Source organism: Amblyomma mixtum, chromosome 3 (genome assembly GCF_055824585.1).
Source record: "Amblyomma mixtum isolate Tamu chromosome 3, ASM5582458v1, whole genome shotgun sequence".
In the NCBI taxonomy this organism is placed as follows: Eukaryota; Metazoa; Arthropoda; class Arachnida; order Ixodida; family Ixodidae; genus Amblyomma; species Amblyomma mixtum.
In genome coordinates this window covers 226686757-226747704 of record NC_143014.1, presented here as the reverse complement: position 1 = coordinate 226747704, position 60948 = coordinate 226686757, and the positions used below count along the sequence as shown (strand labels likewise).

Here is a 60948-nt window from a genome sequence, read left to right as displayed (position 1 = left end):
GTGACCGGTTTGCCCGGACAAAAATACGGAGTCGGTCGGAGAGGGCGCTTTTCACTGGCGTCCGCAGCGCCCCCCTGCGAAGCTGCGGTCCCCTATACATGGTTACTCGATGAACATAAAAACCGCGACGTGGCTTCTAATATAATTCTAGAGGACAAAATGCTGGGCAAGTTGGTTCGAAATTCCTTCGACAACAGCGCGAAAGTCAAAGAACGAGGCAACACTAACACGGCGTTGATGTTTGGTTTTGCTTATTGGGATTTAACGTTACGAAGCGACTCTGGCTCTGAGGCACGCCGTAGTGAAGGACTGCGTAAATTTCGACCACCTGGATTTCTTTAACGTGCACTGACATCGCACAATACACTGGCCCCTAGAATTTCGTCTCCATCTGCATCGAGCTTGCGTGATAACTCGGACAATGTGTCTGACACGCGCATTGCACAAACCGCGCTTTCGCGAATGCTATAAATACGATGGCCCGCAATAGAGGTGCGTTCTTGTTCTGGCCTTCATGCTGTCAAGTGCCGTCACTGCGATGTGATACACCATCGAAATTCGACCTTCCCGGCCTTGATCGAACCCGCGTCTTTCGAGTCAGTAGCACGAGCGCCATGACCACTGAGCCACCGCGGCGGCTGTTGTTGTTGTTAACCTTGTACAATGGCACATGCCCACACAGAGGCATCGGCCACGAATTAGGGTGCACAGAGAGTTTTTCTGGCGCTGATGTTTGCCTTGCCTCGTTCTTTTTCTCCGTCTTTCTCACTGATGCGGCATGATTGCAAATTTTGGACCTGCTAATGATTTTTTTTAACTTAATGTCGGTTTCAATTTTATTCCAGCCCCTCAATTGGTTTTATCAGCCATGCGCTGAATTTTAACCGTCGCTAACTCCTAATATACGGATAAATTCAGCAAGTGTAATTTCTCGCAAACACGCGCTAAAAAGAGAACACGAAACCGATAAAAACGAATTCGCACGAGGCCGCTGGTCTTGTTCACAGCCTGTGTCTTGGCCACTCCACCGTAGTGGGTATGTGCCATTTTATTTCAGGCTAACCCACCAACCAACCACCGTTCTGTGCAGGGTTGGGCTCCCAGGTCTCCAGAACCAGCTCCGCCTGTGCTTCAAGGATGTGCCATCCGAACAACTACTGGGAGGATGAGTGCTACCCAGACGCTTCCCAAACCCGCAGGCGCGAAGGTTCTATCAATCCCCATGCGCAGTCTTCTCCTTCCGACCGGGCACTGGTCTATCACCCCGTCCCAGAGGTTGAACATATCCTGGTGCAGCTCTTACGTCGCCGCAGCCAACGCTTAGCACAGGGAACTGGTGGTGATCGCCGGCCCGAAGCTCTGGGTCGAGGAGCACAGGGAACTGGTTGTGATAGCCGGCCATATCTGGGTCGAGGCCCTCCGATGACGCGGCAAGCTGTCTTCCCACGGGACCGCACCCAGCCAGGCGCAGCCGTCCACCACCCTCCGCGCGACCAGCATGGTAAGTTTATCATGAACAGCCGTATTTTTGAATCTGAGCAAACATTCGCAGAGCATTTTGGTTTGACTACGGTGTAAAGCGCTGTTCAGCGAAAACGCGAGCCCATTGAGGGAGCCTCATGACACTTAGAATTCGACGTACTAAATGTTTATGATATGCATGCCAAGTAAGGAGAGGCTACGGCTCCCCTTGACCGACTCCTTTTGCTCGGAGGTGAAGCTAGAGTCGAGGAGCTCAGGGATTATTCTTTCTAAATTATTTCAGCAGTCTATAGAAAATAGCGCGATGCCGGCAGACTGGAAGATAGGGAAGGTGATTCCAGTACATAAATCTGGAAACAAGCACTCACCTTACTACTACCGGCCTATTTCAATCACCAGCATCCCCTGTAAGATCCTAGAACACGTTCTTTTTTCACATATAGCAAATTTCTTAGAGTCAAACTCGTTTTTTCATCATGCACAACACGGTTTTCGTAAGTCATATTCATGTGAAACGCAACTTGTTCTCTTTACTCATAAATTGCATGCAATTCTTGATCATCGTTCCACTGCAGATTGCATATTTTTAGATTTCGCCAAGTCTTTTGATAAAGTTTGTCACCGGCTTTTGCTACTAAAACTGCGCATGATAGGGCTCTATACTGACGTACTAAAATGGCTAGAGTGCTTTTTAACAGACCGTCAGCAGTTTGTAGCAACTAATGGAACTAACTCATATTTACACCCCGTTCTTTCTGGCGTTCCTCAAGGTACCGTGCTTGGGCCCTTACTCTTCTTAATATTCATTAATGACCTGCCTGATTCTGTTACATCATCAATTCACTTATTTGCAGACGACTGCGTCCTTTTCCGTGAAATAATAACCGACGATGACGTACGCGCAATTCAAACTGACATTAACAACATCTCCTCTTGGTGCAAAGCATGGCAAATGACGCTAAATGTTAACAAGTGTAAATTCCTGCGCGTATCTAGGTCATCTAGCAACTCACCTACGTATCACCTTAACAATGTAGCTCTCGAATCAGTAGCGTCATACAAGTACCTAGGCATTCATATCGCTTCTAACCTTAGCTGGAACAGTCATGTCGAATTCATTGTCAACAAAGCAAATCGCATGCTAGGCTACTTAAAACGGAACTTTCGCTCGGCCCCTTCTAGTACCAAGCTTCTCTTTTACAAAAGGGTAGTTCGTTCGCAACTTGAATACGCATCTTCAGTTTGGGACCCGGTCACTACTGATCTCATTAACCAGCTGGAAATGATTCGAAATAATGCAGCTGGTTTATCTTCTCTAATTATCACCGCACTGCTAGTGTATCCTCAATGAAATCTAATCTCAATCTGCTACCCCTCACATTTCGTCGAAAGCATGCACGGTTATGCCTCTTTCATAAGATATTTTACCATGATGACTTACACGATAAATTGCTCATTCCGCCTTAATATGTATCATCACGCACTGACCACGCTCACAAGGTTGGCATAAATTCATGCCACGCTAAATGTTTCTCAGACTCATTCATACCCCGCACATCTAAAGACTGGAACCGCCTTCCCTCTTCCGTTGCAACAATCGATAAATTTTGGTTATTTCAGTCTGCCGTGCGCAATATAGACCATGCGAGTTTTTCTTAACTTTGTATAAAATCTACCTCCTTCCTGTGTGTTCATATATTATTTAATTTCACCACTGTGTACACTCAAACGTTATCGAGAATTTCGTTGTGTTATATTAATTAAGTGCTATGGGACTGACTTTGGATCATTTTTTAACCAAACTTAACTGTCACTTACAGTATTGTATGTTCTTGTTGCTGTGCATATTTTTTGTTTGTTTATTGATTAAAACCCACTCCCCTCTGTAATGTTTATACCCTGAGGGTAATAATAAATAAATAAATAAATAAATAGAGTCATGGACAAAAGTTTACAGGATGCGGATTCGTGGAAACGAATTTATTCCTCTGATGCGTCACTATAATGAGTGGCTGAGTGGCTATAGCCGAGTGGTTATAGCCCCTTAGTTGGTATGCATTTCAGCTAGCGGATAGAGAACGCTTGTTCCTTCATGCTTGTATGCCTTTCATTGACCTCCTTTGCCTGACCGCGGAAGAATTTTTTTTTCCGCGAACCCATATTCAGCAAACTACTGTCCAAGGCTGTTCCTGAGCAGCCTTACAGTTCACGTGCAAGGCTATTTGTGCTACTAAACAAGGCTCTGAAAAAACTTTTTCTCAAAATTTAGTCTCAGTTTAGGACGAAGCCAGGCCTGTAGGTAAGGCCCCCTTAAGAACAGGCTAAGCCAAGCCGATTCCAGTTGGAGCCTCCAAAGGTGTTCGTGACTCTTGCAAGCGAGATCGGAGCATGTCCACTTAAGGAGGTCCATATTCGTTGATGGGGGATCGCGGAAGAGCGTACAGATCGAACCAACGCGACGTGTAACGCTTCATTGGCCTATAGTAAAGGACCCCTCCCAAAGTGTGAGTGGGTATACTTTCAAGTTTTCCGAATTCGTTTTCTTCCAGACACATGATCCCTGTAAGGCTTTTACCACTTCGATGCAGCAGTTAAAAAAAATTCTTCTCTGCTGTGAACGAAGCAATTCCTTTCGTATTGCTTGTACCATTACACCGGCAATCATGCGCTGAGATAAACCGCACGCGATGATGGCGCGCTGGGGTTAGCAAATCGTAGAAAAGCGAAGTCTGGCGTAGCTCCCATTTTGTAGACCATGCTCCCACAAGCCGAGGATGAAGCCAGCAACAAGATGAAAATAATTTTTGTTCGGTACTAAAGTGTATAGCATTCGAGTAGCGCTGTTCGCTCTCTGAATCGCCCCGGGTGCAGATCGGCCACCGGACAACAGGCAAGCATCTTTTACGGTAGAAGTGGGCTCACTTCCGTTTGTACGTCGTCATGTTCTGGTCCGCCACCAATTGCCGAATGCCACGTCGACCCTGAGTGCCATTCACGGAGCCCTCGGCTCTCCTGGCGGGGAAAAACTACAGTCGCTTTTAGAAAAGTAGTGCTTACAAGCAGTGTGCTTATCCATATTTCGCAGGCAGTAATTCGTTGGAAGCGTAGCGTAGATGTAGTCCTGACTCGCAACGGGGCAGGCAGTACACGTACAGATTTACACGCACACGTACACTCTTAATAAGGGAGTAATTACTCATTGGCATCCACCTAAGCGTAGCCATACGGCTAAAAAGGAAAGCTATACAGCTTTCTCAGAAAATTCGTACTTAAAGAAAAAATCGTCCTGGTCCGGGGTTCGAACCCGGGACCACCGCTTCACCAGAGCAGGCGCTCTACCAATTGAGGTAACTGGGACGGCAAGCTTATGGTAGGTCGAGAGCGAATTGATCAATAACTCGAAGTGGGAACAGTGATGGTCAAATGACCAGCGACACCCTTCAATAATAATGAAGCAATTGGTTATTGGTATCCACCCAAGAGCCGCCATGCGGCTGCAATAGAAAGCTATACAGCTTCCACATAAACTTCGTAGCAAAATAAAAATTCATTCCGGTACCGGGTTTGAACCTCGGACCAGGACAAACTTTACTTGAACAACGAAGTTTCTGTGGAAGCTGTATAGCTTTTAATTACAGCCGCATAGCTGTGCTTGGGTGGATAGAAGTAATTATTACTCGCTCACTAGAAATCTACTCTACCTTAAGGGATTGCTTTGAACATTTGACTGTACACCCAGCAAGTGGTTCACGTGGCCTGCGTGGCGCGGGTATCAAGATCGGATTTATTTATTTCATCTCATTTATTCCTTCCGCATCTCAAGCCAGGATGGTCTTCAAACACTCCAAGCCTGCCACCAAGGAGGCTGAGGTTCCCATGGTGAAAAAGAATGCCACGTCGGTACTGGAGGCAGCTGGGAGAAAGCCGGGGGCGGCCAAGCCTGCAGCTCAGAGGTGCAGTGCGCTAGCAGCCAAGTGAAAAGGACGAGGATAACGGCGGCGGGCCCCAGAGCAAACGAAACCACTGAAACTTCTGCTGAGAAAAAAGGTGCCACCCCAAGGAATGCCAAGAAGCGTTTTTAATACTGCTGCTTTTTTTTTTTTTGCTCGGTAGTTTTTTTATCTCCAGTTAAACCTTTGAAGCAGTAAAGCAGTCACCTTTGAAGCAGTAAAGAATACTTGAAGTATGCCGTCTCTCTTGTGTCTTCATCGCCTGTGGTCCTATGGACTAATGCTATGCAGTTTCTAAATGTAATAATTTCTACTTCGTGAGCAGGTCCTCCAGCTCGCATTCCTGTCGTAGTATGGACCTCTTACACCCTTACTAAATCCTATTATCAGCTCTGCGCTATTGCGTTCTAGCTGCTATTGTTGCGCAGTATTATAGCAAGCAAAATGCCCAGTCATGAAATCCTACAGCCGTTAGAAACTCCCCTATTGGAAAAAAAGGCAATGATGTAAATATTGGAAACCAACACTGGAAACCTTGGTGGATTATGGTAATGGAAAATGCGTTGGAATGACTGGGCATGTTGGAATGCTGGGCATGTTGGAATGACTGGGCATGTTGGAATGACTGGGCATGTTGGAATGACTGGGCAGGTTGGAATGAGTGGGCATGTTGGAATAACTGGGCATGTTGGAATGACTGGGCATGTTGGAATGACTGGGCATGTTGGAATGACTGGGAGATGTTGGGGCAGGGGCCATGCAGCAATGTTATGTCTGTCGCAATGAGACAGCAAATTTCAAAATAGATGAAGCTCCTACAGCCAGTTTTATTTTGTGTTCATGCTCCTCTTGCTCTTCTTTAGCCACTTGTCAATGCAGCTGGGCCCCATGAAACAGCCTTGTTGATGTACCACCGGTGCATGAGGGCTTGGGAAAACTGGGCGATGCACTCTGCAGAAAAGATTGAAATGAAAGAATTAGGATCCACAAGTTTTTATTCTTGCCAGTATTAGAGTGCTAAAAAAGTAAACTCCGTATTGTGGCCACAGGAATAAAGTGAGCCTAAATCAAGAACCACTGAAGCTATTCGCACTCAAAAAGAAAAATAATTTGAGGTTCTTATTCAATATATCATATGCTCGTCATTAAGTACCATCATCAGCAGCATAACTAGCACCACTGCAAGACAAAGGCCTCTCCTATATCCCTAAACATAAGCCTGACGTGTGCCATAATGAGCAAAATAAAAAAGCCATCGTTTTTTGTCCTCTGAAGGCTTTTAGTGGGGTATTAATAAGAGGGACAATATAAAGGTAACATCAGAAGGGTGACTGCAGTAGCACAGCTGAGATGTCGCAGACGATACACTACGAAGAGGCATACAATCCATTGATACATCAGTTGCAAAAAATAAAAACAGCAGTAAAGAAAAGGTAAAACAAACCAGTGTCAATGCTCCAAGCGATATCACTTATTTCCATAATTTTGAGGGACCACATGCAATGAAAATGTGGTGAGGTAGAGTCACAAGCGAAGGCCATTCTATTCTCGATTTAATTATTACTAACTCTATGCAGCTGAATGCTTTTTCTGGTGTTTTATCTTGTTGTGTTAGTGACCATCTTCCTGTGTTTGCTTGCATTGAGAACGCTAGTACAATAGGAAGTAAGTCCACATCAATCACATACCAAGCTATTACAGAATCATCATTGAAATCCTTTAGGGATGCGCTCATGAAAGTATATTGGAGTAAGATAGCTGAACTTCATGATGCAAATGTTGCCTATAATACGTTTGTCGATTGCTTTAAACAGATATATCACGACTGCTTTCCTCTTGTAACACGCGTGAAAAGTCGCAGAATCCGCAAGCCATGGGTAACGCCAGAGCTTCGCGGAGAAATACAAATGAAAGACAAGCTGTACAGAAAATTTTTGAGCAGCCGGAAGGTTGAGGACCTTGCGGTATTTAAGAAATATAGGAACAAATTGACTAAAAAACTGCGGTCTACACGAACAGCCTATCACGTGTCACTTCTAGATGTTAAGAATGTTCGAAATGGTGTACTATGGTCGAGATTAAATACACTTCTGCAGCGGGACAGTTCACGCACTGCATTAACAAAATTAAATATTGATGGAAAGGAAGTTTCTGGCGTCGAACTGGCTAATGTATTCAATACTTTTTTAACGAGCTTGGCTACCCGTGCTATAACACGTGCTGCCGGATCTGACGCTTGCAAATATGTTCGAATTCAGAATGATGAAACAATTTTTCTGCACCCAGTCACGGTAGACGAAGTAGTGTCGGTGATAACAAATCTTAACAATAGCAGTAGCTGTGACATTGATGATATCCAAATACGGCCAGTCAAGCATGTAGTTGACATAATTGCTCCCATACTTGCTCACATCTTTAACATCTGTTTAGAAACTGCAGTTTTTACGGAAAAAATGCAATTAGCAAAAGTTGTTGTTCTTTACAAAAAAGGAGATCGCAACGCCCTCGCCAACTACAGACCAATCTCTATTTTGCCAGTGTTTTCGAAAGCATTTGAGAAAATGCTGCATCTAAGAATGTCAAATTTCATCCATAAATTTAACTTGCTAACACCATTTCAGTTTGGCTCCTGCAAAAGCAAATCCACTGAACTTGCATTACTCCAACAAAAGGAATATATAATAAAGCAACTTGAAAACAAATCTATTGTCATTGGTGTATTTGTGGACTTCTCAAAGGCTTTTGACCTGGTAAATCATAAAATCTTACTAAATAAATTACACTACTATGGTATCCGAGAAAAAGCGCTCTCATTGTTAAGTTCTTATTTGTCGTTTAGACAGCAAGTGGTGTACATAAATGGTATACAGTCTGAACCGAAGCCGCTCTTCTACGGTGTCCCTCAAGGCAGTACGCTAGGGCCTCTACTCTTCAATATTTACCGAAACGATATTGTCAACATTAGCGATAATACAAAGTTTTCCATCTATGCAGACGATACGAGCGTATTTTTTTCAGGTGAAAATGTTCATGAACTTATCAAACAATGTAATGCCACAATGCCTCTTGAGGTCTGGTCTGCAGTTAACCTGATGCAAATAAATGAGAGTAAGACCAAAGCTGTCATATTTAGGCCAAAAAATAAAGTTATCCCACTGCACGAGAATATTATATTAAACTCGCGGGCTGTAGAAATTGTTGAGCAGTTTAAATGCCTTGGGGTCATATTTTCTGCCAGTATGTCATGGGATTATCATGTCAATTATATCTTGAAAAAAATAGCTCAAATCACTGGTGTTATAGGCCGTCTAAAATACATACTTCCCACAAAAACTAAGATGCTGGTATACAATTCAATATTCAACTCGCATTTAAACTATTGCCAGTTGGTGTGGGGCACTACAACATTCACTAACCTTGAACGTATTCATTTAATGCAAAAAAGATATCTCCGAAATGCATATAATTTACCGTTCCGACATCCCAGTGCAGCTTTCTTTTGTCATTCCAGAGTTATTAAAGCACATAATCTTTATAAATATCGCCTCAGTGTTACTTTTAAAACAAAAATCAAGAAGAATGTAACAAATCTTAAAAATTTTGCAGAACTAAGGAAAAAAGAATCAGTCTATCCAACAAGACGTGGCGAAGAATGGACAGTGCCAACACCTCGACTAAATCTTGGTAGGGAATGCCTTCAGTACACACTTCCATCTCTTCTAAATAGGTATATCCACATTAACCTCGATTTGTTTTCTTTTTCACGTCATGAACTACATAATTTGTTTTTGCATAACATTGTTTAAGTTTCATTATGTATACATATTGCTGTTTCGTGTATTCTCCGGTGCTTCCTTGATGTGCTTGTTTTTTAAAATTGTATAAACTCTTGTGTTGCCTCCCTGTCAATAATAAGGATTGTAGACTCGTCAAGCTGCCCAAGGGCAGCTTTTTTCTACGATTCCTCCATCTGTAGTGCTAGATGGGAAATAAACTTTGATTTGATTTATTCTTCAATGGGAACAGGAAAAATTTCTTGATTTAGTTGTGATGGCATCCTGGTCTGAAGCGGGGCAGCAACATTTAACATTAAGTTGTGGAAAAGTATTGTAGAGTATATGGAACACACCTAAACGAGCGTTTCCCCTTTTATGCAGTGATGTCTGGTGGTCAAATGAGATGACTGATTACACATATGCTGTACCAAGTGTCGCTGTTGGATTAAAGGGAGTTGGTGGCGTAGCATCAAACAGTTTGGTGCAAAATTGAAAGAGCTAGGGAATACTTCAGTTTGGAATCAATAAAATTTTTATGCATAAACTGCGCAGCATGGCAAGAGCACACAGATCATGACATCTCCTGATAAACCCGAGTGCCCTTGTGGTGCCAGCAGCATGTATCGTGACATGCTCCAAGTATGTGGGGCTGCACCTGGTTAAGGTTTCTCCATACCATTAACCCTAGAGGTGGGAAAGGAGGTCAATACGTTGTGACAAAACAATGCAGACAAGACAAGGACAACGAAGGAATAAATATGATGGCATGAGTGCTGACTATCGCCAATGTGTATTGGAAACCACGTCAAAATATATACACTGTGGCCTAAAAAAAACAACGAACAAAGGGCACCTTGTGTCAACCACATTGCATGAGTGTAAAACAAAACAAAAACTGACAAAGAAGCATTTAAGAGCATGAACTCTTCCTTAGGAAGCGTAAAGAAGGTGTGCTAACACAGTGATTACGGTTTTTTTTTAAATTTCAGTGGCCTCGATTATCTCACGCACAAACTTTTCTGTGTCTGTCAGGCAAAATGCAGAACATGAATTCCGGTTCACAGCGTTTAGGATCTGGCAAACAATTGCAATTGCGACAGTGAATCATCAAAGTTCTCCCGCAAGCTTTGTTCACATCGTCGTGGTGGTCTTTTAAACCTCTCAGTGACACACTTGCCTGTTTTCCCACTGTAAACATAGCCGCATTTCAAGGCGTTCGAACACACTATGTCTTCTGTGCAGTGCACGAAGAGACTCTGATGGATAATCTCGGTTGACTACAGGTACTGAAACTTCATAGGGTTAGAAAAACAATATCGACGCCAACTCGACTGCCTATTTAACCGGTGCGACCAATTGTGGATGTAGAGAAAGGTACGTACAAACTTCCTTTTGGGAGTTACAGTCTCGACGGGGGCACAAAAAGAATGTTTCAACTTCTGCTTAAAGCAATCGGCTAAAGACACTGACAAAGGTTCTAAATATCCAGTAAAGGACGAACGGCATATGAGCTGGGCAAAACTGGATGTCATGGCAATCAAACAGGATTTCATTAAGGAATTTTTGAAGCAAAGGTTAGTGACACCTCTTGACCAGCTTAGACTGAACCGAAGAAAATGGTAAAAGTAGCTTGTTTTCCCTTGGCTCGTAAGCCCAACAAGTGTAACCACCCAAGATTGAGATCCAATAAATGTGATGACATATTATCCTCTATAATTTCAGTGGTGATTCAAAGTGGACTGAGGCTTTGACTGAACTCCTCTCTCACCTTAGACAATGCTTCGTCAGGATTGGAGATCCTGCAATAAGCCACGTAACAGCGGCGCTAATAGTTTTTTTTGCAAAAACAAGCTATTCTGAAATGTAATAAAGGTGGACTGAAGGTATGAGCTTAAAAGTGCGACAAAATTATTCACCAAAACTCCTGAGACGTTTGGAATGCCACTGCTCCATTTAGGTTAATGAATTCTTCAACACATTATTGATCCTGATTGAGGGATGGCGTAATATAAATCCTTGATGTCAACATAGCACCCCATGCAACTGGTGCGAGAGTTATTGTGTAGAAACTGCGTTACTTTCTCTGCAGATCTTACACGAGAGGAGTCATCAATGCTTAGCAACTTAATTTTATGTCGCAAAGAGAAGGCGATTTGTTTCTGACAGGTTCCATTCTCTTAAACTACAACCCTCAAGGAGCAGTCACCTTTATGGGTCTTTGCGGTAAAGAAGATAGCTGGACAATTTTTCTTACTGAAGTTGATGGCATTAGCCTGATGGTTAAACTCTAGATTGTTAATGTTTCTTGGCACTGGACTTTGCTTTTAACAAATCAGATAGTAAGTGGCACTCAAATTCAGAATACACTGCATCTGTGGCCTTGGACTGACAGGCGCCTTTCGATACGACCACAAAACCACCGTTTATCAGCAGTTGAAAGCAAGAGGGCCCACCCTCTTAAATACGACACAGTTCGGCCTGTGGGCAAGTTCCTAAAGAGGGTTCAAACCGTGACACTGCATCAAAACATCCCGAAGCACACCTGTCACACTCAGGTCTGTGCGTGGAAAAGGCAACTCGTCAAACCATGGCAAGCATCTCCACAATAGTTCTCTTCGGAGGAAAGGAAAATTTTGGTCCATAAGCACTTCAAGGACCAGACGAGGCAGCGACTCCAAGCTGAAGGTGTGCACCTTGTTGTCAAACTCTTGTGCCTGAAAACAAGCCAGGGAGTGGCTGGTTGACGGTGTCACGCACCGTTGACCAGGTGAAAGCCATCTGGAATGCCACTTTGCAGCCACTTTGCGCTCACTAGCCCGGAGCAGAGAAGCCAAGGCACGAGTGTCTGAAAACAAGGTGCACAATGTCGACACTGAGTTGCTGCCTCGTCTGCTGCTTGAAGCATATACGGGCCAAAATTTGCCATTGTTCCTTCGAAGAGGACTATTCTGGAGCTGTTTGCCATACTTTGACGTCTTGCCTTCCTGTGCCTGGACCTGAGCGTGACAGGTGTGTTTCAGGGGGCGTTGGTTGATGGGGTGTCGTGGTTTGAACCATGCCAGAAACTTGCCCGCAGGCTGAACTGTAACGGGTTTAAGACGGTGGGCCCTATCGCATTCAACTGCTGATAAAGAAGGTGGTTTTGTGGTCATGTCTAAAGGCGTCTTTCTGTCCAAGGCAACGGAGGCAGTTAATTCTGAGTTCAAGTGTCACACAACAGCTGATTTCTTAATAGCAATGTCCAGAGCCAAGAAACTATGTAATAATCTAAAGTTGAACCATCTGGCTAATGTATCAACTTCAGCAAGAAACTAGCAGAGGTGCCAATGAGAGGTCAAAAGACCACCGTTATGATGTGAACAAAGCTAGCAGGGGGAATCTGATGTTTCATTGTCGCGACTGCGATCGTTTGCCACATCCTTTATGCTGTGAGGCGTAATTTCTTGTGCTGCATTGTGATAGACAGACACAGAAAAGTTTGTGCATGAGATGATCGAGGCCACTGAAATTGTAGAAAAAACGCAATCAATGTGTTAACACACCTTCTTTATCGCTCCCTAAGAAAGAGTTCATGCTCTTAAATGCTTCATATTCAACTTTCGTTTTGTTTTTGACAGATCCAAAGTGAATGTTACAAGGCACCCTTTCTTCATTCTTTTTTTAGGCCACAGTGTATATATTTTGATGTGCTTTCCAATAAACCTTCTTGAAAGTCAGCACTCGCACCGTCGCATTCCTTCCTCATCTTTCTCTTCTTTGCGCTGTTTTGACATAATGAATTACAAACAAGCCCATTCATCCGTCTTGCAAAAGTCAATACAGTCAGAGTAGCTGAGATAGTTGGGGCATCCTTCAGAATAATGCAGTCATAAAGACAAGGTTGGGACATAAAGACAAAGACTGTTATTGAATGGCTAATATTAATGTACTTTAGTAATGTGCTTGGTTTGGTTTATGGGGGTTTAACATCCCAAAGTGACTCAGGATGAGGGACGCCTTATGATTTTGCATATTGATATGCTGGGCTTCATAAGAGAAGAAGTACAATAGTTTTTTAAGGCCAGCCGTAGAACAGGAAGCAATGAATCTACACTAATATCAAAGAATGAAGGCTCAAGCATGAGAGTGTAGCTAAAAGGTTATAATGACAAACATGAAAAGCTTTGGAGAAATTCAAGTCGATGACACTTGCCTAAAATAAAGAATCTAAATTTGGGTGAAAATCTGTTGTGAATTCAAAAAGTTGGATTGCACATTAGTAAAGAGAATGGGAGCCGTGATGAGTGGTATAGAAATATTAGTTTGAATTATGGTGGCAAGTAATATGCGGACTCATTTCGTGCTCTAACAGTTCATGCAAAATGCACATCAATAAAATAGGAGAACAGTTTGGGGATCAGAACGGTTTCCAGCCTTAATTATTGACAGGTCAGCTTCAGGTTGTCAGGGATAGAACCAAGAGGTTTGGATTGGCTAACAATTATTGGTAAAATCTGTCTTCAGATATCCTCAGTAGTTTAAAGTATGTCAGAAGGCTTCTCACACAGCCCTCAGGTACTCGAAAGCTTGTGCTTATCAATGACTTTCGAGACATGATGAGAAGCAATGGTTAATGCAGTGAAATGGGTAACAAATAACTGATTTTTCTCAAGAAAGTGCCCATGGAATATGCTGTCAAACAAATTCCCAAGGATCCTTCAATTAAGCCCAAAATGACAGTTTATGGGTAGCCACTTTGTTATAACCATCACATACAAAAAAAGAGACACCAGAAGCCCTCCTTATTCACTGAAAACAAGGGAGAATTATGAGACATCATTCCGGCACACAAAATCACACGGATGAAGAGAGTAGACTCCATGGACACCATATTTCAACTGAGGTTTATTCCACAACACAGGCTTTTTATGTGCAAAGGGGTACTGTGATCCCTGGGGCTGAAAAGTATTTCCGCCACCAGATAACAATTATTCAGGACGGCAAAAACCAAAACACAAAAAAACATAGGGGTAAAGGTATCTTGCCACTCACATTAAACACATCGGCACGCCTATGCATCACCTACCTGGCTGACCCAACAAACATATTTGCCTCCAGATAATCTATTTCTTTTTCTGGAGCGCTGCAGAAGGGCTGCTGACGTAATTCTCTTTTTCAACAGAGATACAAAAGGCTTAAAAAATTTCCCAGCCCTTTCAAGTGCTAAACTTGCACAAGGCATGTGTTTCTTTCAAAAACGCCTTGCATGCTCGCTTGTGCGAGCAAAGGCGAATGTGCTCAGCTAAATGACCTCTGCCACTTAATGAATCAGCTGTCCTGCAATGTTCAAGCAAGCGTTCATTGATGCAAGCCTCGTCTGTCTAATGTAATGTTTGCCACAGGCAAGGAGGATGCTGTACACCATGTCAACCTCATGTTTAACGAGGGGTTTGGTGTGCTTAGTTTTGTAGGCAGGCTTTTTCGTAACGTCATTTATCAGGTGGCACATGCATCCCAGCTTTCCCAAGCTGAAAATACGACATGTACATCGTGTTTGTCACTGGCCTTCTTGAGGCGGTGTGACACCTGATGGCAATAGGGCACAATGACAGGTCACTGTTGCGAATGTGCGTTGTCTTCCGGCTTGCGCTGCCCAGCACACTTCATCTCTCGAACCTGGCTTTCTACCACTAAGGCTACAATTTCTCCTGTGAAAACTGCCTGCTCCAGTCTCCTTACTTGCGCATTGATGCTGTCACAGAGTCGTGACAGCGTCAATGCCGAAGTAAGGCGACTGGAGCAGGCAGGCAGAAAAAGAAATAGTTTATCTCAACGCAAATGTGTGTTGGGTCAGCCAGGTAGGCAATGTTTAGTCACGCCAATGCATTCAACTTGAGTGACAAGCTAACCTTACGCCTATGTTTTTGTTTTTGCAACATTGAATAATTGTTACCTGGTCGAGGAAACACTTTTCAGCCACAGGGGTCACTAGTACCACTTTGCATGTAAAAAGCTCATGTTGTGGAATCAACCTCAGTTGAAGTATGGGGTCTATGGAGTCTACTCTCTTCGTTCATGTGTTTTTGTACACTGGAATGATGTCTCATAATTCTACCCAGAACCAATTAGCTCAGCTCTCCATGCTTAGCAAAAACAAGGCAGCAGTAATGAAACCAGTTCTCATGTGTGCACTTTTTCTTTTACATCTGTGACCTGCGATGAGTGGCATAAAAACACATATTTAAGTTAACACACATGCATCATAATGTTAATATTCGTAGTCAAATAGTATCACATAATGCAGCCAAAAACATGCAGACATTTCGCACTTCATGCATAGAATGCAACGGTTAAAAGACGAGCAATATTGAATGTAAAACTTCAAATGGCCTGCAACCGGCCCATTCTGACAGCCAACTAATATTACTCATATAAACATGTAAACATATCAGGCCAGAGCAATCCAAACTGCTCCAAGCAGTAGCATTAAGGAAAAGAGCAATGAATTGTGGGTTTTTTGCGCAAAAGACACGACACAAAGAAACGAGGTAGACAGGACAAGCGAGGTAGACAGGACAACATACTCGCAAGAGCAATGAAAGTAAGAGAACATTTCATGGCAACCACAAGAACAAAGCACAATGCAGTAACAACTTACAACACAGCTTTTGACTTCATCTGGTGGCCACAAAATCCATGCCATTGACTCGGACTGGAAGACAGATGTGCCACCTGCAGATACCAATTTTCCATTATCACTATGACAGGAGTACAAAAACAAGCATGCGAACTCGGTCCAACAGTGAATATCACATGAATGTAAAAAGATCACGAAAAATATACTTGCCCAAGTATACGCAAATATACTTGCCCAAGTATACGCCTCAATACAAAGGAAAACTACCCTGTTTAAAATGCATCAGTTCCCCTAGCACTAGTAAAGGAATCTTGCTATGAGCAAAACAAATCTGTGTTCGAAAGCGTAGATAAACATCGTAATAACTGAGACAATTATTGCGTCACTTGTTTTCCTCAGAAACGAATTTTCAAACAGCAGAGTGATCGAAATGCAAGATCCTATACTCTGGGTAGCCAGAAATGCTATCGGTATCATAAAAAAAAATCTTCACATACTCATTTAAAAATTAGATCCTGACGGCCGGAAATTAACTTTCGTTGGTAACTGCAACCTGAGACAGTGCTTTCTTTATAGTGGGGTTTGAATTCAGATGCGGAAAATGGGCACTGATCGTATTGGAGGGTTCCGGATTAATTTAGACCACCTAGAATTTCTTAACGTGAGCTGACATCGCACAGCACAGGGGCATTCTTTTTTTCATTTCACCTAAATCGAAATGCGGCTACTGCCATCAGGATCGACCCCACGACCTAAGGTTCAACAGTCTAGGGCCAAGCAAAAACCGCGGCGAATAAAAAGTGTTTCAATCCCCCTCAAAGTGCTAACGCTATCTTGAAAGACAATCATACATTTTACGCACAGCCAAAGTGCCGGTCCTTGAAACGTGCGCGGTGGTGTGAACAAGCATGGGCAGAAACGCGTAGAACGAGGCATATACGAGGACAAATCTGTGCTCAACAAGAAACAAAACGCGCAAACATGCGCATACCAAAATCATGCAAAGCTAGCGCACGCACGGTCGCATCCCCTTCGCCAAAACAAGTACCGACAGCGACAATTCTTGGCAGAGCAACTCACCGCGGCGACAACAAAAGCGCCTTAAACGCTCTTTATAGCATTGAACACGAATACTGCAGCAGTACGACAGGTCACCGTTCCAGCATTATATGCTTCGGATAATGCACGAGTACTGCTTACCTTTTCAGATGATTGCGTAGTCGTGCAGAACGCTGTTTGCCTTCGTGTCACGGGCACTACACCAACCAGTGAGATTTCACCACGAGTGCTACGTAGCCGGCACTCTCTACCACGTAGTCACACAGAAGAAAATATTCCGGGCCTTATTTGGAACATTTCCACCGCGACACTGCCCGCGCGTCTTTGTGCCTGGACACCCATCCTGGACTACACAAAGAAGCGCACAGACTGAAAAGTTAGAGAGACCAGAAAAATGACACTTTGCCTCGAATAGGCTACGTCGACAGCACTGCGCGATTGTGCACCCTTGAACAAGAAGAAACACACGCAAACCACAACACAGTTCACGACGGCTCACAATCCAAGTAGCGAATTGTAGCAAGCGCCGAAGCGCGATGCACGCGACGCAGCATGGCGACGCAGCACCCGAACCGCCATGAGCATGAGCTTCCTCCATGGCCATGAGGGTTATACAGAAAAACAGCTACCGGCAGCCACCTGGCGGTGACAACCAGTTTTTGTTTCGGTTTCGTTGTGAAAAAGCTTGTATCCTACTTTTTATTTTATTTTTGGTATTTTTATTGGGTATTCAGCCGTATCGGCATCCACAGAAATTGCAGCGATTGCGAGCAATTACCACTGGTAGAAACGCGCGAATTAACGACCTGTTGCTTGCGCTGCGGTTGAAAAATGCCTGAGTTCTCACGGCAGTATGGCTTGCTGCTTTGCTCATTCACGAAATTACATGCCGATTTCTGTTTGTATGGGGAAGTTTTTTTTTATATTGATGGGAGATCAGCAAGGCTAACAAAATACCCAACGTAGCAGTCGTAGAGAGTAGGTTGTCGTAAAAACATGGGGACGCTGTTTGATCGGCAGCACGACGTGAGAGGCGGCAGCGTTGAAACGCGCGTCGAGAGAACAACCTCCACGGTATATGCTTTCTTGAGACTACAGTGAAGGTGTGCATTTTTTATAGTGGAGTTCTCTCATCCAACGTGAAAACCAAATCAAATCTTAGTATGAAATATGCTGTGTAATTTATATCCTCATATTGTATTTATATATATCTGCATTTCTATTTTGAAAAACAGTGTTGTACTGGTAATTGTGTACCGAGGTGCATGTATAAGAGTGCAGCCTTGTCGAAATATTCTGTGTATATATTTGTATTCGTAACCCTTCTACAAAGAAGCTGTGTGGCCAGCTATGTGGTTAACAATTTGTTAATTGAATTAGTATATGTCTTGAAATGCACGCTCAATAAAATTTTCTGAATGAAATTGAGTGTTCAGATTCAGGCATGCAGGGCTCTGCAAACCTGCAATTTATTATTTTGTGAACAATGAAGTTAAACTTTTTCTCAAATATTTTGCTAATGATAATCTAAGCCCAAGTATATAAGTCGTTACTTTTTAAAAAATTTTTCTGAAACTGTCAAGTCAACAAATGCACGTGTAAAAAAAGAGAAATTTGTCTTGCAGTTTTTATTCTAACAGCATAAAGTGCCAAGTGTACAGTCTTTGTCAAAAGTAACCAGGCTGCATGGTTTGCTTCTAGCTTGTATAGAGGAGCCCTTGTGTTACTCCTAAGGATCAAAACGTGTTGGAAGGTAATAAGACCCTCAGCCCTTACCTTTAGCTACCATTCCAGCTTCAGGGAAGCTGTGAGGGATCCGCTGTACGAGCTAGAAGCAAACCATGCAGGCTGGTTACTTTTGACAAAGACTGTACGTTTGATGGATTTGACCCACTGAGATTGTTAGTGCATTGATGAGTTTCATTTTGTCAACCATATAGGCACATGCATATGCAGTATCTGCTGCCCAGCATCGGCCATTCAAATACAGCCATGGTTTGTGCCATGCCAAACAAGTAGGTACAGTCGTGGGTAAAAAAGATTAGCACACATGACGGAACACCAGAGCGCCGGAATGACAACGCCTGGCACTGCGGGTGGCGGAGAGGCTGATAACGGGAGTGCCGGGCCGTTCCCATTCTACAGTATTAAGGGGGTCTGCCACGGACAGTAAAATTACTGCGGACTGCCACGGACAGCAAATTAGCGGACTGCCACGGACAGCAAAACTGCTGACTAAAAGCAGCGCTATCATCTATTGTTCCCGCGAGTTCCTTTTGACAAACCATCGCGGACATAAAAAAACAGTAATAAAAAGAAGCCATCTGTGCTCATGATAACCGAGCCAAAATAAATTCCGCAAGCACAGTCACGTAGGGTTGGCACTTCAACGCTCGGGCGGTGCACGCTTGATAAAGCTTACTTCCTGCCGCCCCCCCCCCCCCCCCTAGGCTGCAAACATGGAAACGGCCCGTTAGGCAGTTCTGCCTACCGCAGCGCCGCGTGGTGAGATATACGAATTCTGATCGCCAGTGATCTGTGCTAATATTTTTTGCTCGCGACTGTACACATCCATAGGCTCCCACCGTGGTTTCCACATAGTCCAGTGTTGCCTGCCAGGCCCACCGAGATAATCACGATGGATACCACCAAGCCCATCCCGTCCCACCGTGTTCACTGAAGTGTCCAGCGTGGTTTCCATTCAGCCCAATATTGTTTACTGAAAGTGCCAGTGCAGCCACCACAATTTCCACTCAATCCAGGGTGGCCCAAAGTCGCCATTAGTGCATCCAACATCTCTCCCATTCGCTCCAACAGCACCCAGCGTGGAAACCAACACTTCCAATCAGCCCACCGTTTTCTCCAACATGGAAACCAACACTTCCATTCGGCCCACCGTTTTCTCCAACATGACTTTTGCTGGAATTTTCAACAGGGTCCCTCGAAGTATTTTTTTTTAAATGTCGATGGGCTAGAGTAGAAAATTCTGGAGGTATTACACGCTGCTCTTAATTCGTTCTTTTGAGTCCGCATCCCGTTGCATATGGCCAGGCTTTTCGTGGCGCTCAGAAAAATCTTTTTGAACCAGATATTCTATATTTGCTGTGTAACCACGACGGCATATAAAGAAAACCTTCAAAGCCCGACACATTTTGACCCCCTCGTATTGCCGCCGATATATCCAGTTCTCTTTCCTCAAGGCAGGTAGAAGATGCTCCTAACTCCCGCTGTCTCTATTTTTTCCATTACTCTGGGCAGGTGATCCTCGTGAACAGCTAAGATTGCTGTCAAGGTGCGAGAAAGACACAGCCTGACTGTTAGCCCACAAGACAAGCGGGCACTAAAATATTTGTGTGGGAAGGCACGCACAATATCTCGCGCGTTCCTTCGAGCACTTTCAAAAATTGCCTAAAAATGGTGTGCTCGAAGCAGATATTTTCAAAAGAAGACTGTCAGCCGCGGCAGACGCCAGTAATTTTTAAAGTAATGTCAATTAGCTAGCTCAGAAACAATAATTAATAATTTCTAAGTTAAGTCTCCTAGTTAGTCGGACGTCCCAAACATTCACGTGGGCTACCTGAGACGCCGAGGTGAACGACCCACGATTAATGTCGACCACCTGGGTTTCCTTATCGTGTACTGACATCTTACAGCACACAGGTGCGTCTTACAGGGCTAAATGTTAAAGCCAAGGTTCGCGGTCTCTGCGTGGTCGTCGTCGCCATCATTCGGCATACTACGCAGCCACATGATCACCTGATGGCGTGCCTACCCCGAGCGCATAGCCCGTGCCTAGCGTTAACTTCGTCCTCCAATCTGATAACGACTAAGCGTGAGGCAAGGGATGATTGCATGGCATGGCACCCTGCGCACCTGCACAGTATCTGCCGCAGCAGTTGTGATAAAGCCGCCAGCGGGTACGCGCGCATCACTCGCTTTGTGGGAGAGCCATGGATGCAGCGCGGTCGAAGCGTCCTGTTCCCACGCTGCAGGTATGCGGAAGGCCAGAGCCGATAGCCTGCGGCAGGTCGAACAGGGGACGAACGCTCTTGAGTCGATGTCCGCATACGCGCTGCACGATAAGAGGCTCAAGTCCGTGTCAACTCATTCATCACACCATAAAGCACTCGGTATAACCTTCCCAAGACAAACACAACCACCACACACTCACACTTGCCATCATCATTCAAAGTGCAACAACCGCAAAAAGCAGAACGGCGACCAGCTAGTGCTAATCATCCGCATTACCAGGGGTCGCTAATCACCATTAATTTTTCTCTCTTTTTTTTTTGCACTTCGTCTCACACACGGTGTAAGAATATATTTAGGTGCTGACAATGCGCACGGCGGCGCGACCAGATTGTGTTCGCTCCTCCCTGCGCTTCTCTCGAATGCCGACAGGTGGCGCCAGGTGATGGGGTCTTGTCTGGTCGCCTAATTGTGGCGGCCGTAATGCAGGTGTTGCGCGATCGTTTGGTGCCGCGTCCTGCATGTGCGCTTTGTTGACTTCGGCAAGGCGCAGGAGGATTGAAACTGCTGTCGACACTGAATATTATTAGGCTACTTCGTATTTTACTTGCTGGGACTGCACGAATGGGTGGAACAACAGCGAGGACGCGACCCTGTGATCTTTCCAAGCTCGTTATCGAAATGCGTTCATTGCAAAGTATTTTTCTTTCATCCTCAAGAATTCTGAGAGCATAGTTTACTTACTCTTAAATATAAAAGGTTGGCCGCAACGTGCATGCTCCCACATTTGGGCCGAAGGGCCTGCACGTAGTACATTCAGACATTGCTTGAGCAGTGTAATGCGCCGACGCTCTGACATGATGCCCGCCGTGTACAGAACGTGGTTAACTTCGCCCAACTGGGGTTCATTAATGTGAAGGGATAGCTCAATGGCGTTTCCGCATTCCGCCCGATAGATTGTCCCCGTAGTCAGGAATAGAACCTCGCGCTGGTGTGGCGCTTTGCGGATCGCCTCCACCATTATAGACCAGAATTTTGAGCCTTTCCCGGGCGCGGCCATTTTGCACCGACTGGCGCGCCGCGGTGCGGGCGTTTCTTTGGGGACTGCGAGGCTGCGGCAGTTCCGCGGCCGCGCGTGCATATAGCCGCGCTTCGGGCGCTAAAAAAACGTTGTCGAGCATACTTCCGCTGCGTGGCTGTGTTGCAGGAAGTATTTACGTTATCACAGCGATAACATTGACGCGTTTTAATGACATTTAGTTGACATTCAGGCTAATTGTGCCGGCGCTTAGAACGAGCTCGTGCTTATATCGAATTCCGTCTTGGTGCTCCACCGCAAAGAAACTTTTTGTTCAATATCAAGCATTAGGTGTGCGGCTAGCATGCAGTTCCAATTCCCATGCACTCTTATTCCTTCCTGCCGGCCGGCCATAAAGCGCCCCCCCCCCTTCCCCCTTCCACAAACAGGGCTTTCTTGTCGCCGTGCCAGTTTATCAACAAATTACCGCTGTGAGCTCAACTGAGTCGTAGCCCCAACAGAAAACAAATTTTGTCATGGTTTATGCAACCTGGTGCATAAAAACGTACTTTCGCTTAATTTATCGAAGCTTGAATAGATATGAGCTGCTAATCCAGCTTTCACTAATTCTGAGGTCCGAAGTCGCGTTATTTTATTCAGGAGCTCTCGCCGCGTGTGAGAGCGTTGCGTAGCCGTTTGGCTAAGTGTGGAAATGTAATGAAATCGCGCATATTTTTCTATGAATAAGGTAGATACCGCACCCCTGCGGTGGCTCAGTGGTTACGGCTCTCGGCTCCGGCCCAAAAGACGCGGGTTCGATCCCGGCCGCGGCGGCTGAATTTCGAGTGAGGCGAAATTCTACAGGCCCGTGTACTGTGCGATGTCAGTGCACGTTAAAGAACCCCAGGTGGTCGAAATTTTCGGAGTCCTTCACTATACGGCGTCCCTCATAGCCCGAGTCGCTTTGGGACGTAAAACCTTAATAAACCAAACCAAACTAAGGTAGATAGATACCAACAGCAGAAAGATACTATAGATAAACATTTACCCCCCAGATACCTCTGACATGCGTGCGGAAAAAGCAGCTGAAATCGGTAGCGGTCGTGCTTACAATCCTGTGCATGAAATGTGTTTAATGGGAACAAGAGCAAGCTCAGCGCAAGGATGCCGAACACGTACTGGTGATCGAAAATACGCGCTCCGTCGGGACAACCTTCAGTAAGAAGCTCGCCTATCCAGTTACTACTCCACTGAATCAAATCAATAGATCTACATTCTGATGCATAAAATTATCATAGATGATGTCGCACGTAAAAGGCGACAACAAACGACACGACAGCGCCGAAATCTGCTTAGAAGTGCCGGTTTCCAGTCCGTACACTACCTTGTCGACTACCTCGGATGTAACGTTAACGAGTAACTGCGCACAAGATAACCGCAGTACTGTCTGGAAGAGAGAAAATGTGAGTAGTGACGCACAGCACACACCCTCATAGGTTAACTGATGGAGCACAGCAACGGCAGAAGCGAACACGTAAACATGCGTTCTACGCGCGGCGCCGGCGCGACCCGCAGTCCCTCGGGCCGCGCGCGCCGACAGATGGCGACTGGTGTCGAGAGTAGGAGCGCGCCCGCAGCCTGCGTGCGAGGATAAAAAAATCTGGTCTATACGAATGAGCGCAGGGACCGAAAGGAAACCAAGTGTGCGTTTACAACGTTTTAATGGCTAGTACAGTGCACGTTTAGCTACGCAGCGCGAAAATAGTGGAAATTCCCCTGGTGTTACTCCTGCCAAGCTCATCTTTTACGCCGACACCGACGATGCTGAGCTGTGTGTGTTCCGCAAGGAAAGACCGGCGTGCACGCGCAGAGATAAAATATTTACGCGACCCTAAACAGTGATTGACGGATGTCAGTTGAGAAAAATTGCAGCTACTTGTTGACCTCAATGACGTTGGGAAGCGAAAATCTCCATCGAGCGTTCTAGGGTCCTGCAAATTATGCAGCTGCATATTTGTTATAAATATTACCAGCATGTTTTCGGTACCGGCATGTCTTCGTCACACCACATACCACCACGTTTTGTGGCACCAAAACGTACAGCGGGTGGAAACTAGCCACAAGGTTGCCGAAGGAAATTAATTGCTCCGCTGCCATTGCATGTCGCATCTAGTGTGTCTCTGTATATGCTTCTTCAAAAAGTGTCTTCCTCCACATAGAAACAGACAGCCCAGACCGCCATTAGTAGCTTCAATTATTTCATTCGCTGACCTCGTGACCTCCAGAATGTTAAGCCTGAGGGTACCTTAATGACAAGGAAGAACTAGGGTTTAATCCTGGCTTCGGCGGCGCGAAACAACGCAAAAGGTGCCCGTGTGCTGTGTGGTGTGAAGAATCCGATGTGGTCTATATTTGGAGCCCTCCAATGCGGTTTCAATTATTACCCATATGCCACTTCCGGACGTTAAGCGGCACAATTGGCATTTTGTGTACAAATGATGCCTGAATAGCCATTCTGGGGAACAAAGAAATTTAGTACTACAAGTATGCCCTTCCTGAGAGATATTATTGCGTATTTTCAATGGATTGTGCACAAAGCACAATCAATTACGACTTGCATAGCTCCTTTTGTGTAGTCTAGAGGCAGGACCATGACAGCAATCTTGATCACTGCAAGCGTCTATTTGGACGATGCACTGAGTAATGGAACCTCCGCAATCTAGGTTGAACACAGCTGGGGCTGTTTCTTGTTTTCTTGTGACTGCTTCGTCATGATTGTATTCATGCGCTTGCAATGCTTCCTCATACGCATGCAGACGCAGTAGTGGAGAAGATGTGCGATTACTTCTTCCTTGTGATCAGAGCATTCGAAAGTCACCGTGTATGTATCAATAACCGCGTCGATGTTGTCCCAGTATACAGTATTGAACAAAAATCCGCTTAGTTTGCTTCAGAAGATAAAATATCTTCATGGTACGATGGGTAAGACCTCCTCCGGCCTTCACATTTGTGAGAGCTGCTTCAGCAAAATAATTATTTTTTTGCGCTGAAGGCCGATAAGCCAACTGGTCAGTCAACTGGTTACTTTTCACATTTTTCTGCACAAAAAACCGGTGACGTATATAGTAAAGAACGCAGTCCATAACTTGCCCCCCATCCGATTTTTCTTTGCGAATGGTATGTTCACATTTACCAGTCTTCAACTGAAACGAGGTCGTCCAACTTTTCTTTAGTCTTATCGATGAAGCCAGGACATGATGCCGCTGTGTAGTGTGTTCTAATGAGGGCTCTAAAAAACGACGCGTCTAACAATGATTTTTCACCATCGACGACTTTGCGGTTGCGAAACTTCGGAGGTTTAAGGGTACTGTAGGTCGACAACGTCTGGTAAAGGTGCGTAAAGGAGGGCATCGAAGGACAGGGTCTTGATTCATTTTGTTTGTTAAGACATATCTCAAATTGTAGCAATCAAGGAGCACCTCCCAAAGATCCGTCGTAGACTTCAATGTGACTCGAAGTCCCTCGCAGGTGCTCTTTGTCAAGAACGTGTCCTTGGTAACGCTCCCACTTTCCATCTCTTTTTCCCAGCTGTCGAGCGAGTCAGTGCGTTGCTTGAGAATTGAGAGATCTCGGTTCTTTTGTGTAAACCCTTCTGCTTGAGATCGCCGGTTCAATTCATAAAATAAACTATCGTCGGCCCGCGCCACCATGTGCGTTTTCGCAATTCTTACTGCGGCTGGTCCCAAACCGCGATACAAAAAACTAGTTCCAGCGAACTTTGTTCGTGCACGGTGCCTATTACAACGTGAAATCTGATAGCTTAACGTCCACACCTTGTGATGCACTCTGAGCACAATATATTCTTACACCGTGTGTCTGCAAGCGCAAAACGCTGAAAAACAAAGCCTAAAACGGCACCTAAAGCCGGCCACGCGGTCAGCCGCATCTACCGCTCCGCAAGCGAATGAACCCTGCTCCGGAGCGCCCCCGCACCGCTGCGGTCGGCGCGAGTACTAGAGGAAGAACAAGATCGGTGTGCGCTCTCCGCCGCGGCGGGCGGTCGGTGTCAACACCTAAATTATTCATACACCGTAGTCAAAATCTGAAACTGTCTTTAGCAACAGATTAAAGCACTCTCTCCCTCAACAGCGGACCGTATCCCACCATGTTTCCTGGTAACTATAGTTCAGACAGCGCCCTCTGCGGTCAACGTACCGATGGAGCCTACGTCCTCTGGGCTTTCCCTGCTGATCTTCATAAACCAGAACCGCCACTCAGCACTTTCGAGCAGTGGGAGATCGCGCTGCTCAGCTCGGACATAGGTGACCAATGTCATGCCCTCAAGTGAGCCGCTGAAGTCATATCACCAAGTAAGGTCTTTTGATCATCTAGCGTCGGTGCCAAGTTTCGTCCTTATTTTTTTGGAACCAATAACGTTTTTTCCTCCTGATGCATTTCGTCTCCATAAAATCGCGGCTGCCATGGCCGGGATTCATTCCCGCGTCCTTTGACTCAGCAGAGAGAGAGCACTTTCATCAAAAACAGATTTTAGCCGGCGTGTATATTCGCGGACGTACTACTCTGCGTAGGGGAGGGATTAGGGAACTAAAGAGGGAAGCAGCCGAACGCAGTACCCACTGAGTCACCACGGCGAGCTGTTGCCGGTAGTAATAAATAGGCAATGCTACATCAAGGATTTCCTTCTCAGCTGCGGAGCACAATCTCAACGTAAAGCGCTCTCAGGGCAGCTTTTAAACTTCCTGGCTAATTAAGAACACTCCAGCTTTCTTTTCAGGGTCGAGAAAAATGTCCATCTTATAATTCATACCCTTTGATTCATTCATTACAGGAAAATTTATTACAGCAAAATTATGCGGCATTCGAACGCACTTTTTCGTGCATAAAACTGCGGCAACCACCTTAGCCACTTCGTCCATTAGTTGCTATATTGTTCCAGAAAAAGGCTGCGGCATGCCACCGCCGTACACACCGGCGGAAACCCCCCGCACGCGATAGCTTTAAAAGCACTCTTCAATACTACGAAATAGATCCCCCTCCCCTTAAAGCGCAGTGGTTATGGGACTTTTTTCGAGGAGCTGTTCACGCGCGTTTGCAGCACAGCGGTCTATTACAGGATTTCGATATATATATTTTTTAATTCTCAGCAAATATGCTAACCATGGCAGTCTGACCAAACTGCTCTTGAAGCATTGACATCAAATCACCACTATCATTTTCTCATCCTGAAACAAAGCGGTGGCTAGGTAAGTACAGTCTTTGCCAAAAGTAATCGGGCAACAGTGGTTCCTTTCTTAGCCGCGTAGCGAAGCACTTACGGCAGCCCTTAAGCTATGAATCTGTGTAAAGTAAGTTGAACCATTGTCCTCACGTTTTGACACCTTTTGGTCTTCAAGGGTACCGTAACGACTCCATTACACAGCTAAGAAGCAAAAACCTGTTGCTCGGTTACTTTTGACAAATGGGGTACATATATGACGTTCTGACGCTCCGGCCCAACTACGGAGACCTTGTTCACAAGGCGCACGTAGTGGCGCTGACGCGTCATTTTTATAACGAATGGTCGGCGCTTGAAGAATTTCCGCCATGAACATACCCGATCAGACGGGTTTCCGTTAAACCCCGCTACTGCGCGTGCGCACCTGGCGAGCGCGGCGGCGGTGCGCCAGCTGTGCGCCGTGTAACGTCACTTCTCGGGGCAGATGCGGAGTATGGCCTTTCCTCGGCTCCGCGAAATGGCTCGGCGGCTAGCGTAGCGCTGCTTTCGCAACAAAAGTCGCGTCCAGTAACAGTACGTGCGTGGCTAGCTAAAATGCGCAGTTGCGACGAGCGTTCTCGCTTGCCTTGCCGCTGTGTCTACATGTGGACACCACACTGTTCGTCGAACATATTTTCAATCAATCCTTTTTATTTCTCTGATACGTCTGCAGCCAGTGCACGCTGAAAGGAGCAGAGATAAAAAAAAGATAACAAAAGGAATTCAGCAGCACGTATGAAGTATTGCCTGGAATGTTAACCATTCGATATGTTAACCATCTGATACCAGTTTTTCCTTACACCTTCACACCCTATTTTCTTTTGACAAACAGGCAGTGTGGCAAGGCCTGTGTCCTTGCGAGGGGAACAGAGTAGCAGATGACGCTCACACTTGGAACTCTCGCCGATTCCCTCGCTAATCGCCGTTATGAAGCATTCACAAGCCGCAGGGTCGACGGTCGCATGATATTAGGAAAATCCCGAAGGCTGTAGGGTTTTCGTTTTTCTTTCACTTCTTTTCACTCTTGCTACCACAATCGCTACCGCCATCGTTTCGCAGACGCTCGCGTGCGCAATTGCAGGTTCAAGCTCCAAATGGCCGGATACCGCTGTGAGTACACAAGGCGTTCTGTGCCAAGCCATTCGAGGCTCACTATGCCTGCTAGAGGCGCTCCTTTAGGACAGCAACGCGAAGCCCGGCCGCATACACCCGTCGGGAGGCTGCGTACAACGTTCAGCCGCACCATGATTGGGCTTCGATTAGCTGCCGACTGGCGGTCATTGCGAGACGCTCCTTTAGGACCGCGACGCGAAGCTCGGCCGCATACACCCATGCAAAAGCTGCGTACATCGTTCAGCCGCACCATGATTGGGCTTCCATCAGCTGCTGATTAGCGGTCCTTGGGAGGCGCTTCTTCAGGAGAGCGACGCGAAGCCCGGCCTCATACACCCATGCGAAGTCTGTGTACATCATTCAGCCGCACTATGATTGGGCTTCCATCAGCTACTGACTAGCGGTCCTTGGGAGGCGCTTCTTTAGGAGAGTGAAGCGAAGCCCGGCCTCATACACCCATGCGAAGTCTGTGTACATCGTTCAGCCGCACCATGATTGGGCTTCGATCAGCTGCCAACCGGCGGTCATTGCGGGGCGCTCCTTTAGGACAGCGACGCGAAGCCCGGCCGCACACACCCATGCGAAGGCTCCTTACATCGTTCAGCCGCACCATGATTGGCCTTCGATCAGCTGCCAACCGGCGGTCATTGCGAGGCGCTCCTTTACGACAGCGACGCGAAGTCCGGCCGCACACACCCATGCGAAGGCTCCGTACATCGTTCAGCCGCACCATGATTGGGCTTCGATCAGCTGCCAACCGGAGGTCATTTCGAGGCGCTCCTTTACGACAGCGACGCGAAGCCCGGCCGCATACACCCATGCGAAGGCTCCGTACATCGTTCAGCCGCACCATGATTGGGCTTCGATCAGCAGCCAACCGGAGGTCATTGCGAGGCGCTCCTTTAGGACAGCGACGCGAAGCCCGGCCGCATACACCCATGCGAAGGCTGCGTACATCGTTCAGCCGCACCATGATTGGGCTTCGATCAGCTGCCAACCGGCGGTCATTGCGAGGCGCTCCTTTAGGACAGCGACGCGAAGCCCGGCCGCATACAACCATGCGAAGGCTCCGTACATCGTTGAGCCGCACCATGATTGGGCTTCGATCAGCTGCCAACCGGCGGTCATTGCGAGGCGCTCCTTAACGACAGCTACGCGAAGTCCGGCCGCTCACACCCATGCGAAGGCTCCGTACATCGTTCAGCCGCACCATAATTGGGCTTCGATCAGCTGCCAACCGGCGGTCATTGCGAGGCGCTCCTTTACGACAGCGACGCGAAGCCCGGCCGCATACACCCATGCGAAGGCTGCGTACATCGTTCAGCCGCACCATGATTGAGCTTCGATCAGCTGCCAACTGGCGGTCATTGCGAGGCGCTCCTTTACGACAGCGACGCGAAGCCCGGCCGCATATACCCATGCGAAGGCTGCGTACATCGTTCAGCCGCACCATGATTGGGCTTCGATCATCTGCCAACCGGCGGTCATTTCGAGGCGCTCCTTAACGACAGCGACGCGAGGCCCGGCCGCAAACACCCATGCGAAGGCTGCGTACATCGTTCAGCCGCACCATGATTGGGCTTCGATCACCTGCCGACCTGCGGTCAGTGTGCTCACACCTTTTAACTGCACAGTATTCACCGAAGCCTCAACCCGTTTATGCCTGGCATCATACCTGCAAGACACCGCACCTTTCGCGAAGCGGCTCCAAAAGTTGATTTATTAAATGGCTGGTTTGGTTCCTTTGGTTTATGGGGTTTAACGTCCCAAAGCGACTAAGGCTATGAGAGACGCCGTAGTGAAGCGCTCCGGAAATTTCGACCGCCTGGGGTCCTTTAACGTGCGCTGACATCGCACAGCACACGGGCCTCTAGAATTTCGCCTCCATCGAAATTCAGCCACTACGGCCGGGATCGAACCCGCGTCTTTCGACTCAGCAGCCGAGCGCCGTAACCACTGACCCACCGCGGCGGGAATTTTTTAAATGCTTGCTCCAGCTAGCATACGTTGAAGAGGTTCTGATCATTTCCCATAGAAGCGTTGTGTTGTGTGCGTTGAATTTTGGACGCTCTGTGGGTTTAGAAAGAGCCGCCGATTTCCTCTTGAAGCAGGGAGCAGATTCGACCGAATCGACCACATCGTGATTCCTCCAGAAAAACAAATGATATAATGCTTGTAATAAGAAACCCATCGCACTTGATGAGAAAGGCGATTTTAAAGTCGGCAAACGTAAATTATTTGAAAGTTTACCACACGAAATAGGCTGCGCATTTCGCTATAGTATCGTACATTGTAGGACGGCTCAAAAGTCGGTACATTAAAAATATATCCATCAATAAAAGGATGACTCAGACGACCCAAAAGTCCAATAACATTTCATACCAAAGTTACTGTGTTGTTTTTTTAAGTTTCTGAAGTTTCGGCATATATGATTAAAGTGCATCGCGCTTTGCGCGAAGAGGGCACAACGTTAAGCAGCGACAGTCGATACGCTATCTGCTACTGAGTTATTTCATGCTTAGTAATCTTTGGAAGACATTGAAGTGGGAAAGAAGCATTGTCATTTGAAGTAGCCTGTCATGTCCTGTTTGGGCTTTAAAAATTGCCCGTCCGTTTCCTCCGTGCACGGCTTGGCGATTCCTGCGGAAGGGATATGGCGACCTGCGCAGAACCTGAGTCGGGTGGCGACGCCGACCAACGCATGAACTCGACCACCGCGGTGCAACCGCCTCCGTGGATTTTGACCTCGCTGTGCAGCGCCATCTGCGCTGTGATGTTCATCCTGCTTGCCGCCTACTGCGGTGTCCACCTCCTGGACCCCAAGCCAGAACCGAAGCAGAGGCGCGCGGAGGTCTGTGACAGCGTCGTTTGTCGCGACATCACAAATGCGCTGAGCACTAGCCTGTCGAGAGTGGTCAAGCCGTGGACGACTTCTACGGCTACGTGTGTGGGTCACGAGACGACAAGCACATGGTGCGTGCACCCGTTCTTCAGCAAGATGAGTTGTTGGCAAGTTGGTTTATTGTAGCCTAAAGATGGGCTGCGCAAAAGGGACAATCACATGAAAGAATACGGGGCAAGCGCAAACTAGCAACTAATTTATTCAAGGAACAGGCAGTTAAATATATGCATGCCAGGTTTGGCGCACAAGACTATCACAAGCATGCGATTTAAGAAAGAACGGCTTACGTAATCATTCTTTCAAGGAACTGTGCCTCTCTCTTGTATAGTCGGATTGAAGTACCACTCATACATTCTTGTCCCCTCTCTCTGATCAAAAACGCTTCTAGCAGTTCCCGTACTTTCTCATTTTTGCTCTGGCGCAGAACATTACCTTGGTTGAGCACAGACATGCATTTGTGATCAATGCAATGCATCGCTAGGTGACGCTTCTCCTTGTTTACAATAGACGACTTATGTTCACGAGTGCGAATATTGATGCAGCGGCCTGTCTGCCCTATCTAGACCTTGGAACATGTCAGCGGAATCAGATAAACAAGACCAACTGGGCAGGCCATATAGGGGTTCGTGTGCTTAACGCCGAAGCCGCGTTGCTTCTTTTCGGTGCTGTGCCTTCTAATGCGTGCGCAATGCTCACTCGATCAGCTCGCGGGTTGTCGAGGAAACCAGTGGGACGCCATGCCTGTTTCCTATTTTCTTAAGATTGTGAGCAGTCGTGTGGACATACGACATTACGACTGGCGTGTTTGTTTTTTACGGCTGCACCAGTGTATGCGTTCTGAGTAGATTTCAATTTATTTGATACCGTTTGAACTACTGCCAGGATAATATCATCAGGAAAACCAGCCTCTTTCATCCTTAAAATCTGCATGTCGGAGCTGGTTTCCATGGCATGCATATGGGACTTTTTTAACGCGTTCTCAAGAATCTGTTTAGCAATAGCCCTTTTAGTGGTTTGAGAGTGTCAGCAATTGTAAAGTAACATTTGTTTTCTTGTGCGAGGGCTCCCCGTCAATAACATTCTCTAGTTCCTGGACCTTAAGTTTGCCGTCTCTCATGAACATGTGTGTTGGTGTTTCTGCCCCCGCAAAAGAAAACAACTATTACCTTGCGATTCCGCACGCCTTAAAACCACTCAATAGGCTATTGCTAAACAGATTCTCGAAGACGCTTTAAAAAAGTCATGTACGCATATGCCATGCAAACCAGCTTCGAAATGCAGACTACAAGGTTGCAAGAGGATGGTTTTCCTGATATGATTGTCCTGGCAGTAGTTAAAGCGTTGGCAAAGAAGTTGAAATCCACTCAGAACACAAAACACTGGTGCAGCTATAAAAAACAAACACTCCAGTCGTAATTGCGTATGTCTACAGGACTGCTCACAATCTTAAGAAAGTAGGAAACAGGCACGGCGTCAAACTGGTTTTCTCGTCACCCCGCGAGTTCAGCTACCATTGCGTTCGCATTAGAAAGCATACCACCGAAAAGAAGCAACGTGGCTGCGGCGTTAAGCACAAGAACCCTTATATGGCCTGCCATGTTGGCGTTGTTCATCTGATTCTCCTCACATGTTCCAAGGTCTAGATAGGGCAGACAGGCCACTGCATCAATATTCGAACTCGTGAACATGAGCCGTCTGTTAGAAACAAGGAGAAGCGTCACCTAGCGATGTATTGCCTTGATTACAAATGCATGCCTGTGCTCAAGCAAGTTAAGGTTCTGTGCAAGAGCAAAAATGAGAAAGTACGGGAACTTCTAGAAGTGTTTTTGATCAGACAGAGAGGACAAGAATGTATAAGTGGTACTTCAATCAGACTATATAAGAGAGAGGCACACTTCCTTGAAAGAATGATTATGTAAGCCGTTTTTTCTTAAACTGCGTGCTTGTGATAGCCTTGTGCGCCTACGCTGACATGCATACATTTATTCGTCTGTTCCTCGAATAAATCAGTTGTTAGTTTGCGCTTCTCCCGTCTTCTTTCATGTGATTGTCCTTTTTGCGCAACCCATCTTTACTCCACCCCGTTTTTGCTGCCTATGCTCTGGGTACTCACTCGGTGTGAGAGACGCAGCGGTCTGGCCGACCTTCTTTGGGAGTTCTCGTGACGATACCACACCGCTGTCTTGACATGGCTGGTGAACGCTACTGTTTAAGCAGCAAAGAGCGCGCATACGGCGCTGAAGGGCAAACAAATCATTGCTCTTTGCCATCGGTAAGCGTAGGACTCGCTCGATCTAATCAACGCTGACAAGTTTTTGTTCCATTCCTGTGTGTTCTTATATATTGCAAACCACTTTGAGAACACACGCCATTCCACTATTCTACTCAACATATTCCCAATGCCGGATATTTGAGCTATAGGAGTAGAGTACTCACCGGAATCCATCCAAGCGGCCATGTGGTTACAAAGGAAAGCTATGATTTTTTTTTATTAACCTTATCGCAGCGCTCATGTGGATAACATTATGTGATTACTCCTTTAAATTTCTGGATCCCTTCACTACGGCGTCTGTCATAGCCTCAGTCGCTTTGGGACGTTAAACCCCAATAAACCAAACCAAACCAAACCTTTAAATCAATGCATGTTTTTACTAAATGGAGACTGAGCTGGGCTTGTACGTTTTTAGGTTACCTAAGCACTTTGCAACAACATGAAAGCGTTGTACCATACGTTGCCGCCTTTTCCATTCTTTTCGGATGCATAGTTACATAAGTGTGCGAAGCGTATTCTCAGGGCTTATAGCACCCCGAAACGCTTTATTAGGGACCCTTTGCCATCACATACACGCTTTGACGTGCCGAATCTTGTACCATTGCCCATCCTTTGAGACAGTCTGGTAAACCCATGTTCAAAAAATTTTATAAGACGACTTCGCCTTAAATATTGATTTTTTTTATTTGACGTCAGGCCAAATTGCTTGAGAATTATTGGTTTGGTTTGTTTATTGCGGTTTAGCGTCCCAAAGCAACTAAGGCTATGAGGGACGCCGTAGTGAAGGGCTCCGGAAATTTCGAGCACCTCGGGTTCTTTAACGTGCACTGACATCGCACAGCACACGGGCCTCTAAAATTTCGCCTTCATCGAAATTCAGCCGCCGCGGCCGGGATCGAACCCGCGTCTTTCGGGTCAGGAGCCGAGCAACGTAACCACTGAGTCACCGCGGCGGGGCGCTGGAGAATTATTGGTGCATTATGTAGTTCGCATGCACACAATTTGACTGCATATTCAGAGCCTTTCAAGTAGCTTGCTTTTGTCTAGCATTGCTGGGCTTAAAACCGGTACTTCTAGAAGTGTAAGTTCTTTTTTCTTTTTAAGTCTTAAAATCTACATGAACTCAAGTTTTTCGAAAAATGGCCAACTTGTATGCACATCTAAAAAAAACTGTCAGCACCGATTTTCTTCAAATTTTTCCTGAAAGAGCAGTATGCATGGTAGTCATAGATCAACAATAATGTTCGGCCTTATATTGTTTAAAAGTATTATATTAATCACCTAATGCAAACGATATTTCGTTAAGGGAGCACTTAATATTATCCTGAGCGCGTATATTTACGGGGGGAACTCGATGTACACGCCCCAAGCCTTCATAGAAGCTACAAATTATTGTCCTGTGCGGCCGATTTCCCTATTAAATCGAATTAAACGTCCCGGCTCCAGCCTTGTTTCTTTTGTTTTCTTTTTTTTGAGCGCACCTCCGAAAGCAAGAGGACTCAGCCAAAGCGTGGAGTACCCTTCAGCCAGTCGCGTGGCGCCTTGAAGATCTGCCGCCGACGGAGTGACAGGTAAAGCAAAAATTCGATGCGTATTTTTAATTCGTAGGCTTAATTTGCTGCTATGTTGACAGCGGCTGAAATATTAATTCATGGAAACCTAAAAACAAAACGAAAGCGACAGCGAAGCAGCCACGCGATTGGCTGAAAGGCACTCCACGCGTTGGTTGACTCCTCTTACTTTCCGACGTGAGTTCAAAAAAAAACACGGGCGGGAGTGGGGCATTTCATTCAACTTAATAGAGAAATCGGCTGAAGTGGACAATAATTCGAGGTTTCTAAGAATACTTTGAGCGTGGAGATTGAGTTCTCTCGGTAAAAAGACGAGCTAAAATTCCTCTTTAGTGCACCTTTAAGTTGCTATTACTGGATATTGCCATTAAAAATATTAACGATCACTAATTCGGCTTCCAACTGAGTGCATGTGGTTTAATTTTAGTTAGCACATTGAGAAGATATAAGAATATACTTTATAATCATGCTTTTCCTCCTAAGCTACATCTGTTGATAAGTCTTACCACGAATAAGTCTATTTCTTGGCTTGGCTTGTTTGGGTCTAGCTCATACAAGTCAGAATTCTGCCTTACCTCAAGAATATTTCTAGGCAATTTATCTTGGGACCAGGTTTTTAAACGCTTAGCTCAAATTTTCGCGCTCTTTTGATGAAACATAGCTACTTCAATAAAACATTGACCAAAGGTCCGCGAAATGGTATATTTGTGTTTCATGCTTCTGGTTCTCCAAAATCCTCCATGAAAGCCCCTTGATCCCGGAAATAGAAAAATTATGTGTGTATCACGGCAAGGTAGTGCCACTTGCGTCCTCAGTAAGTGGAGGCAGTGCCGAAATGATGTAATTTTCGGGGCAAACCAATCTGAGTTCAGCAGTTAGCAAGAAAAAAGAGAGAGAAGCCCTTTCATGTAAAACAGAAAATGTATCCGGCGTTTAGAAATCGCCCACTTGCCACTCTGCATGGGAAACAGCACAGGGGAGAGATAGACGGAAATAGAGAGGTGCGGAAAATTGCAAAACAAGTCATCCAAAAGCGGTCTTGTTTGTGCGAAGTTTTACACTTCGTCAAGCAGACCAACGTCGTCTAATTAGGCAAATGCAAAGTTCATTGCACGTCTACGCTGCGTAAGGGTAGGCTAAGACACCTAATACAGAGTCCATCATTGTGAGCACGAAAGCCAACAGGCATTTGGGAGCGGAGTGCAATGATTAAACTGCTCAAGATTACTCCTGTCATTGAAATAAGTTTGAAAGAAGGCAACAAAATTGCTCCCCAAAGCAACGCAAGATCTATTCCAGCAAGATATATGCATAAATGGAGAGAGAGCTCTGAGAAGTGAATTGTTTTGCATGCTCATTGTGTCAAGTATTCATCGGTTGGGCTTCCAAATACAGTAAAAGCTCACCAATGGCAAAAAAAATGTGTTTTGTGTGCTTTGCCACTACAAAGCATTCCACGTGGAGATTCGCGTTTTTTCCGACGACATGTATAGCAAACCGTCATATGCGTGCCTGGCTATGTCGAAATCCAGGCGCACCATCAACGCAACGTGCCTATCTACATGACAAGGCAACTATTGCCAAAGACAGGATTCCCGCTCTCTGTAAGAGAAAATATCAGTTTCGCGCGAGCTCCAACGCACGGACTATCAAGTTAAATAAAAATTAGGCACTGGCACTTAAGACTGCTTACGCGTGGGAATGCGAAAGCGTTGATGCATGGTTCCCTGTTCATGGCACGAGCACACACACAACCGCGGCCTAAATGAAATCTAGAGACGAAATGGCGCGCCGTATGAAGTTCGCTGCACTGTCTGCGGTGTTTCCAGCGGCGCGATGTATGACACCGCGCACTTCAGCATATCACACCAGCTGTAGCGCTATACGACGAACCTTTGCATCATAATTTTGATACGAAAGGTTTGGAAGGCATACAACTGAAGGTACTTATGTTGTCGGTTCGAATCCTCCTTGCAAGCTAGCCTCCAACTTGAGAAGCACATGTAAGCTACATGCAACGAGATATGTTATGACACCTTCCGGAACCCTGTACGACAAACTGTTGCCGCACAATCTTAGTACGAATGTCGGGAAAGCTGGTGCCACATAGAGGTCGGCTAGCGGCAAATCCATATAGACGAAAGACATGTATTTGACTGTGTGAGGTCGCTGTGTACGGCTTGATGTGTGCTTCATACGGATGCTTCATGGCGTCATCCTGTTATTGTTGCCATCGTTGGGATATTTTGTACCATCTTCGAGTACGCACACACGCGCACACGCACATACCGCCTACTTTTCTCGCATTGGGACTGGAATTGCTTTCGCGTTAAAGCCAGTGTTTCCCGCAGAAGTACACCGCAAAGTTGCGTGCAACGGCCACGGCGGGCTAGTCAGCAGACACTGGACACAACGTGCGCTCAACTCGAATGATGGCATAGAAACAGCCAGTGGCTTCGTATGCATACTCAAAGGAAGTCTAAGAGATATCAGCACTCAACACCTTCCACACCGTCAGTTTACTTTCAGGAGATTTCGATGGAAGCGAAATTCTAGAAGCCCGTTTACTGTGCGATGTCAGTGTACGTTAAAGAACCCCAGGTGGTCGAACTTTCCGGAGCCCTTCACTGCGGCCTCTCATAGCCTCAGTCGCTTTGGGAAGTTAAACCCCTTAAACCGAACCAAACCAAAGTTTTAGGAGAGGATGGAATATGGGAAAAAGGCAAAAAATACGCGATAATCAGATGTCTGGCATGTAAAGATATTGAATCAGATGTAGGCAATGCGGCTTACAGAAACCTTTCGAAATGGAATTAGACCTGGACTAGTTGACAGGTCTTGTGCGGAGTCCTTTGTTTTCAGCGACGTGCCGATTGCCTTTTAGGTGGAAATGCAAACTACGGAAACAGATTCATGCGGCTGAAACATCCTTTTATTTGGAAATGCTCGCACTTTTTCTAAGGCACCCTTGTCAAACACAAGGCAATGGAAAACATTATGTAGGGCACTTAAGACTACTTACGTGCTTTGAAGGCGACAGCATTGTTTCATTTCATTCATATTTTTTTCTTTCCTTTCAAATGACACACCTACACATTAGCATACGGTCGTAAGGCAATGCATTCTGTAGGTTGTCCTTTATTCGCCGAGAAGCAACGCTGTTCCGTGGCCTATGGGTTGCGTGCTCACCTCGCAGTCTGATAGCCTTTGGTTCAATTGCCCACTCCTCCGGAAAGAATATTTTTCCTTTGTTGATGAAGCAATTGGGGTTTTTGTGCACCACTTTTCCCGTACGCCGTCACCGCCTCATTTCGTTGCTAATCTGTCTTATGTACAAGGGTTTCTCCTTAATAATTCCTTCACTGCAGGACACATTGTGGCGACATAACCTGAAAGGCTATATACATAATAAATGAGCGAGTCAGTGGGCTATTGTGCGCTACTATTGTCCTCTGTATAAAGAAACTCCAGGGTGCGATATTGCCTAGGATTACCTGAGCCTGCTCCGGATTATGCGTCAGCTAAATGAAGTTACTATAGAGTGCCTTTTCACAGCGAGTTACTAATATTCACTAAAATGCATATTCAATACTAGCACACCCGTAACTGCATGTGAATATTGGTCCTGCAAGGCTAAATGGATTTGTTTTTAATGAGGACGATACGGAATCGTTAGATATCTACGAATTTCTGAAATAGGACTTAGAGCAACTGAGTCTAACGAAACACTTCTTGCACGGTTCTCGTTTAAATAATTAAAAGTCAAATGACTTTCTTAACGCAGTAAACAATTTTCTGAGTGGTGTTGTTTGTGCGCGCTTCCTAGGATTCCGTGCAGGATGAAATTCTCAAACGAATGGTTCGCTCCGTAAATGAGCTCAACAGAAAGATTGTGACCTCGGCATCATCAAATCAAACAGTTGTGCAGAAGGCGGCCATGGCATTTCAAGTCCGTGAAGACCTCGTAACCAACAACCATAGCTCCATGGATATCATCAGACGCATACTCAAAGCTCAAAGCATACTCTGTTTCCTCCCCCTGTGTGGACCGGCCCGAAGGACATGGCGAACACCTCCTGCTTACTGCACACCCGCTGGCAGTTGACGCCTTTAATCGCCATGAAATTGAACAAACATGCTTCTATGCTTCCGCTACCTCAGGGCCAGTGGCCGAAGAATCACTTCGACCGTAGGTTGCATCGGCAGCTTGCAGCGACTGACATTGAGGCGCTGCGCGAGTTCTTCCTGGTGTTAAACTCCGATCGCTCAACGCAACCTTCGGGCCCTTCTGGTGACATGTCTTCTGAGGAGCTCATAGCCATAGACGGCCAAGTGACGCAACAGCTTATTGGGGAGCTTACTCGACCGGCAGCCAGTGGCGACAATCTCCTCTTGGGTGCAGGCAACGTGGGAACTTTTGTGCCGGGAATCGACGGGCACATGTGGCGGCAGCTCGTGTACGGCTGCCTTGGCCTCGATGGATCTCTCCAGTACGATGTGTCCAGTGCACAGTTCGTCCGAATGGTGCTGTCTCTTCCGCTGAAAATCTGAGCACCCGCGACGCAGCAGTATTTGAGGTGGTACGTAATCGAGACGATGGCGCCCAATTACCACGGACCGTGGGTAGTCCAGATGGCCGGCAGTGTCAACCTCGCGCTCCGGAATCAGCAGCTCAAATGCCACCGAGTGCTCCAGAAGTACGCGGGCCGAGCTTTCGTGGCGCCGTACGTCCGCGACTTATTCAGCGAAGGTGTAGAGGTGGACCTGAGAACTTTGTACCACGAGCTGGTGGATGTCTACGAGCACATGCTGTAGGCGCTGCTACCGTTCGTTCCGGCCTTCGGCTTTGGCACTTACAACGAACGTCACGGCATCCAAGGAAACAGGACGGCAGGAGAAGGAGGACCTTTCGAACTAACTGGTGGAAAGATCCAGCGACGCCTACCTCAACGACGCGTTTCAGAACTATAGTGGCATGGTCACTGACAGTTTTCACAACTGCCTTCAACTGAAAACGGGTCTTGAGAACTCCGAACGAGACAAGGTCACTTCTTTCCATTCTCTTCACACAAAACTGCGACGCCCAGAGTATTACGTGCTCGTTAACGATGCTTAAAGCGCCGGGGAAGACTTTCGCATTCTTCCTGACGCGATAGCCATACCGTTCTACCTTGTCGACGGCCCACTTGTTCTCAAGCTTGGACGCATGGGATCTGTGATGTCGTCGGCACTACTGAGGCTGGTGGCCGCGTAGGGCTTCACTGATCACGACAACTCGTCGCTGGTGGAAGAGGGAAGTAGCCGTAGCCGTCCTCACATCAATTGCGCCCAGCGTGTGGCGCGAGATTTAACAAAAGAGTCCGAGGTGACAACCCGCCTTTTAGAAATGGCGTCCCTACTGCACGTTGTTGGGGCCCGAAACTCAACCGATTCCATGGCCTTGGTGGATCTGACCGAATTGTCTGGCCCGCGGTTGTTGTATGCTGTCTGGTGCTACCTGCAGAGCGGCGAGACACGAGGTCGCCGTAGGTGCAACGCAGCTCTCAAGGAGCAATCATCTTTCGCTGATCCCTTCGGCTGTCCGACCACGGCGCCAATGAAGAAACCGACAACGTGCTTGGCTGCCCTACTGGCTGACCGCTTACGCGCTCACCATCGAATCGGCTAAAATACAAGATAACTTGCTTTACTCCGATAGTTAACCCAGTCAATAAATAAGGAGTCCTGCTCACTGGTTATACTTCCGATTGAATTTATGTGCTCTCTATGCCTGCGCCCGACAAGTTCCGCACTCTGTGCGTGTCGGGCACGCAACTGGCTCATCGTGTATGGGAATGCATTCCAGACCGCTTGTTAGTTGTTCATTGGGAAGTATTTATGTGACATCACCAGCCTGGTCTGAGCGCGATACTGTGCTGGCGTCTTTGGCACAGCAATCTCTAGCCGTGTGTGCTCATTTAAGCGCGCTTTTGAGCATCTTCAGGAATCACGCGGCTTTTAATATTGCGCTTCTTAGTCTGAAAATGATTGGTGTTGCGAATGGTCACACAGTATTGAAATTTTGCGGAAACGACGTGGTCAGGTACGGCGCTTTCTTAGCGCAAAAGAGTCTTGGCCCCGCAACCTCTTGTTCTGTAGTTCCAATCCAATTCACCGCGCTAGCCACACATGGTGGGAAGTTTTCAAAGCAGTCTAATTCCCAGTATAGCGGCACCGTTTAGAACCTCTTTTCCTAGTAACGTTACCGCAATTGGTGACAGTTTAGTCTGCGTTTTCAGTCGAGGCCACTTATAACGTACGGCTGCAAATATAACGAACAAGAGCGATATTAGTCAATGTATTATGGCTATGGAACTGCGTCTCAGGAGAAACGAATAATCGTGGCCGCAACACTCGCTAATAACAAGCAAGCAAAGCTGAGATCTGGGAGAGTTGGTATGCATTCATACTGGTGAACAGCGCAAAAAGGCGGGACTTCTCTTGTCGTTGTCCCGCCTTTTTGCGCTGTTCACCAGTATGAATAACAAGCAAGCGCCGAAAAACTCACTTCCCGCAGTCGAGAAACGCGGGTCCCCGCCAGCGCGGGAGCCGAAGAGTGTCTGCCAGCTCTCATGTTCTCCCCGAAAGGTAGTGCCGGCCCTCAAAAAACAATGAAAAGGCGGCCTTGAAATTTCAATTGACGACCTACCAGGCGCCAAGATAGGCCACGAGGTCAGTCGGTGTGTGTGTGTTTTCCGGCTGGCCAAAACGCCTAAGGGCCGTTTCAGATGCAAGCGATTTTCTCCTGCGACGCTGCGAATTCTGTCGGTCTGCGACTGGGGAGGGCCGTCGGTCTAGCCACAGACAGCCTGCGATCGAGTTCCGTTCGGTTGGAATTCAGTCGCAGCGTCAATGTGTTCGCTCTGCCACTGACCAATGGGGAGCGCCGATACGGCGTGTGAAGTAGGGTCACGTGGGAGCTCTTGCCGTGCAGTAAAAAAACTGTTTATTTTAATCAAAACATGCGAAATACTGCCTTGCATCTAAAAACACGTTGGTCGCATAACATCATCAATAAATTCCGTGCAGCGTTTCTGTCGCGTTTAATCGCGGGTTGCCTATGCGAACATCGAGAAACCTCGCGTGTCCCTCCGACCGAATTCGCTGGGTACGCGTTGCATGCGAAAGCACTGAGCGAAAATCGCACTGCGGCGTCACCTACTAGGCGACTATTTTCGTTCTAGTCGCATCATGTGAAACGGCCCTAAAGCGGAAGCACGCAGAAGCGTTGTAAGAGCGAGGCAGGGTGTTATGCCGGGAAACCCGCCCGGATTACAATTCTCGAGGCCGCAAACTTTCTCCTGCGAACGTCCCTTTGACAAGCCCTGGTGCTGCGCCGCAAGGCAACGCGCCCTAACGCTACCTTGACAAGCCACGATGCTGCGCCGTAAGTCAGCGGGGTCTTAAGGAGAAGCATCGGCGAGCAGCGTGCCTGGACACGTCGCTGGGTGCCAGACTACGAGGCGCCGGTTTCCCTTTCCCCAGGGTGTCACCGCGCGCGGCAAAATTTGAAGCGGGTGGCCGGCGCGGTCGCTGGTTGGACCTCGCGGACTGCCGTCGAGTGCTGCCTTTGGATTGGCCAGTTCTGAGGGACCGCCGTTCCTCAGGCTATATAAGCCCCACCGCTGCCGCTTGGATAGCAGCTACAGCTACAACTACCGAAGTGACCGACCCACCGTGAGCCGAGTGCTGCTCACGAGGGGAGTCGGATGGTGTGACGTGCTGGTGTCTCGCTGATCGTCGCTGTGCGAGAACAGTCGCGTCGTGTAGCTCTCGGCCCCCGTGCCGATGTTGTACTGTGTAATGCCCTGTACATAGTGTATAAAGCGTTTTCTTGATCTCACCGACGCCGGACTCGGAGTCTTCGCTACCGCCAGGAGAGCTGGCAGCGCACAGCCACGGAACGGGTGGCGAGCGCTACGGGACCACCTCTATGGCACAACATTGGATGGCAGCTATGGGATCGACCGACATCAGCTACCTCGGCGCGGTGAGTGCGTGAAGTTTTCCTCAAACGCCAGACTTTCTCTAACACAGGTTATGGTAGCGTACAGAAATTTGGTGTAGCATTGTGTTAACCTTGTGTGTTTCAAGCCTAGGAAGAGTGTTTTGAAAACCAAGGGATGCTGAAGGGGAAAATAAGGCAGTGTGAGAAATGCTTGCGCGTGTCTAACTAGTAGCGATATAGTAGTGTACGGCAAGTAGTTTCTAAAAGGGCAAACAGCAAGAGCCAGTGTGAACGATGGAGAGTTACAAGGTCAAAGAACTTCTCCAAATTTTGAGGAGTTGGGCATTGATTTGGGCCCAGCAAAAAGAAAGAATGCGATCCTTGAGGTCATGAGAACCGAGGACGTGACGGCTGAGGAAGCCGAAGAGGCCTGGGCTGATGTCATTGAACGGCGTGAGCGGGAGGAAAAGAGGGAGAAGGAACGTCGCGAGGAGGAGAGGCGGGAGCGCCAGGCGCTTAGAGAGCACGAGGTAATAATGATGGAGCTGGAGCTCCTCGAAACCTCGCCAACGCTTATTCTTGCTTCTACGACAGTTCCCTCTAACGGTCCAAGAATAAGCGACCAACTGCCGCCCATGGTCGTCGGCGAGGATAGGGATAGATACCTCGAGAAAGTTGAGCACGTGTGCAAGGGTAATCACATTGAGGCTCTAATCTGCGGCCCAGATCGTGGCTGTGAGTCACATGACGGTGACGCTGAAGTGCCAAGCCAGAGCGCAGCGTTAGCTGTAAAGTGCTATGCTACAGAGATTACCGCTGCGATCCTGAAAGATGAAGGCGTAGCGCCAAGATGTAGATCACAGGAGAGCGAGCAGCTGTTCTCTGCGGAAATTGAGACAGGTCGCTCTGAGTTCGCGACGGCCAGTGGCGCACCGATAGCGCCAACTGAGAGTTCGATCGTAGGCGAGGAATGCCGCTCAGCGCTGCATCGAGACAAAGATCAGCTTAGTGAAGGTCAAACTCCAGCGTCTTGTGATAGACTGCCGGAAAACGAGCTATTGTGCTCAAAGGAAATAGCACCGAACGGTTCGTCAGGTGAACCGTCCCCTGGCACTGCTAGAAAGCGCAGGTTTTGTGGCTGCGCGAGCAAAGTCTTGCTCGGGACGAGAGCATGAATTCTTCAAGACCAGATTTTGCTGGTCAGACGAAGGCTGGTAGCTTGAAGGATGAGGGCACCGAAATAACCGGAGAATCGCACAACAGATCCGCTAGAGCAGTTCCCAAAATGCGGCGGCGTAGAAGAAAAACCAATATGAATGGTTGCTCTAAAAAGGAAAAAGTGCGGAAGAAGCTTGTACGATCGAGGGCCGGCAATGTGCGTAAGAGCCCGAAATTGTCACCTTGGAGCCCAAGAGTTCGCAGGCGTCGCGTAGAAGGAAAGCCGACTCACCAGGCGCAGCCTGGTCTAAAGCGTACTACGCCGCTGTGGAAGAACCGCAGTAGAATTCCTAGGATTCGGAACGGGCGTGATGGACTTTAGAGAAGGGTGCGCGGTCGCCACACAAAAGAGCGCCACAGTGCACGCGCTAGTCAGAAAGGGAAACGACATGACTGGGACCGAGAAAGGAGGAAGCGCCCCTCTCGCTTTCAGCCTTCCAAGCGCTGCCTAGGCTTTGGACGCATGTCGCGGAGAGGCGTGACTAATCAGCCCCTCAGCTTCTGTGAAGCGTCGGCTGGTCGAGCGGCTGTCCGACCCCGACCGCGCAGTGCGCGGCTGAAGTTTGTGGATTCTAAGAATACATCTTTCTTGTATTTAGTGTTTGTTTTTGTGATCATTCACTCAGTTTTAAAAAGAAAGATGGAGGCAAACCAAAATTTGAGCTTCGGACTTAGAAACGAGCTGTATTGTTTCTCTAGCCTGATGGGCAGAGTGATTCATGGTTTGGGCGAGTTCGCATTGCCATACCTCGACGATGTTGCCATCTTTTCGGACACTTGGGAAGAACATCTTGAGAACTTGCGAGTCGTATTGTGCAGGTTGAAAAAGGCAGACCGGGCTGTGAAACCAGCTAAATGTCACCTAGGTTGCGGTGAAGTGACTTATTTCGGCTATGTGGTGGGGCGCGGCCGGCGTAGACCTTGCGACGTCAAGGTAGCCGCTATTGTAAACTATCCCCATCCAACCGCTAAGACGGATATAAGGGCTTTTTTAGGTTTAGCTGGATATTACCAACACTATGTGAGAGACTACTCTGACCTTGCCAGCCCGCTAACAGACGCGCTTCGAAAATCGGAGCCCGTTAAGGTGACGTGGGACTCGAAGAAAGAGAATGCGTTCCAAGTGTTGAAACAAGCCTTGAGCCATAAGCGAGTTCTTACGGCACCAGACTTTCCGAAAGGTTTCATCTTTGAATGTGACGCGAGCGATCGCGGAATGGGAGCGGTGCTATGCCAAGATGATGCTAGCGATCATGAACGACCAATTTTGTAGTTGAGTCGCAAAGTTGTAGGGAAGAGGCATACAGCACCTCTGAGAAGAGTGCGCCTGCCCTGTGTGGGCAGTTCAGAAGCTGGCTTGTTATGTATCCGGTTCTGAGTTTGTTGTGGAAACGGACCACTCCCTCTAACCTGGTTAAGTAACATTTAGTCTAAAAGCGGTTGTTTGCTGAGGTGGAGCATGACCCTCCAGCAGCATAATCTCGTTGTCCGCTATGAGAAGGGAAGGTTGAACGCGAACGCCGATGCTCTAAGTCGTGCATTTCAGGCCTCGCTTCTTTCAGTGACCTCCTCGTTACTTACCTGCTCTCACTTCGCTACACTGTTTGAAGGAAGAAAGGAACGAAAATGAATGACCTCGTTTGCTTCCTCAGTAGTGTGTTTTCTGTCCAAATGATTTCAAGGGGACCAAGATGATTTTCATTATTATTGCTGATTATTAAGTTCTCCTGCTATTTTGGTGTGTGGATACTTTGTAAAATGGTTGTTTGAACCTTGTGTACCAGATCGTACACATGCCTCTTGTTGCAGCGGGAATAAATGGGGACAGCAATTTAGTTAGGTTGATATGGATTATGGCTTTGTCTGGTGTTTGATGGGAGACAGAGGGCACTTGCTCGTGTTGGGTGTTGCCTTTTGCCGGTCGGTTTTGTAGTCGGCAGAACGACCAACCATGACCAGTGGCGAGAAGCAAGGGGATCGGAACGACCTCAGCGAAGTTGGTCGAGGTGCCTTGGCGACAACGAGGAGAACAGAGCTCCTGGCCTGCGAGTGGGACCTGGTGCTCGTGAAGTTACCTGGACGTGAACTTGGAAGAGCCTGACGAAGAGGCGCGCCAGGCATCCGAGCCACGTGGAAGCAGCTCGTCTTCCCGGCACCTTATCTGATGGCGGGGGTGCTGTTATGCCGGGAAACCCGCCCGGATTCCAATTCTCGAGGCCGCAAACTTTCTCCTGCGAACGTCCCTTTGACAAGCCCTGGTGCTGCGCCGCAAGGCAACGCGCCCTAACGCTCCCTTGACAAGCCACGATGCTGCGCCGTAAGTCAGCGGGGTCTTAAGGAGAAGCATCAGCGAGCAGCGTGCCTGGACACGTCGCTGGATGCCAGACTACGAGGCGCCGGTTTCCCTTTCCCCAGGGTGTCACCGCGCGCGGCAAAATTTGAAGCGGGTGGCCGGCGCGGTCGCTGGTTGGACCTCGCGGACTGCCGTCGAGTGCTGCCTTTGGATTGGCCAGTTCTGAGGGACCGCCGTTCCTCAGGCTATATAAGCCCCACCGCTGCCGCTTGGATAGCAGCTACAGCTACAACTACCGAAGTGACCGACCCACCGTGAGTCGAGTGCTGCTCACGAGTGGAGTCGGATGGTGTGACGTGCTGGTGTCTCGCTTATCGTCGCTGTGCGAGAACAGTCGCATCATGTAGCTCTCGGCCCCCGTGCCGATGTTGTACTGTGTAATGCCCTGTACATAGTGTATAAAGCGTTTTCTTGATCTCACCGACGCCGGACTCGGAGTCTTCGCTACCGCCAGGAGAGCTGGCAGCGCACAGCCACGAAACGGGTGGCGAGCGCTACGGGACTACCTCTATGGCACAACAAGGGGCAGCGCTGACAGTGATATTATTGCACAAGGGCGGTGAAAAATAAATAGTATAGGTTTTAGGTAATTTTAATATTAGTCCCGAGGTATGTTTGCCGGAAACTCTGTCACGTGGCGTGCGTCAGTCACCCATTCAGATCTCCGCCTTCTGCGCTGCTGCGCGTGCGAAGGTAGCTAATTGCCAGAGTGCGCATTTACAAAATGAGTGCCGATAATCCTCAGCAGTCGGCTACGCCGTTAGTACGAGGCCTCGTGCTTTCAACGGCCACTAAAGATCAAGGCAGCCTTCAGTATCCCAGGAAAAAAAAATTATGAGATTTCAAAACTTGTTTCCCATCCGACGCCGACTGGGAAATAATAACCTGCTTGGATGACGCCTTTCACAGCTCGGCCATTGCCGCGGCTTCTTGTAAGCATGAGATGTTTTTAGCTCTAGTCGTCGGCGCGCCGTCGGTGCCCTTGGCGCCAGAACGGAAGCAGAACACGGAGGCGAACCCAAACAAATGTTGGCAAAACTTTCTGTTGCTCCTTGGTGCCTACGTGCTGCGCAGCAGCCGGAGCATCGCATGCATCAACAGCGCCTCTAAAAAGCGTTGCCACGGTGGCTTAGAAAAAATAGGCGCATCTCCGCAACCACTTTCGTTCAAGCAATTGCTGCCGCAGCAGATGCCCCTCGGGATCTGGCAGCTATCGCTGTTGGCAGTACAAAGCACATTGGCACATTTTTTTATTTGCTTTTGCATGTACTGCAGAAGTAGCAAGGCGCCGGTTCAGTTATGATGTGATATGGCCGGTAATGTTTCTGATCTTACGCTCATGAGTCGCGTCGAGGAGTCGATCGTCTGAAGATGCCCCAAAATAGCCCACCAGCGCGCTATGGTGGTCGATGCCGCTCACGGTTCCTTAAATCAAGTTCACAATAGGGAACGCGCGTGGTCCATTTAACCGGCACCACATTTCCTCCCGTCCGCCGCGCCTAGTAGTGATGGCATGCGACACAGGTAGCAATGCAACGCACACAACAAGCATCCATGAAGGACGACAGAGCATGTTTCTGGTATTGACCTTTTCTTTTTTCTGCAAACTAATCTGTTGCGCCTCGTGTTCCTAGTATATTTTTCGAGGGCGATAACTTCTTTGATCAAAACCAAACAATGCGAAAATCTTCTTGATGACAAGGTGTGCTTCTGAATGCCGGCTTTTTGGTGGTGCAGACAGCTTGAAGCCTGCAGCAAAGGACTTAATTATGTCGTATGCACACACTGGCAAGTGCGGGTGTTACTACTGCTCATGTATACACGACTTTATTTTACTTTCCTATATTTTGACTGTTAAAGTGTCTCCAACACATAAGGCTTCACACTACAGGGAAAGTGCTCTTCAAACTAGGTACTTAGGTCCCACTTTTAATGCATCGCTGTGCGCTGAAAAAGGTTGGTTGGTTTATGGGGTTTAACGTCCCAAAGAGACTGAGGCTATGAGAGACGCCGTAGTGAAGGGCTCCGGAAATTTCGACCACCTGGGGTTCTTTAACGTGCACTGACATCGCACAGTACACGGGCCTCTAGAATTTCTCCTCCAAAGAAATTCCAGCCGCCGCGGCCGGGATCGAACCCGCGTCTTTCGGGTCAGCAGCCGAGCACCATAGCCACTGAGCCACCTGTGTACTTCATGAAACCACTGAACGTCGCTTGGTTTGGTGTCACAGTGCTGTGTTCTTTTGGGTCATTCTCTAGAGAATGTTAAATAAAGAAATCGACATTAACTATACAGCATGTGCTTCCTGCTGTTTAATATGACACGGTATTAGATGAGACGCGAGCAATGAAAAAAAAAAAACGGCTCAAAATGCGCACTACAGTATGACGGTTACTACGAAAGGAAAATGGATCTGTGAAAAAAGTTCACGAAAAAAAACTGTGGTCACAAACTTCAAAAACTTTTGGAAATTATGCTAGAAAATTTGTAAGGAAGCCACGACAGTGAACCTTAGGACCGACTAGCTCCATTCGAGTTTAAAATCTAAACGAAATAACGTCACTGCCTTTGCTATTGCCGTGCGTTTCACGGTGTTTCTCTGTTAGTCAGTGCACTTAATAGCCGTGTAGTGTGCACTCTACTGCTGCCTTGCTTCTGAAGTTGAAATGCTATAATATATCATTTTTTTGTGTGTTTCCGCTTCTACGTGATGAATAGGTGGTGTCCAATCTGAACGAGCCGCAAGGCATGCTGGGTACTCCGACTTCCGGGTCTTTCGGCGAGATGCGCGTGTACGGCGCTCTGCTTGAAATGCGGATTTGCCAAGCTTAAATTCGCTCCTAATAAGTTAATACGCGCGAATGAAGTCGTAAAAAAGGTCAGCATGCTCTACGTGCATTATTGTGCCCACGCTCGACGTTCCGTATTGGAATTAAGGGCGGAAAAGCGTTGTAAGCGCGAACTTTTCGGCATGCGTCGTCTGTTCGCGCTGAAGTTTAGGACGCTTCATTCACTCGCTGAAAAGTCCGCTTCTTGTTACGGTTATCATATGGCTGCTACATAGTTCTCTAATATATATTAGAGTACATATTTCCTAGAGGTTTCGCGCTTCCAGGCGCTGAATATATGGACTACCAGCAACCGCAGCCTAGCATTACGTACGAGCGCACATTGTAGCAGGGTGGCTACGACGGCAAGGAGCTTGAACCGTGCAAATCCGCGGAGGACTTTCGGTACTTTTTCTATACACGCCGCGGTGGCCTAGCGGTTAGGGCGCTCGGCTACTAAGTCGGAGGACCCGATCCGGGACTCGGCGGCCTCGTTTCCGATGGAGGCGAAGCGCGAAAGGCGCCCGTGCGCTGCGCGATGTCAGCGCACGTTAAAGAACTCCCGGTGGTTCCAATTAATATGGAGGCCTCTACTACGGCGTCCCTTATTGCCCACGTGTCGCTCCTCCTCTCGAAAGTCTGTGAACTTATCAATGTTTTACAACCTTAGCAAGGGGCACAATCTGTTTTATTGTCGGTTCCTGTACTTGTCAGCTTAATTGCTTTCGTTGCATATTTGCTATGCTTTATGGAATAATTACTGCAGAAGCTGGCATTCTTAACAACTCTGTGATGTGATTTAATTTTAGTTGAGCTGTAATGCAAAAATGCAACTGCATTACAAATGTGTTGAATTTTCAGCACTACTGTAGTCTTTCTGCCTGTACGAATTATGCCCCGACAAGCATGCATCGAGACTTTGTGGCTGAAAACCTCCACTTATGTGCGCCAAGAGCCCTGATGGGAAGTTACATGGCAGCTATTCCAGCAGTGAGAGGCGTCCACTTACTGCAGCTTTGGTGGATGCACAAGAACTTTTCTCACAAACAAAATTGACTATGCATAGTTATGCACTGCAACTGCACTGCAATGCATTTCACACCCTGCATGGTGGTGTGGGACATTACAAGCCATTTACATTTAACTTGCACCTGTGAATGTTAAAATTTCTGTACTCGACTTCCCGATGCTGGTTGCTGCATTAGGTAGATGAAAAAAATGTACAGAAATAAATGCTTTGTTTCCTGTCATCTCTTGAACATTCACTAGCTTCAAGGATGTAAAATCAATGTTGCTTCCCATGAAAGCAGACAGCCTGTAGTCATTTTGCTGTCGTATACTTCGTGCTCTGAGCCTAGTTGAAGGAGAACCACCAGCCTGTGTACAGACAGATGTCGCCAATGATTGGCACCTCAGCTGTTCATGCCTAGCTATGTATAGAAACGTGGAGATGTATAACTTACGCACTGTATGCACAATGTTCAAGGTAAGGTAGGTAAGTAACAACACTAGCAGCTAGGCAAAAGATGAGCTTGCATTCTGTTTTTCCTAATAAAAACCTAAAGCCAAAACAAGGCATCAAAGCCTGCTACAGAGCTTCACTACAGGCACAACACGCACAACATGCACTACAGCGCTTGTCTCTTCTCCTTTCTTTGTTTGTGTTTGCACGCTTTGGTGCTGCTCCTTTTCTTAGATTCAAAATGCACCAAGTAGCCCCAAAAGAAGTTTTATTCAACGTAAACAAAGTCAGGCACAAAGACAAAACAGTAAGCAACAGGAGCCAAAAGCAGACAAGCTCTTGACGTGGGCAGCTTTACTGTTGAACATCAAGAGGAGCAAGTTTCTCAGCTATTAACGAGAAACTCTTCTTGTCCTGTAGGTATAACATCATATCTTTGTCTTGCAAAACCTTTCGCAGCGCATTTTCTACAGCATGTAATAAATGAGTTTAATGCAGGAGATCTTTGTGACAAATAGTAAATTATAATAAATAGTATGGTCGAGCGTAAAAAAATATCATGCTTCAGCTTTTACAGCACACACAGAAGCTTGATACAAGTTGTTTTCAGAATCTTCTACAAGTCCCTGTTACAATGTCTTGTGCAATGTTAAACAAAAGGCATTTGCATCCAGTTTTAGCTTTGGCGTTAACAATGCGGCACAGCTTGCACATTGATAAACCATCCCTAAGACACTAGTGATACCAAAAAGTCTGGAATGACTGAACACAATGCGTTCCTTGGCTTTTTAATAAAAAATTAGGAGTCACTTTGGCGACTAACGTGGTGCAAGGCGAAAGCCGGAGTACAGCATTCTGCCACGAATGTGGTTGTGAATGATGATTCAAGTGCTACCAGCGAATGACGCGTCCATTGGCTCTCTGCGTGTGTTACTGATGTGTGGTTAACATGTTAAGCTTCGCCTGTAAGAGTGGAACGCGACAGCGTCTTGCAACGCTGCCAGGGAGTCCACAGAACGCCATCGCCAATTCGGCTGTACGCCTTGCTGGACGGTAAATTTATTTTTTGAGGAAAGGAAATGTATCTCTCTCACATATCTGGGTGGATACCTGCACCTCGCCGTAAGGGAAAGGGGGAAGATGGGAGTGAGCGAAGACGTCGTATTAGCTAGACGCGCCTTTGTTCATTCCAAACCATTCAGCTGGCATTACGGAGTGGCTAGCGTGCTCGTATCGCACTCCGGAGACCCTGGTTCGATTCCCCAACTCGACCAATTTCGTTCTCGGTTTTATTGATTTATGCGGTCTAACTAGAAAGGTTAATTAGGCTATTTCATATTTATATCATTGTATTTCTATCCATCGTGTTCTGTCATTCACCTGTCAAATGTTGGAACTGTCTAGGATGTTCGACACAACGTATATGAAACGAGCAACGTCGAACTGAGTGGGGAAGTGCGTGGTGGTGGAGCGAACGCGGCTTCGTACTTATCTGTTTTTTCAGCAGCGTCTCCTTCCGCGGACGCTGTTGTCGCTGCGACCCGCGTCATTCTTTCTTTTCCTCTGTCTTCTGACCTCTTCATTCTCCTCTATCTTAATTAGGCTAATTGATTAATTAAGCAATTAACTTTAGGCTAATTGATTAATTAAGAAATTAACTATACTCAATCCCACTTAGTTGGAGCATCACTATACGATACCTTTGATTGGTTGCATGGTTACTAGCCAAAGTACAATTGGCCCTATTTGAAATTCGCGCACTGTGACGTGACGAGCATTTCGACCAACTGAAAAGCGTGACATTTTCTGTCGACAACTCCTGCTTACAACGATGAGGCATTAAAGGCTTCCGCCTTAAAAAACGTAATTTTATAGCATGATTATTACTCTTGATCGTTATGAACTCAACGACCACTAGACCAGCCTCAGCCTTCCTTGTGGCATCTTGCACTTCTTGAAATCACCAATGTACCTCTCAATTAGTCAATCATTAAGTGCAATATTACTACATGCAAACATGCAATGCATCACATATGCAAGCTATAGACGTAGAGATTTATTTACTTCATATGCATGTTCAGCACATAAACAGTGTGCGAATGACACTTTGCTGCACAGTGAGAGTTCAGTATTATAGCATTTGTCTCAGATGTCAATTCTACTAAGTTCTGTACAATGAAAGGTGAAAAACAGCTAGGCTATGTTGGCTGCCATTTATTTTTAATTGTGTTATCCTGAAGTGAAGCTTTTCCCAACTTACTGACTCAGAGTATGAAAAGAACGGCGGTTAATAATTCTTATCCCTTTCTAATGCGATCACCTCGTCTGTCAGCCTCCTTCTCCGCACACAGGAAACGAAGAAACATTACTGCAACATGCGGGTCCACACAAACAAGGAACTTATGTGTAACAGATTGCTTAATTATAATTTTCCACACTTGCTGCGGGCTCTTGTCGACTAGTGTTCTGGTGAAAACGTGTTTCAGTTTGAGCATGAAATTAGCGAAAATGGCCTCATAGAACAATTTATAACTCTTACAAGTGCTCGTAAACATGCCTTAACACTGCGACCAGAGCAGTGCCAGCGAACGAGATGCCGCCGTACGTGGCCGCGGTGTCGCCGTTTCGACAGCTGACGGCAGTAACAACTCACGCCTTAAGTGTTAGCTATGAATTCGAGCTACTCGCATTCAGCGCAAATGTCTAGGAATAATCGTCCTGTCCTTTAACATTTTAAGTTGTCACGCTCTACTGACGGAGGCCGAACAGCATATAGCCGAAGTCTTCCGAGCGAGAAATTGGTGCTACTCAAGGAGATAAACAACCTACTTTACCGAATTCTTCAACTTCCACAACGCTCTCAAACTCTGCCGCGAACAAAATGCTCGAAGCACAGCATAGGGTTGACCGTTGCAGGCAGTCTGCCAGCGGATCGCAACGGCGCACTGTTCTTGCCGTTCCCTGTACTTGATGGCACTCGGAACATGTTGCATTCTGTTGCAATGAAGTTTCTGCAGGTTGCGGCAGCGCACAACATCCTTTTTCCAGCAATGTGAGCGCCAGTATAACCGCACGTCTGCAAGCAATGCCTACGCAAACCAAACGACAGAAAAGACCCGGAAGTTCAAATTCACGTGACAAAGCTGTGCCGTGACGCAATGTCCGCCGTCAGTTGGACACCACCTATACGCTGGATTATCATAAGGCATGAGGAGTACCATATGATACTGTAAGGCATCACTGACATTTTAGAGAACGTTTCGGCTGAAGCGTTGAAAAATGAAGTCAAAATTGAGGACACGTGAGATGCTTTAGGATTTCCTGATAATTCTCAGTCTGCTCTTTTAATAGCACGTTCAGCAAAGAATCTAATGTTGTTTGGCCCATTTGTTGCGACAGCTGTGTATGGGGATTTTTTCAGGGCATGTGGCGCTGCCGTCAATGTCCACCTCCTCGTTATAGTACGTCAGAACGTAAAATCGGTTTGTTCACGTTTTGCGAAATGATGTTATTCGGGAGTGGGTAAGGGGAGACAGGGAGTCAGTTCCAGAATGTATTACAGGTGCCCCTAGAATGAAACGAAGCACGCGAGCGGCGGCAAGCTGCTTTCCAGCGTGCTCTATCAGCTGAAGCCAAGAGCACGCAGACAGCGAGTGCGCGGCGGACCCGTCCTGCAGTTTCCACGCTCGCCTTACCGTCGGAAATGCAACAGCCGCGCTGCTTAAAATCATGTTCGTCAGCAATGCTTCCAACGTTTCATGCCAGTACTTATCGCCGGCACGCCGTGGCTCGGGGGTGGAAGTATAACCGGCAAGCGAAGCGCGAACCACTGCAGACAGCCGAGAACGCGCTCTCGAAGCGGTCGCGTGGGTTAGGAAGCATAAGGCTGCGGGCCGTCAAACATCAACTTTTTCAGCAGGATGCTTGCCGATGATAAATCCCTGAATGAAGCGCCCCTCACGTGAACTTACAGAAGAAGCGCGGCTTCGCCCATGCTAGCGTTAAGGCGAGCATCAAAACTGCAGAATGGCACCGCCGGGCCTCGCTGTATCTCTGCGCTTACACTGATTCACAAACAAAACAATGTTTATACAGCAATGAGACGATACAGAGGATTTCACAATCACTAGTACAAACACATACCAAGTGATTAACAACGCAAGGCAACTCGTGCAAAGTTAAACTCGAGAGAGAATACAATGCAAAGGCAATATTGCACTTAAAGTGCACTAACATGAGAGAGAGTTAAACAAAGAAAACACAATTTGTTCACCGGGCACTGCGGCAGTCCGACGACCAGAGTTCCACGACGATGCCGTCCCGCAGACTGGCGAACGTTGCCTCGTTGGTCCGATGCTGGCCGAGTGGTGTTTTCCCGGGAGTCGAACGGGCGCTCTTCGATGAAGCTTAAACGGCGGTCCAGACTGACTTGACAGCGGTCAACGTCCTTCTTTCATAGGCTCGCTCTCCCGTCTGTTTGTTGTACGCGCCAAAGTAGGCGCGCACATACACGCAGTATCTCCCGTATAGTTTCCCTTCCTTTCTCTCGCCGGCCGCGCGTCCCCATTGGTCAGAGTACGGGGGTCGCATCTGGAAGTTTCGAGCTTGTTCTGGCGTGGCGCCGTCGCGATTCTTTGTCTTACTCTCTTAACGAGCGGACGCAATTTTATACGGCTCCCGCAGCCATCAGCCCACTCTTCTAGTATTATCTTGCAGCATCTTTCGTTATCGCTGCTGTATTACCACTTCTACCTTAACGTCGCGTAAACGTCGCGCCTTTCACCCCACCATGGGGTCCTTTTTTCTTTCTTAATTTCTTTTACCCTTTTTTTTTTTTGTTGTCCGCAACGGACCATGGAGAAGCTGCCTCCAACTCCTAGCGCCCGGCTTCCCGGCCGCCACCACCGCCGCGCCGGCAGCGTCGGCTGCTCACGCATGCTTCAACAACTTTACGTCGAGGCACAGAAGATTATCGAGTCTCAAGACGACGCTCGTCGCCTACTCTCTGCTGCTCACCGCTCCCCCAAGGCTGACAGCAAGACTGAACCAAGTCCCACCGCACGCAAGCCACTCAATGCCGAGTCGCAGCCAACTACTCAAGTAGCACCCGTCACTCCGACTGCTGCACTTCCAAACGTGTCCACCGAAAGTGGAGAAGACACAATAGTCTACTATTTTATGAGCCCCGAGGGCACTGAAATGGCACCTGCCTTCATCCAAACCACGGAACCCATCGAGAATCCCTCTCAGGCCTCTCCATCACCGCTTCAACTCGCGGCAACCGATGCACAGGCACAACTTTTCAGTGCATCCGAGAACCCCGTTACTCCATCTCCGAACTGCCAAAATGAAGAAATAGAGGCCCTACAACTCACACCTCAAGGCCAAGAGGATTTTCCTCCTCTACAGCCAAGCACTGCGCACCTTCAGAGCAGCCAAACGCCTCCTCCACAAGAAGGGAAGCTCGCTGCAGCAACACAGACTTCCCCTCCCAGCCTTCGCTCTGGCATCAGCTGTTCTGAAGCCAAAGAAAAGAACACTTTCACCACTTCCACTCCCACAATAGTGGATGCCTTCACTGAAGAAGATTACCTACAAGCCAAGCGTGGCCCCCTCAGCAGGATCCCCCTTCGCCCCCTCGCCCCTCAGACGGCGAGAACGAAGCTCTCCCTTCCAAAGAGCAAGGTCGCAAACCAGACAAACGGAAGAAGCGCCGTCTCGCCTTCCGTCCTCTTGAGCAAACCAAGCCCAAACAGGCACCCCCTTCGGGAGCTCCAGACATCGCCCCCCCCTCCACTGGTCGCTTTTCAGCGCCAAGGCCTCAGGAGTGCAGCAAGGCCAAGCCCGCTACTGTTCTCTATTTCCCTCTGGGAAACAAAGGGACATTTAAGAACACTTCGCGCGACGCACTTGCCGCGCAACTATCCCACCTTCCTGGTGTCACAGCAGTGCGTGTCAACATCAACCGCAATTTTTGCGCCGTCGACGCCCATTCGACAGCCGATATAGCTCCTCTCCTCGCCGTGGAAGAGATTTGCGGCGTCAGGGTGCGCGCCAAACACCTTGGCCCCAAAACCTGCACTGGCGTCATTTTTGGTGTCGACCGCGGCCTCTCCGAAGAAGATATCGCAGCTGGCCTCGACAGCAAGGTCCCCGTCATCAGCTGCACACGCAGTGGTGGCAACATCATTGTCCGCTTTGCTGGCATCGAACCCCCACAAGAGGTGGCCCTATTCAAGCTCCGCCGACGAGTCCGCGCCCGTCTCCCTCGCCCGCTACAATGCCACAGCTGCGTCATCTTCGGGCACACCACGGCAACTTGCCGAAACAAGGCTCGCTGCCTTCGCTGCGGCGGTGACCACGCCACCGATAACTGCGACGCCCCGAAACCACGCTGCGCTAATTGCCGCGGCACGCACGCAACCATCGAGCCCCGCTGCCCACGCTGGCAACACGAGCGACAAGTTGCCATCGTTCTCGCCACGAGGGAAAAACATCTCACACGACAAGAGGCCGATAGAATTGTCCGAGAACGGCAAGGCAAAGAACTCACCTCGCTCTCACCGCCAGCAACTGCTGCACCTAGCAGCCAAGTCCAGCCCAGCGCTCTCAGCTCTGCGCAGCGCACAGATTCAGTTGCTGCACGCAACTCGGCGCCCTGCGCTCCTCCCACCGTCGCAACCACGGGCCGCTCCTTCCGCGACGCCGTCTTAGGACCTCGTGCTGTTCCATCAACCTCATCGTCACCTTCCGACCAGCGTGACACGATCATCGCCGCACTCACTGCGGCCGTTCAGGCAATCATCGAGGAGCTCCCGCCGTCATCAACTGCGCGCAAGTTGTGTGCAGCGGCCTTGGCCGCACAACAGGCCTTGAGCCAGCATGGCTAACCAGCGAACAATCCCCCGACCGCGCATAAGGCAATGGAACTGCCGTTCCTTGCGCCGCCGTCACGCTGAATTGGTTCAGCTCCTTCCGCGTTTTGAGTGCGACATACTTGCATTACAAGAAACTTACGCACGCGCGGAGGAGCTAAAGATACCTGGCTACATAGGCTACAGTAGCCCCACTCCCTGCATTCTTGATTCATGCACGAACTCTCCATGTGCCGACTCTGCTCACCCGCATCGTCCCCCTCGTGTTGGCATCTATGTGCGCGCTTCGCTCCCACATACTCTCATCGATCTCACGGACATTTCCACCGATCGTGTCGAGTGCGCAGCTGTCACTGTTCGCATGTCCGGCCATGACACCTCTGTTGCATCTGTTTATGTCCGCCCTCCCACCTACAACTGGGACGCCCGTTTTGTCACAACTCTCTCTGCCCGTCTGGCTAAAGGCCAAGTGATATGTGGTGATTTTAACACTTACCACACCACCTGGGGCTCCCACATAACCACCAAAAAAGGCCGCGAACTTATGGACGCCATCCATGCTGCAGGACTTTTTCTTCTGAATGACGGAAGACCCACTCGCATCGGCCCGCACAGCAATCCTACGGCCATCGACCTCACCCTCGCCTCAACCGGCTGCTCGTACTCCTGGCACATCGCTCCGGATACGGAGGGCTCAGACCATCTCCTAATTGACATCATCCCTTCCTCTCCATCCTCACCACTCAAGAAAACCTACAGTGTTGTGCGGGGGTCTCTTTTCCGCGCACTCTGCGCCAGTGATTGTCATGATGAAGACTTCTTCTCGCATATAAACAAATGTGCCCTCTCAGCAACTACACTGTGCACTGTGCAATTTCCATCACCAGTGCCTGACATAAAACTCCTTAATCTTCGTGCTGCTCGCCGCCGAGCCCAACGAAGGGCACGCCGCACAGACAGACCAGATCACTGGACGCTCTATAACCGCTTGGATGCCGCCTGTCGCCGCCATTCCAAGCGCCTTCGCCGCCGCAGCTGGTCCAGACTCTGTGCATCACTCGACCGCCCCGGCTCGCCTGCACGTGGTTGGCGCATTCTGTCTGCGATCCTCAATCCGAGAATCCCACGTCACCCAGTCCTGGCCATCGCTATCACACGGCGCATGAGCAACGCTGACCTTGCCAACATCCTCGCAGATCACTTCACAACAGTGGTGAGTGGAGCAATTTCATCCCCAACTACTGCTCTCCAGATCACTATTGTGCCAGCGCACATAGCAGATGATGTCCTTACTCTCTGCATGGAAGACTTTAAAATGCATGAGCTGGACAAATGCATCGCCACCAGGAAACGCAGAAGCGCGCCAGGTCCCGACGGCATTACATATCAAATGATCAGGAACCTTGACAACAAAGAACGCAACCGACTACTCGCTGCTTACAACCGTATTTTTCAAAACGGTGAGCTACCTGACGATTGGCGCACTGCCACCGTTATCCCAATTCTCAAGAAGGGGAAGCCTGTCAACAGCATTAAATCTTATCGTCCAGTCTCCCTTACCTCAGTTCCTGGGAAGCTCCTGGAGGCGCTCGCCCTGCAAAGACTTGAGTGGATTGCCAACGCCTCCAACGCACTGGCTCAAGAGCAAAGTGGCTTCCGAAACTCCCGCTCGACAGCTGACTGTATCATCGAACTTGTAGCTTCCCTTGAACAAGCCAAGCACGACAAACAACGCACCTACCTCCTTCTCCTCGATGTGAAAAGTGCCTTTGACACACTCTCACACACTGCAATATTGGACTCCGTTCGCTCTCTTGGCGTGACGGGAAGGCTGTTCCAATACATACACTCCTTTCTCACTGGCCGCTCCTTTCGCGTCAAAGCTGGCAGCTCCATGAGCACACCTCGCCCACTAGTTGCTGGGGTGCCACAAGGCAGCGTTTTGAGCCCCTTTCTTTTTAATCTAGTATTGCCCAAACTACCAGCTTACCTCCATGTCACAAACGGCTTTCCAGTCCGCTGTTGCATTTACGCGGACGACATTGCGCTTTACTGCTCTGGACCTACCCTACAGGGACGAATAGTTCGTGCTCAACTCCAAGCTGCACTAAATGTAGTCCACACTTTCCTCCGTTCTGTTGGCCTCTCTCTTTCGCCTACCAAAACAGAGGCTCTCGTCTTCCACCCACGCGCTGCTGCAAGAAGCATCATTCCCCCTCTCCAACTCGATGGCACCCCCATCCCATGGAAGCCCTCTGCCCGATACCTTGGCCTCATCATCGACTGCCAACTCTCGTGGCGCCCCGCAGTCACCCATCTCAGGAAGCAGGCAAAACAAGTCGCATCAGCCGCCAACAAGCTCATCGCAAAGGGCGACGGCTGCTCTCCTGCACTTGCTCTGCAGTTTTACAACGGCATCGCAGTTGCTCGTTTCCTGTATGCTCTGCCATTTCTTGACATTCGTCCCAACCTTTGGCGCAGCATAGACACGGACCACCGAAGCGCCATCCGCTGTTTCTTTCGTCTCCCGCACTCTTCCCACGTTGCTGCCACTTACGCAGAAACATCATCCTGGCCTGTATCTCTGCGCGCCGAACGAGTCGCTCTAAATGCCATACGCCGCATTAGAGGCACAACAAGCACTGACTTACTCATCTCCCGCCTACTTAAAGCGCCGGACTCAAAAATGGGCCGCGCTCTGAGGTCTTTCGACGCCAACATTGCAAAACCCCCTCCTAGAGCGCCTCTACCACCTGCTCCGCACTGTGCAACACCACACGCCGTCCGCCTCGAAATACCTGGCATTAGAAATAAGCGCAACACACCCCTCTGTGCCATGCAGCAACACACTGCGGCGCTCATTCACGACGAGCTCCAAACCAGCACACACATATACACGGATGGCTCTGTGGCCCCTGGCGGCACCTCTGTCACTGCTGCATGTGTCGTCCCTGCTCTCAATCTCACCAGACAATGCCGCATTCCATTCCGCGCCTCCTCTACCACGGCCGAGCTCGCCGCTCTCAACTTGGCTGCAGATGTCGTTCTAGAACGACCCTGGCTCAATCCAGTCGCCATACTTTGCGACTCGAAAGCTGCTCTCATGCAGCTAAACCAACACCACACCCGTCATCTCCCCGTGGTACAAATTCTCGACCGCAAGCTTCGCGCTCTCAAAGATCGCGGCACAAACGTCTCGCTACACTGGATCCCCGCCCATG

General features: G+C 47.9%; 1 protein-coding gene and 1 long non-coding RNA gene across 2 annotated transcripts; one reads left to right on the top strand and one right to left on the bottom strand.

The window, feature by feature from the left end:
* Positions 1-1137: 1137 nt before the first annotated feature.
* LOC149353909 (uncharacterized) lies at positions 1138-5460 on the top strand. Its single transcript, XM_089575878.1, has 2 exons — positions 1138-1501; positions 5306-5460. The coding sequence occupies exons 1-2, from the start codon at positions 1138-1140 to the stop codon at positions 5458-5460; spliced, it is 519 nt and encodes a 172-aa protein (XP_089432004.1).
* A 775-nt stretch (positions 5461-6235) lies between these two features.
* LOC149353908 (uncharacterized) lies at positions 6236-17413 on the bottom strand. The gene is made up of 3 exons (XR_016291130.1): positions 17025-17413; positions 15846-15919; positions 6236-6383 (listed from the first exon to the last, which is right to left on the bottom strand). It is a non-coding gene; the product is annotated as an uncharacterized LOC149353908 (long non-coding RNA).
* Positions 17414-60948: the final 43535 nt, after the last annotated feature.

Coding starts and splice junctions, on each gene's coding strand:
- LOC149353909 (XM_089575878.1), top strand. CDS start 1,138: ATGTGCCATCCGAACAACTACTGGGAGGATGAGTGCTACCCAGACGCT. Junction 1,502..5,305: donor CCCTCCGCGCGACCAGCATG/GTAAGTTTATCA, acceptor CCGCATCTCAAG/CCAGGATGGTCTTCAAACAC.